The 72089-nt window shown below is 42.8% G+C and overlaps 1 protein-coding gene across 1 annotated transcript; it reads left to right on the top strand.

Annotated features, from left to right (window-relative positions):
• The first annotated feature begins 16063 nt into the window (after positions 1–16063).
• On the top strand, positions 16064–67746 carry LOC148039273 (protein NRT1/ PTR FAMILY 8.3-like). The gene is made up of 5 exons (XM_087675160.1): positions 16064–16316; positions 16752–16884; positions 17002–17219; positions 17308–17864; positions 66534–67746. The coding sequence occupies exons 1-5, from the start codon at positions 16227–16229 to the stop codon at positions 67381–67383; spliced, it is 1848 nt and encodes a 615-aa protein (XP_087531286.1). The 5' UTR covers positions 16064–16226; the 3' UTR covers positions 67384–67746.
• Positions 67747–72089: the final 4343 nt, after the last annotated feature.

Genomic DNA, 72089 nt, shown 5'->3' with positions numbered 1-72089 from the left:
TACAAGGTTGCTTCCTCAAGTCAACTCTCATCCATAAGCACACATAAAGTAACCAAATGGTCTATGGTATTATGGCCAAGGCAAATACCTACTTGTCCATACGCTCGCTTGTTATTACTTTCTGCCCATTTACTCGATTCATTTTCAAGAAAGTGTTGACTAGCTTTGGTTACGCTGGCCATAATCATGCAATAGTTTGTGAGTAAATTACAATCTCCTCCCTTATATAATGGTTGTATCCAATTCTCCTGCCATTCTTGGGGAAAACCATATGCAAAAGCATGATGTATCATATGCAACATAAACAGTCTCATCTCCTTTGTTGTCCATTTCAGCATCTCCTCATTCAACTGCAAAGTATCACATGCTTTTCCATTAGCCATCTTGTTGAGGGTTGCCTCCAATGTTTCTAAAGTGAACAGAGCACTAAATGGCTATGTATGTACATCACATTTGATGGGTTGTACCCCTTTATGCATGTAAAGTTCTGTAACATACGATAGCATGTTAGCATCTATAAAATCCCCCATAACATTTGATCGTTTGGTTTGCAATTTTCTCCATGCTTGCCTTGGACATTTCTCAAACTCCCTAGCATCTTCACTTTCTTTGGCCACTACATATCATCGTCACTTTTTACACGTGAGAGCATTATATCATTTTTTCGCCTCACTTCATTCTTGTCCCTTAGGGAGGATTTTTAGTTTCTACGTGCAGCCTTACATTCATCATCAAACCATTTCTTGCATGGAAATCCTTTGACATTTTTTGTGACTACTCTTTGGTTTCCCAAAAACCTCCATAGTTGTATTTAACATTGCATCTCTCATATCAACCCATGTGCTCCTAGTAAGATTGCTCATAAGACTATCCAGGTGACTTTGGTTCTTGTCACTGTGTCCCCTGCATGTCCTACATGGTGCCAAATATTAAGTGTCAAGCCCAAAGCTATATGATCCAATTCTGGATGTTTTCCACCTAACCAAAACTCTTTGATCATGCATAAATCATTCATATGTACCATTGCATAGTCTACCGCACTTGAATCTCCAGTAGTAGCTGAGTAGCACGTGTATTCTTCAGTATTGGGGAAACAATTCATACCATTCAATATCAACATGTGCAAACCATTAACCATATCCATCAAAGCACGTCCATGAGCATTAATGTATGTATCATCAGACTATCTACACCAACGTGCATCTACATCCACAACCTCTTCCTTGTCTAGCTCGTCACGCGCTATGGGCTGAAATTGCATATTTCCAATACACGCATTTAAGTCACCTAAGACCATCACATGTACTTGTTGCATATATGTGCATGCATCCATACTCAAACCTTCAAAAGGTTATTGCAAATCCACTTCATGTCGTGCATAGAAGGGGGACTCCTTATGTGGAATGTAACATCCTGCAATGTACATCGGTGTAGTGTACTTGAGCATAATCCATATGTATTGCTTATGCCGAACAACTTTATATACATCAATCATTCCTTCTGAGTGGCATTTGTATATGCATGCAACTCCTCCTTGCCCTCTTTTTCCTACATGTGGCTAATATGTGCTATGAAATATGTACCTTGGGATATCTGGAATTCTGCATGTCTCCCGCTCCCATGTCTCGGCGAGGAACACAATGTCAGCATCATCAACCATAGCATTAATGCTTTCACCTTTATGCCATGGAAACCCTCTGCAATTCCAAAACAACACCTTTACAAGCACGCAGATCCCATGGGTCACACATCCCTATGCATCCTTTGAAGTATTATCACGAGATTTCTTTTGCTTATTGTATTGCTTTTGACATTCCTCTTGTTGCATGAGGGTGTGATCCTCATTTACATAAAAATCTATTCCCTTGAGGTATACTCGACTACTTACTAAAAGTATAGTTCTCTTATGTGCATCCAATAGAGTGCATACAATGGCTCTTGCCTTCCCATTGTCTTTCTTCTTGCCCATACATTGAGCACCAAAGACAAGTACATCTGCCATGGCAAAATGCTTACCAAAAAACTCTGTGACTTCTGTAGTAAGAGACAGTGCAGTCTCATCATCTGTTTCGGGCAATCCCCAAATAACCAAGTTTTGGGCCCACTTTTCTCTTTCTTTACATTCACATGCATCCACATCATCTACCACTACATCAGCACCCTCCGCATGAAGTACATGCATGTCTCCATTTGGGGGCTATGTGCTACTACTCTGGCCCATGTTTTTGGTGTTTCCATGCATGTGTGTGTCACCATACTCATTTCCAAGTCTATGATTCTCTTGGCCTGTTCCTCCACAGTTTGTTCCAACTGTGCATTCTTGCTTTCCAACGCTTGACACTGGAGAGCCAAGCGTGCGATTTCTTGATTCTATGCATCGATTGATGCTTGAAGTGTCACCAAAAAACTCCATATCCCATCCTGTGAGATTCCTCCAACACATGACTGCTTCAACATGCCAGTAGAGAAAGGTAAACCTGTGGTTGTCGAGTTGGCTTTGCTATGTGTGATAGATCATCCGCTCCGAGAAAGGTGCTCATTAGTATCTCCAATCGTAGTCATGTTTCCTGGCTCTCAGCTTCTAAGGTAATAAGCAGGGGAGGCGCTTGCTCCTTAGCAATTCATCCCTGCCAACGCTGCCACACAATCCAACTCTGCCCACAGCTAGGGCTTCAGCCACAATTGTAGATTTGCATATATGAATTGCAGAAGATAGGGCAGTGTGCTTTGAACTGCAATGGCTAGGTTTACGACTTTAAGCACTAGCGCAGTCTAGGGCACCCCTTTACTGCTTTCAAACAATGAGCCACTAAAATGGTGGCCGCACCCCGCACCTTTGTCTCTACTTTGATGATGAAGGACAATTGCAAGGATGGAAAAAATAGATAATTTGTATAGTTATGTCTCTGAAAGACACATACACACCTAGTGTCCCTCACAGCTTTGATAGAAGCTTCACGTAGACACACCTAGTGTGCCTATCTGATCTGATAAAATCTTCCATTAGCTCTGCAATCCTCTCCCACTTGAGGCAAGTTTATCAGACAAAGAATAGCAAATGAATCTGTAGAGATCTGCTCCTCGAACTATCTATTAGGAATGGTGTAGTCTGTGTACACAGAGAGCGAGTTGGGGGCTTGCAGTCCTATTCATCTCTTGTCCCCCTACACGCACTAGTTGCCCTATACACACTTGCTGCCCCTAGGTATTCCAACTCACCCGTGTGCCTCTTCTTAGATCAAAGCCATCCAACACGCCACCTGTCAGGTCTCATGCACCATTTGGAACAGAAATATCGTTATATGCTCCAGAGATGTCGTCTAACTAGAGCAATAGAGTGGAATCAAAGTCACCATTATATTCTCCTCCGGAGTCCAAGAGTAGTAGTGCCGAATCATCCCAACAAAGAGAGAGAGAGGGAGGGAGAGAGAGAGAGAGAGATTTAGTATGAGAGAGAGAGAGAACTATTTACAAGTAAAGAGCGAACTATTTGTTGTAATACATGTCACAATCCAATGTAAAATAAGTTATGTCAACCTAGAGTACTCACACAAATACTTTCGTATTGCAAATGAGAGAGAGAGAGAGAGAGAGAGAGAGAGAGAGAGAGAGAGAGAGAGAGAGAGAGAGAGAGAGAGAGAGAGAGAGAGAGAGAGAGAGAGAGAGAGAGAGAGAGAGAGAGAGAGAGCTATATATCAATAAAGAAAGAACTATTCGTTGCAACACATATCGCAATCCATTGTAATACAAGTTCTATCGATTTGGAGTGCTTGTACAAATATTTCCATATTGCAAATATGAGAGAGAGAGAGAGAGAGAGAGAGAGAGAGAGAGAGAGAGAGAGAGAGAGAGAGAGAGAGAGAGAGAGAGAGAGAGAGAGTGTGTGTGTGTGTGTGTGTGTGTGTGAACTATTTGTTGAAACACCTTTCATAATACAATATAATACAAATTCTATCAATCCAAAGTGTTAGCACAAATTATTTTTGGGTTGCAAGAGAGAGAGAGAGTGTGTGTAAGATTGTGTGTGGTGTGAGAGTAGCACTTTCGATAATAGCATCATAGATTACATAGCAGGCATCCAACTTTTTAAATTTTATGCCTTTTCAAAAGTCACAAGCTCATTCTCATCACACAAACTAGAAACAACCAATGTATAATAAGTTCACACATAAGAGGCACTATGAGAGCTAAACTGAATATGACTAACTAGTAATGCATCCAACTTATATTGATGCACTAGTACTAAAGCACAAGCCAAGCAACCAAAAACACACAAGTGAGCCATTGATGATGTTTTACCATGCTAAGCCACATGTAGAGTGATAGACTACAAAGCCATAGTGGGACACATGTTAAGTATATAGGCTGCACATAAAAAAGCTTCAAGCTAGAAACTATGTGGCAAAGCTTGACTCTTAATTATGTATCGCCATCTCCAGGAGTGATCTATTTCTCTTTGTCCTTAGCCCTTTCATAACCAATTTAGGATAGTCCTTTATGGCATGATATTTTACCTTACAATACCTACAAAACATTTGACTCTCTTTTTCCCCTGATTCTTATAATCCTTCTTTGTCTGAGGAACATTTGCATATTTTTGCTTTTACTAGTAGAAGAGAAAGCTTTACCTTTACATTTTTGACTAGTTACAAAAGTTTGGTTTTCAACACACACAACGGACCCATTTTGCCTATAATATTCTTCTTGCATCAAAACAAAAACTAACTCATCAAATGATAAAGCATTTCGATTGTCTTTCATCATCAAATGAAGCGTGGATGCAAAACTCTAATAACAATCAGGGAGACCATTGAGAACAATTTGTACAAAAAAGTATATTACAAAATCTCAAGAATCAAATCCTTCCTAAGATCTTTGATCTTTGTCAAAAAATTTCACATGGATTCACCTTCATCCACATATTCACTTTCTAACTATTTATGTAGGTAAGCAACACAAGCCTCATTAGATACAAACATACAAGAGTATCCCGAGCACCCTTAGCTATCTTCCATGATCAAATACGTGGGATCATTGTATGTTTAACATACAATGAAATCAAAGCATGAGCTTCTATATCTCTACCATTGCAAAAGAAATCTAGTTAGGAGTAAGTGGTGGTGGTCCTCTAGCATCAACCAGAGCAAAACTAAGACATGCAGCATCGTCCACGTCAGCTATTTCTATTGTTTTTATTGCGCTTGCAACATTTGAAACACCACTAGGATGTCTTTTAATTCCATGTACCATGTTACACAACCCCTTTACAACCTATACATGATGCTTCATATAATCCCACAATGTATAGTTGACTCCATCCAACTTGTCCTCAATAGCCATTCCGCATGAAATATATAATTGTGTCTAGCCATGGTCATTGACTAAAAAATGCACAAAACTAACATATGCTATGTGGCATAATATAAAGGAGATTGTAAGGCTCTTACCTACAAAAATGATGAGTGTCAAAATTATTGCACAAAAGGATGAAATAGCTTGACATGTAGTATTGGCAATAGTGCAAACAGGGGCCAAAATGGACCTTATTAAAAGATTTGACAATGCCAAGGTCTTATGGGCTCTCTAGCAATATTTCTTGACTTACATATGCTTACCAAATCTCATCCCAATTTGAGTAAATCAAGAAGAGGGTGTTGACAACTCTGCTTAAGAGGTCAAAGCCTATTGTAATACTAATTGTTGATTTAGGATTGAGGAATGCAAGTACATAGCTTGGAGAAGAAGAAGCTTGAGAGAGCACAGCTCAAGGTGTATTTAGAGGTGTCAATTAGAGAATATTGTAAGAGTAAATATGCCATAAAAGTGAATAGGCATATACACAAAGCCAGGGGGAAAAAAACCTCCTAAAGAGACAAAAAAGTGCTTCGACAATCCTAAGTCTGTAAACACACATCATTACCAAAATATAGTAACAATCAGATGCATCATTATGTGTCTTGGAGTGTCTAATCTCAAGGATGAACCTCCTTCACCAGTTAGCATAGAATTCCCTATACATGATGGAGGTAGTGGTGTATCGCGGATGAAGTCAAAGCTATGTTCCAACTATGAGAATAAAACAAACGTGGTATACAAAAAGAGTGAGTATTCAGAGTATAAATTGCTACTTTTTTATTTAAATTTTTTTACATAATTGATTAAAATAAAAATAAATAGAAAATATAAAATATTACCAAAAAACAAGAGATCAATTGCCTTCGATGAGAGGAGTCCTAGACTCACTTCTAATAAAAATGCATCTATGGACAACATTTCTATGATAAAAGGTTTGTTTTTTTTATGTGAAATTTGTTAGAAAAGTTTTTTCTTTTTCTCAAGCATTCTCTTTACCACATTTGTGTTTATTCATTTTTGTAAAATGTGACAAAAGGTAGCATGAGCACAAATATACTCTAATCACATGTCACATTTAGGATGGGTGGTTAGGTAGGGATTGCCATCACTACGAGTATAATACTTGAATGATATCAATATATTGTCATACTATTATGTGTGATTATTGATTACTCATTAGTTTGTTTCTCAATACAACAAAATTATGGTTGTCCATCAAGTCTAGCTAAGATCAATATTGCTATGTGCTAGGGTTATCGAGCTCTTCAAGTGATGCTTCATTTAGTACTGCAATTTGTAAGTGCCTTGTCTTATTATCCTTGGATACTAAGTTCATTAATTGATTTGTGAATATGAAGTTTTTCTCATTCCAATGTTTCATTTTATTATATATAGGAGGATCATGGCACATAAGCTACGATGGTAGTGGCTTGAAAGTAGGTTGAATGTTATATATTGTCTGCACTTCCTGACTCACTTATGTTGGATGTCTTTCATCTGGAAATCTCTCATGCTGTTTGGGAGTATCTTATCTCAACATTTGAGAAGAAATCGGTCACTGAAATTTTATATCTCCAAACTCATTTGAAGAATCTTCAATATAAGGTTGATACTTCTATGCACTCTCATATCGAGGCTTTTAAAGACATTATCAATCAGCTTGTTGCTGCCGGTGCTCCTATTGCTAAAAATCAGATTGTAACTCAACTTCTTCATACAATCAAAGATCCTTTATATGACAATATCATCACTATTTTGTCTAACAAGGATGATATCCACTTTGACAAAGCATGTATATCTCTTATTGAATATTCTCAACGTCATGAGCATCATTTGGAAAAATCTGATGTTATTTTGGTCACTCACGAACAAAGGGATTTTGATGCTGCTTTTGTTGCTCACAAGCGTCCCACTTCACATTTTCAGCAGGGTGGACGCCCTAATCAAGGTGGTAAATCTTCTCGTCTTTCTTATCCTAACAAACATTGTTCTTATTGTGATAAGAAAGACCATGTGGCTTCTGATTTGCTGGGCATGTCAATATGATGAGGAGCATGCACTTACTACAAAGCAACCTCGCTTGTCCAAAAGTTCCTCCTTGTGATTATTGTGCACATACAGATCATCCATCTTATCGTTGTTATAAACGCAGATATGATGAAGAACGTTCTTGAGCTTATATTGTTCAACAAGCTACAATTGATGATGATCATACTCATTAGGAGCTCAATTTCGTCTATCATGATATCTCTCTAGAAAATGTACTTCATGTTCATGATGGTTCTCTATTCATCGTTGATTTAGGTGCAACTGGAAACATGACATACCAATCACAGTGGCTTCACAATTATCATTCTCTTCCTGTGAAGAAGCTTGTTTACCTTGTGGATAATACGACTTGTCAAGTCAAAGGAGTGGGTGATTTATATATGGGCATTGTTTCATCCACTAGAATATTAAGAGGAGTTCTTCATGTTCCAGATTTGCAAAGAAATCTTCTTTCTGTTGCTCATCTAGTTGATCTTGGTTTGTTTGTTGGCTTTGATCATAATCAATGTCGTATAGAGAAAGACGAACATACTATAGCAGTGGCTCCTCGACATGGTAATCTATTTGAGCTATCACTGAACTATACGGTTGTAAATGTTGTTACTGCCCCTGGAGATGCAGATTGCAAATTATGGCATCAACGATTTGCACACTCCGATTTTGCAAAAATTCTTGATCTTCATCGTCATGGTCTTGTGCAAGGTATGGATCTTAAATCTCATCCACATATGGGAATATGTGAGTACTGTGCACTTGGAAAACACCATCGTTCGCCTTTCCACACTTCTACTTCATCACATTCCTGTGCTCTCTTGGATTTGGTTCATACCAATATTTGCAGTCCTTTTCCTGTCTCAAAGTCTCAATATCAATATTTTATAACTTTCATTGATGTTTTCTCACAGTACACACATGTCTATCTTCTTCGACATAAGTCTGAGGCTTTATCTATATTTAAACAATACAAGATAAGTGTGGAGCTTCAAACTAGATTCTCTATAAAGACTCTTCGTAGTGATAATGGCGGTAAATATGTATCCAATCTATTTGATGACTTCTGTAAGGATCAAGGTATTCATCATGAGTTTACAATTCCTTATTCTCCTCAGCAAAATGGTGTTGCTGAGCGCAAAAATCGCACTATTCTTAATGCTATATGTTGCATGCTTATACACTTTGGTTTGTCTCGAAAGTTTTGGACTGAAGCTCTTCTAACATTCGTTTTTATTCAAAATCATCTTCCAACAACTGCACCTACTGGTAAAATTCCTATAACAATCTGGACAGGGAAGACACCTTCAGTCTCTCACTTTTGCAAATTTTACTGCATTGCTTATATTCATGTGCCCAAGGACACTCGACGTAAGTTGGATCCTCCAGGTTTGAAGGTTATTTTTCTTGGTTATTCAGATCATTCCAAATGTTATAAATTTTATGATCCTTCTACTCAAAAGGTTATCATTAGTCGTGATGCTATATTTGATAAGAAGACTATGGGTGGCACATGGTTGTCAGATGTTCCAGATGATACACAGTCTTTGCTTAGTGCATTTCCTTACTTACTTTGTGAGTCTACTAATTCTGATGATCATAAACCTCCTTCACCTCCAAAGAAGATTGATGAAAATCTGGAGATATATGTCGATCTTCCTATTGAGATAGAGCATGGATTCTATTCTATTGAATATGATGTCTTTGATGATGCTATGTCTGTCCAAGAGGATCTTCCTATTGAGATAGAGCATGGATTCTATTCTATTGAATATGATGTCTTTGATGATGCTATGTCTATCCAAGAGGATCCAATATCGTATATGGAAGCTATCAATTCATCTCAAGGGATCAATGGCAAGAAGCTATGCAAGCTGAGTACGATTCTTTAATCTCCAAAGGTACATGGATTCTTACTGAACTCCCCCCAAATCATGTTCCTATAAAATGTAAATGGGTTTATAAAACCAAGACCAAAGCTGATGGCTCGTTTGATAAGTTCAAAGCACGACTTGTTGCAAAAGGTTACTCGCAAATTGTAGGAGTAGATTATCAAGAAACATTTTCTCCCATCATGCTATGCCGTTACAAATTTACTTTTTTAAATGTTGGCTCAGAATCGGCGTGGACTTGAACATCCCTCGTGGGAGTTAGGGTTGCGAGCAGTCGGATTGGACAGAAGAAATCTATATGGAGCAACCTGAAGGTTTTATGATTGTAGGAAAGGAGCATCTTGTATGCCAACTTCATCGTGCATTATATGGATTGAAGCAAGCCTCTCGTGGTTGGTATATTAAGATTGATTAGTTCCTCATATCTAAAGGTTTTGTTGCATGTTTTGCTGACCCAAATCTTTACATCAAAAGGGAGGACAAATGTTTTATTATTCTTGCTCTATATGTTGATGATACTATTCTTGTGTCAAATAGTATTGCTTTCTTGGATGCTATGAAGAAGCTTTTATCGACTGCATTTGAAATGGTGGATCTTGGTGAGATACATTCTTGTTTGGGTATTCAAGTTCAACGACACCGACAACAAGGCATTCTTCTTCTTCGCCAGACAAAGTTTATTAATGATATTGTTAAGAAGTTTGGGTTGACAAATGCGCACTCTGCCAACACTCCCATTCTTTCTAGCTCTACCAAGGGTACATCTACAACACGCAATGAAGAATCAGCCATTCATCAACCTTTTGCTAATCTTGTTGGTTGTCTTCAATTTATTGGTTTAAACACAAGACCAGCTATTTTATTTGCAGGTAACTTTTTGGGACATCCTTCATCATCTAGAACACCTCTTCGATGCGACAACCAAAGTGCTATTAGTCTTACCAAAGACTATATACAACATAGTAAATCAAAGCATATTGCTATTCATTATCATTATGTTCGACATGAAGTCAAGAAAGGTTCCATTATGGTGGAGCATCGTCCCAGTAATCAAATGGTTGCAGACATATTCATAAAAGCTCTTAGTGAAGCTCGCTTTAGTTCATTAAGATATGCACTTGGTATTGTTCCAAGTTCTTGTCTCACTGATTGAGGCATGTATCATTGTATTCAATAAAACTTTATAGTAAATCATTTTTGTATCGTAGGTATGTGTAGGGGCTCAGGTTTTTCCCTTGTTCTCCCCAAGGGTTTTTTCACTCGCAGCCAGAGACCTTTGTTTGAGTGGGGATGTTACAACTATATATATCATCTCTCACTTGACTTGGGTCTCACCTATATATACTAACTCTACATCAATATGAATCATTCTTTGGGAGCATGTCTTGTGTATCTCTCTCTCTCTCTCTCTCTCTCTCTCTCTCTCTCTCTCAGCACCAACAACTAACCAACCTACTTACCAAACCAATGATAATGACAAATAAACCAACAAATATATCAAAACAAAATTATAACCCAGAAAAGAGAGAGAGAGAGAGAGAGAGAGAGAGAGAGAGATCACCAACCTGAACAATAGTCGTAAAAAACTAGCCAAACGACCAATCCTTGCAAACAAAACTCCATCAAGCAAACCAAAACACAAATAAATTAAACCGTACCAAGCAAATCAACCTACCATCTCACACACACACATACACACACAACCAACCCATAACTAGCCTACCTAACCACTAACTAACTAAGCTATAACAACCAACCTACTTACAACTAACTCACAATAACCTACCAACTAACTAACTTACAATTATTATTATTCTCTTACTACCCCCTCTCTCTTTCTCTCTCTCTAACTAACCTACCTAATCACTAACTAACCAAGCCACCATCTCACAATGAGCTCACAATAATGTACTCTAACCCACCCAACCACAAACTAACCAAGCTACCATATCTCTCTCAGTCTCTCAGTCTCTCTCTCTCTCTCTCTCTCTCTCTCTCTCTCTCTCTCTCTCTAAGGCAATCTAATCAATCAATAAACTAAAATAAATAAACTATCAAATAGATAATAAACTAATCTAATATAATCTATCAATCAATTAACTATCTAAGGTAAGTAACCAATCTAATCTAATCAATCAATAAACCAAAACAAAAATTAAACTAACCTAAACTATATCTATAAATAAAAAATTAAAATAACACATATAATCTAAAGCAACTAAGTAACTAACTGACCATTCCTGATAACATAGACAAACTAAATTATCTAAAGGGAGAGAGAGAGAGAGAGAGAGAGAGAGAGAGAGAGAGAGAGAGAGAGAGAGAGAGAGAGAGAATCATCACCATCATCATCATCACCACTACCACCACCTCCTTTAGCACTAGCGTGCACTCTCACACACACACACACCCCCCTTTAGCACTAGCACACACACACACACACACACACACTCTCTCTCTCTCTCTCTCTCTCTCTCTCTCTCTCTCTCTCTCTCTCTCTCTCTCTCTCTCTAGTAATCTAATAAATAAACTATCTAATTAAAATAAAAAATTAAACTAACCCTAAACTATATCTTACTAACTAATAACATAAGAAACTTACTAATTGTAGAAATTAAAGTAAGAAACTTACTTACAGACCTACTAACTTACTAATCAATCATCAATCATCAATCAATAATTTAAATAGTTTAAAGTAAACTATCTAACTACAACAAAAAATTAAACTAACCCTAAACTATATCTATAAATCTATAAATAAAAAATTAAAGTAACTAATAACATAATAAACTTACTAACCATAAACAATTAAAGTAAAAAAATAATTTAAATAATACAAACCCACTAACTATCCAACTAAACTAACTAATAGATAAATAAACTATCTCACTAAACTATCTAATAGACAATCTATAAATCTATAAATAAAAGATTAAAATATATATATCCCTAAACTATATATATGATCTATAAATAAAGTATTAAAATAACTAATAACATAAGAAACTTACTAATTGTAAACAAACCTACCAACTTATTAAACAATAATTTAAATAATACAAATCTCTCTCTCTCTCTCTCTCTCTCTCTCTCTCTCTCTCTCTCTCTCTCTCTCTCTCTCTCTCTCCCCTTGGAGCGCTTGCATTGGGACCTAAGAGGGAGCTAGCCTAATCCTGAACTAACCCTAAACTAATAACATATGAAACTTGCTAACTGTAAATAAACCTACTAACTTACTAATCAATGCTTTAAATAGATAATAATTTAAATAATACAAACCTCTCTCTCTCTCTCTCTCTCTCTCTCTCTCCCCCCCCTTGGATCACTTGCATTGGGACCTAAGAGGGATCTAATCTACCTTTCATGATAGGCCGAACGTGCCTGCGAACTCCAAACCTCCCTCTCTGCCTATGTGCCTTGCCGTGGTTGAGATTAATATATATATATCCCTAACTAATAGATAAATCTATATAAACTATGTGAAGAGGATGGATGAGATGTGCCCCACAACTGTAACATTTGTATGAATGAATGTGCTTGTTGTTGTGTTTCCCTTTCAAGAAAGATTATGGGCCTCTGATCATGATCTACACCCAGCTAGTTAGTGAAAGAAAACACCCTCACATTTGAACTCTGCTCTACAAATAAGAAGAGGAAAAGAGAGTAGAAAGGAAAGAAGCAAATCAATAACTAATTTAACAGTACAAATTGCTACAAGAAGATGGGAAAAGAAAAGACTGTAACTTGTAGAAGCCAAGAACGAAGCAGGATTAAACTAAGAATGACTCTCAAGGATTTTGTTGTAGATGCCATTTGATTTGATGAGTGAGCATCATTCTGTTTCTCTGGATGATAAAATTCCCAAATGTCTTGATGGATTGTGATACACAAGCAAACGATGATGTCAAAGACCATGCAGGTAGATGATGTAGGCAAACGACCACGCATGCTAATGATGATGATGTTAGACGACGATGGCATCACATGGACATCAGAGAGAGGACGATGTGAGAGAAAGAGTGGACTCTTTTTCTACTTGTGTGAGAGAGAGAACAATGACCCCCCTGCGAATTGCAACCCCTGCGTGCGAGAGATAGAGAGACACGATACACACAGAGAGAGAGAGAGAGAGAGAGAGAGAGAGAGAGAGAGAGAGAGAGAGAGAGAGAGAGAGAGAGAGAGAGAGAGAGAGAGAGAGAGAGAGAGAGAGAGAGAGAGAGAGAGAGAGAGAGAGAGAGAGAGAGAGAGAGAGAGAGAGAGAGAGAGAGAAGTTGTTGCTGCCTGGAGTGGAGCTGCCTCTGAGTGAGAGCGGTGAAGAAATTGCTGCATGTAATTGCCCTCATGATGTTTTCAGTAGAGATATGAGGTTCTGTGATGTTCTATTCTGTTCTGTTTGATGTCTTGATAGCTACCTTCTTGCGGGAGCAGGAGCAGTGGAGAGAGAGAGGGAGAGAGAGGGAGAGAGAGGGAGAGAGAGAGAGAGAGAGAGAGAGAGAGAGAGAGAGAGAGAGAGAGAGAGAGAGTTGTTGCTGCCTGGAGTGGAGCTGCCTCTGAGTGAGAGCGGTGAAGAAATTGCTGCATGTAATTGCCCTCATGATGTTTTCAGTAGAGATATGAGGTTCTGTGATGTTCTATTCTGTTCTGTTTGATGTCTTGATAGCTACCTTCTTGCGGGAGCAGGAGCAGTGGAGAGAGAGAGAGAGAGAGAGAGAGAGAGAGAGAGAGAGAGAGAGAGAGAGAGAGAGAGGAGGAGGAGGAGGAGGAGACTATGCACACAACCACAACTTTCCAATCATGAGCAATCAAAGCGAAAGAAAGAAAAGAAAGAAAGTTATATTAACGTCTACAAAAGGCCAAGTTGGTCTATGAGACCAAAAGGTTACATATAAAATGTCTGGGAAGTTTTCCAAGTCCCAGTAAAGCTACTATCTGGTGTTATGGTGAACTAGGTGAGTAGGTACAAAATGGTATATAGACTCGATACAATCTAGATACACTTCAAGTGTAGTGTGGAAGTCATTTTAAGATGTCCCACATGGGCCTGTCTAGCATGGAGAGGCTGAAGCGGCAGGGTACGGTTCCTCGGTGAGGCTGTAGTATCTATTGTATCTGTAGGTGGTGTCTTCTGTGGGGGCATGGGCTTGTTGGGTGTGGGCGGTGAGCTCTGCCTCTCTTTGTAGCTCTATCCAAGGTGACTCCTTGGGGTGGGGCCACTGGTCGGTTGGCTGCAGTCCTCATTGTAGAGGGGGTGGCTAAGGGTTTGTACAACTCTTGGAGGGTGCGTTACTGCGTGTTCCCGACTATTTGGTCCCCGACCCATAGAAGGTGGTCCCTATGTTGGCGTAGCTCCAGGAGGAAGAGCCCGAGGCATTTTTGGTCAAGGAAGTCTAGTATTTGGGAGAGTGGTCCGAATCCCTCCTTGAAGAGAGAGTGGAAGCGGCCTTTGATCTTGTAGTACATCAGGCATCTACATATGTAATGTTTTTTTGTCTCTGGCTCTAGCTGGCAGAGTTGGCAGATCTTGTTCTTTGGTGGGAGAGAGTTCACTCCGTATTTGCCTGTCTCGATTCGTAGCTGGTGTGATGACATATGGAGTTGCCTAATGGCACTTCGGACCCCTTGGGACATGTGTACATCCATGTATCTCGGGCGTATGATGCCATCAAGTGTGAAGTGTAGGAGGTGCTCTCGGTAGAAGGCCATCTTCTTCCCCAGATCCTTGGACCATAACACCCATGTCCTGGCTATGTGTAGTTGAATAATATCTGCCCTGATAACGTGGTTTAGCTCTTCCCAATTAATCTTTAGGTGTGGGCATTCTAGACTATATTGTAGGGGCAAGAGTTGGTCCATGTGTAGCCCATGCAGCTGCAGCTAGCATGCCTGAGTATGGGCGTACCAACATTCAATGTCCCCTTGCAATGCGAGTTGTTTGGATGATTCTAGTGTGAGGTGGGAGTATTTGTGTCACAGTAGGCTCCAAAGCTTGTGTAGGAAGGTCACTGTATGGGATAGGGCCTTTGCCACTATAGGTGGTGCTCCCAATTCGGCCCTCACAATCTCGTGTGGTATTGATGGTTTACTCCTGATCAGTCGGGAGATCATCATCACCAGGGGGCGTTCCATCTACTCCCATCCTTCATATCTCTCCTCCCCTTTGAGCAATGGCTGATCTTGTGTGGTTTGTCGTGTATGTGGTAGAGGCTAGACCCCCATATCGGAACCCCATACAGAAGTGTTGGTATGACCAAGATATCAAAGAGCCATAGCTTCGTCCGAGGTTCCGAAAATTGAGAGAGAGAGAGAGAAGAAGAAGAAGAAGAAGAAGAAGAAGAAGAAGAAGAAGAAGAAAGAGACCACATACACAACCACAACTTCCCAATCATAGGCAATCAATGAGCTCCTTGCTTTGGTTTGGGAGGTAAGTTTGGGAGCTCCTTGGTGCTTCGACACCTCCCAAACTTGTAGCTCAAATAATAAAGTAGTATAGATAGTTGCACATGGATCCGAGAGAGAGGAAATTGAAAAAAAAAACACTATGAAACACTTTCGACCCATTGCCATGTAGGTTCGGCCTTGCAATCTTAGGTGTGGGAGTTGGCTTACTTAGATTATACAGCAAGAGATATTAGTAAGTAGCATGGATTGTACGGTAAGAGATAATAATAAGTAGCATGTATAGGCTTATATGGAAATAATTACATAATACAAATAAAGTAAAATAGAATTCCAAGTGGAAAGGTCTCAAGATTCTCGTAATTCCCGGAAGTTCGGAACGCCAGAAAGAATCAGGATCGTTCTTTTTTCAAAGTTCAATCTACTTCGCAGAATAATGATCGTATCCATTATTATTATGACAGCAGCCATGCCATCCTCGTGTTTAACCTTGCTTCTGTTTTCCTAGACTCTGTGAGCGGGCAGGGAGGGGGAGACGGAGCCATGAACGACCATGATGATTCTTCCGATCCCCTTCTATCCTTCACAAAACCTGATCCTCATCAACAAGACCATCATCGCCTCCAAATCGCTGTGAGTAAATTTGTAATAATGGGACATCTACAGTTCTCTGTGTTTGGTTCTATTTTCTGGTTGGTTGGTTGCTTGTTTCGCGTAAGATCAGCTTCTTTGCTAAAGCAAGGGTCAAAAATATCAAGGGCCAAAAAAAGTTGTAAACTATATTCCTTGACACAGATGCAAGTGAATGGTAAATGCCGATTGCAAGTGAATGTCAAAGCCATGCGTGTTGAGTGCTCATGTGATTTGAGAATTCATGGTTGCTTCACATAAGTTGAATTTTAAAAAAAATCAAGCCTTTAGCGAGGTTGACGGAAAGGAGGAAGTTCCAGATGCAGATGCATGCTGTGCATTTTACTAGTTGCCGCTCCCTTGATGCGCATAATGGTACTAGAGACAGCTAACCTTCAAGCAACAAGACCTTTAGATTGAAATAACGACATATTGCAGGATGGAATGGAAGAACTGTTAGCAGATGCATCTCCAACAGCGGTTTATACTGAGGACGGTTCTACTGATATCTACGGGAGGCCTTCAGTAAAGGCCGAGACTGGTGGATGGAAGGCATGCCGTTTTATCTTAGGTGCTTCTGATTTCCCTGATATTGTATGGAAGCTTATGGTACTTTGGGTCCCTTTTTTCCTTTCAATAAAAACATAATGTATGCTCTGACTAATTTTCATTTCACGCATTTCAACAGCTAATGAAGGATGCGAAAGGTTAGCTTACTATGGGATAGCTACAAATCTGGTAACGTATTTAACCTCAGATTTACATCAGGGAAATGCAGCAGCTGCAAAAAATGTCAATAATTGGACCGGCACTTGCTATATCACTCCCTTTATTGGGGCCTTCATGGCTGATGCTTACTGGGGCCGTTATTGGACAATTGCAGTTTTCTCACTGGTGTATTTTGTGGTAAGCAAGTGTAGTGTTTGAAGCTTTAGAAGAAGTTTTGGGAACACTCCTGATCACTCACAGACATAATGTTCATACTGTTTTGCAGGGAATGAGTCTTCTGACTCTATCAGCAGCTGTTCCTGGGTTGAAGCCAACTACTTGTTCAGGCACAGTAACAGTTGACTGTACAGCTACAGCAGGTCAGCTAGCTGTGCTTTATACAGCACTTTATCTCATCGCTCTAGGTACAGGAGGGATAAAGCCATGTGTCTCATCATTTGGAGCCGATCAATTTGATGACAATGATGCAGATGAAAGAAAGAAGAAAAGCTCTTTTTTCAACTGGTTTTATTTTTCTATTAATGTCGGTGCACTGATTTCTAGCAGTGTACTTGTTTATATACAAGACAATTATAGTTGGGCATGGGGCTTTGGAATTCCGGCAGCAGCTATGGGTGTGGCTGTCTGTAGCTTTGTGTTTGGGTCACCGCGATACAGGCATCAAAAACCAGGTGGCAGTCCATTGACACGGATTTTGCAAGTTTGTGTGGCAACTTTTCGAAAACGCAATGTGCCAATCCCAAAAGATCCAAGTGAACTATATGAGACAAAAGAATCTTCTATTCCTGGAAGTCGTAAACTTGAACACAGCGATGAGCTATTGTAAGTATTGACTTTTCTCGTATGTGTTTGTCAAACCTTACTAGCAAAATAATATTTTAGGACACAAATCACTTTTTTCAAATGTACCTGATACTAATTCTATCTATATGGCATCATGAGATTAAGGATTTCAAAGTGATGATACTTGTTGAATAAGGTGTTAGGATCGATATATCTTTCCATAGTTGTCCTGATTGTAAGACAATATTTTTAACTTCAAGAAGTGTTTCAACTTTCTCTAGTTTGAAGTAATCCATTGTTTCACTAGCGATGCTAAGTATATGTATTGGGATTTCTTTGGAGATTATCCTCTTTTATTGCAAACATACAAAGAAGGTTGTTAGTCATTATATGTGAAGGTTGAGGACAATGATAGTTCAAGTGGAAGGGAATGTCAGCACCCTTGTACTGAATATTGTGATATTGTTTATAATAAAATACATTTTTTGATCTTGGATTATGAGGATTGGACAAGTAATATTGTAATGAAGGGCCTTCCTTTTGAGTAATGGAATGTGAGGAGACCATATTGGTGATTGGGTTTGCATTAGAAATGTTAGTGATTGGTTTGAAATGAGAAAAGCATATTAATCTATGGACTGCTACAAGAAATATTAATGATCGGACTTGGCATGAGAATATGGGAGAGCCGGTAATTCAACCTAACATAAAAAGATCATACTAGGTCCTTGGACATCTAGTAGGGTGCTGGACCCTGGTAGCATTGGCCACTAACCATGTTTGACAGATAGGGCACACATGATGCTAGGCTCTATCTGCCAGCTCATACATGATAGGCGGAGTAATGTAGATGGTGAATAAGTGGGACACGTAACACTATACTACCTTGCGCCACCTATTGTGGTGTGTGAGCAGTGCCAGTATAGAAGGCACAGTTATTTCAATATGTAGCACACTGCAGCTAAAGAAGAGAGCATAGCCCAAGAAGCTCCCTTCCACCATATCTTGTCTTCTGAGTGTACATACATGATGCTTGTTATATTCTTGACATTGTATTGGAGCCCATTAGGGGGCTGAGTGGATGTGTGAGTTTCTCACTTGCAGAAAATCCTAATGCTCAGAGAGAGTGAGCAGCCTTGAAGCTTTGTACGAGAAGAGGAATCGACATTTTCTTCTACTTTCCCCAACAAGGATCACATATGCAACAGTGGAGAAAGTGAGAATACTTCAAGCATTCATTTTGGGAGCCACTCTATTCATTTTGAATGAACTCCGATAATCTTGGAATAGTCATGCCCATCTATGGCAGTTTGACAACTCGTTGTTATTTTGGTCATAACATTCACATCCAATGTCAGATTGAGGAGCTTTATAGCTTGAGACAAAGAGCAAGATGAGGACTACACATTCATGTAAACAGAGATCTCATTTTGTATAGTTTCTATGTCGTTTTCCACAGAACATAACTGTTCTGGTTTGGACAGTAGCTACAGATGAATTACCTATTCATTTGAGGTGTTTAAGGTCTTATTTTGAAGCCTATTAGGCAGGGAATAAGCTGGGGATGCTGACCTATTCTTCATATCAGATCGGGGTTGGAGACTTGCAAATGCATAAACAAACATCATCGTATGTAGGAGATGCTGAGAGAAAAACAAGCAATATTCAGGTTTGTGTTGAAGATTTGTAGCTTTACAGACCAACTTGGTAGAATTGAAATTAGAGAGTTAGAGGGTGATGATTTGGTTGCAATATGCTTACATGGCTTAGCCAAGGAGTATCAATCATTCATTAACCACCATCTTAGTGAGAGAGAATATCCCAACCTTCAATGATCTCATTCCTCTATTGATTAGAGGGAAACGAGATTCACAAAGGAAGGTGTAATTGCGGGCACAAGTGGTGCCTGTAGTAGCAAGTGGGAAGAGCATGCATTGGTTGTGGGTGGCCATGGTGGTACTGCAAGAGGTTGATGTTGAGGCCAAGGCTAGAGAGGCTACCTTGGACAATAAATTCAGCCACAAAATTAGTCCCAAAATGATCAAAGTAGAGATGGATTTCAAGAGGTGGGGGGACAACAAAGGCCATGGTAAAGGAACCTAGGTCTTGTGACTATTGCAGTATTGCATGGTATCATGCTTAGAGTGTAGAAAGAAGTAGGTAGATATACACTCGGGGAAAATTACCGAGAGTAGCTATGCTTTGGAAGATTAGTCACGTGATGGTGATTTACTAGCAATGCAACATGTCCTTGGTGCTATGCACAAGGCAGATGAGGAGTGGTATGTGGACTCTAGCGCATCCAACCACGACTTCTCATGTTGAGTTGTTTGATACTATGAAGCCAGTGGCACATGTGTGTTATGTCTACATAGGGGATGGCACAAAGTATGAGATTACACATATTGAGAATGTGCTTATTCAAAATGATAGGGATGCTACGCAAACTCTTGGAGAGGTCATGTATGTATCTAACATTACTAAGCATCTCGTGTTAGTTGGTTAGATAATAGAGAGGGATCTTGAAGTGTGCTACAACAAGCATGGTTGTATGGTCTTGGATATGACTAACAATATACATGTGGTTGCCTATAAAAAGGAGGTTGGATGTTCAAATTGAGTGTGAGTATACCTAAAGAGAAGAGGTATAAATTACCTATGCTTACTGCTGAAATTTTGAACATTGAGATGTGGGATAATTGGATAGGCCACATGAATTTTCAGTGAATTGGTTGGTCTTTTGAAGTTAGGAGTTGTTACAGGTGTGTAATCGTTCAAGCCTATAGCCCTGTCATGCAATATTATGTCTCCTTTGTGGATGACTTTTCTAGGAACACCTTGCAGGGAAAGTTTGAAGTTTTTGAGAAGTTCAAGCTCTTTCACAACATGGTTGAGCAGGAGATTGGATAGTGCGTTATTGCTATCCGTTCGGATGGAAGGGGAGAATACATGTCCACAACATTTGGATTCTCATGACATAGAACGATAGGTTTCACGCGCCTATACACTGTAGTAGGATGGTGTGGTAGAACCTAAGATTAGGAGAATTTCTACCAAGCTAGATGTGTCTCTTTTTAAAGTTTTTAGATGCATGAGCTATCCTTACATTCTTGATGAGAAGAGGAAGAAGCTAGATCTCAAGGTAGAGATGATTTTTTGTTGGATATGTATTAGAAGCACTAGACAATAGATATAGTACAATTCAATCACTCATGAGCTTCGCATTAGTTGTGATGTAGTGTTTGATGATTTGAGCAGTTGGTGCACTCTAGTTATAACTAATGATATGTTCAGTGATATGTATGGCAACCAAGTGCAAGGACATGCACAATCAAGGGTTACAAGTACTTCATGTAGGAGCAATAGATAGTCCATGGTCAAGGTGACTAATAACACATGTAAATGGCTCTAGAATGGTGAGAAATGCACAGAGTGCTGTTGATATTAGAACAATAAATTGGCCCTAGTCTTATGAGCTTAGAAGCTCTAGATCAATGCAAAATAGGCCAAAATTCCATGCTCAAGAGAGCACTAATAGTTAGGCATATGTTGATGATGTGAATGCTCAACGAGTGACATTTGGGACAATAGATTTTGAACAACAAATATGTTGATATTAGAACAGTAAATTGGCCTAGTCTTATGAGCTTAGAAGCTCTAGATCAATGCAAAATAACCTGAAATTCCATGCTCAAGAGAGAGCACTAATAGTCAAGCATATGTTGATGATGTGAATGCTCAATGAGTGACACTTGGGACAGTAGATTTTGAACAAAAAATAGGTTTACATATAGGTGGGATAGAACTCAACTCACTTATGGGCTGAAACAAGTGCCAAGAGCATGGCATGGTTGCATTACAGGCTATTTACAGTAGTTGGGATTTCATGCAGGTCTAGGTGACGTACTAAGTCTTGATCATTTTTATGTCGACGACCTCATTCTTACAAACAACAATGAGCAACTTATTGCTTAGGTCAAGGGGTCAATTGCAACAAGAATTTGAGATGAAGGATCTTGGAGTGCTTAGATATTTTATTGGTATTGAGGTGTTGAAAGAAGGAGATGATACATGGGAGAATCACAAACATGGAGAGAAAGAGAGAGAGATTGCAAGAGATAAAGGAAAGAAATCTGCACTGACTGAAGAAGAATGTTGAATGCAAAGGAGTGGACTGGTTAGTCTCTGCATGCAGCGCCAGGTGTTAGTGAGGGCACTGGATCAGGCTGAAATGATGATAGCAACATTGATGGTGATGGAGATCGTGACAGAGGTCATGATGAAGAGTATGCGGCATGTTGTCTACGTTGGAGACAGAGAAGACTGCAGCCACAAAATGGAGCACCTGTGTGTTAGAAAGTGAATCAATGACCAACTAGATGGGTATGGCTATAAATAGCCTAATATGCTAGAAGCTGACCGACCAGCAATAAATAAGGCCATAAATGTTGTTTGATTTGCATAAAATGATAATGTCCATACCACATTCGAAATGTAGTTGTTGGGATACCCTCAGAAGCTATTCGTATCTGATGGTATTTTGGTGAAATATTGCACACCACAAAGCTGGTTGATTTTTAAGGTCATCCATCCTAGGTAATAGATACTTATTTTTTATTGTTATCTTATTGAGACCTTTATAATTGACACAGAAGCACATCATGCCATCCTTATTTTTAGTGAGAAGGACAAATACGCTCCATGGAGACTTACTTGGCTATATAAAACCCTTAGCTAGTCAGTTTTGAAGTTGCCTAGCTATCTTGTCTTTCTCTTTTAGGCTAAACCTATAACATTGTCGAGAGACCAGATAGCTATCGAGCGACATCTTGATCCTATGGTCTAAGGTTTCGTGAGATGGTGGAAGTCGGTCAAGTAGTTCAGATAGAAAGACACCACCATGCTCATGCAATATTAGATTCAAATACTTACTTATATTTGAATTTATATAAAGATAGTTATTAGGAGAAATTGAATTACATTGCTAATGAGATGATTGAATTTTTTCAACTCAACAAATACAAGCAGTGATGCTTGGATAAGAAAAAAATTAATTGAATTTCAATACCAAAATCATATGTACATTGTTTTTTGTGATCATGGAGAGTGAACAACCCTCGATCGCATGGAAATGACCATTAAGCTCAAAAGAAAATACATGAATTTTATAGTCAATATACAAAGAGGAATATTTATCGAAGAACCATGGCATGCCAAGAATAACATCGGCGTGGTTAAGACTCATAAGTCAAAAGTCTATAAGCTAATGGTATTGTTGGATCAAAAGATCTAAATCCAATACAATCTAATCCCAATGATTCACAATAGGTTCCTTCGTATATTGGACACGATAAATTCAACTAGTGGGTATTGTATGGAGTCGTAGTTTTTGCACCAATAAAAAAAATAAAATCATGAGTAGAGCCATTATTGAACAAAATTGTAACTTCTTGGCTATTTATATGTCCAATGACCTTTAAAAGTTGTGTGAACAAAATATAGTTTTATTAAAGGAGCTACTATTGCAAGTACTAGCATCAATAAAACAATGTTCTAATAAAACTTCAAAAGATATACCTGGAGCTTCAAGAGTATTTATTGAAGTCTTAGAAGTAAATTTCGCCCTCTTATTTTGGGAATACTCTCGATTGCCATGAAAATGATCCGTTTAATGGCAAGTGAAGCAATGGCTCTTTGAAAAATCTTCACTATGAGTGACCTTGTGCTTACCATTTAAAAAAAAAAAATGCAACTCTAAAGTTGGTTGATGAGTTGTTGCTAGGATAGACGACTTCTTTCACTCAAAGATAGAAGCAGCTTAATAGGAACCCCTCGTTGATTGGTTGCCCTTGCTTGCAACCAAAATATTATTAAAATTCTTTGCACACTTGTAGAGATCCTCAAGCGAGTGAAGTAGATTGCGGAGCATCTTGTTTTGGTGGTCCAGTGGCCCTTTGAAAGGGTATCATATAGAGAGTAGTATTTGAATATCGTGCAAGGCCTTTGTTTTGTGTAATAGATCTTTAAATTGTTATGGATATGGATCCAACCCCTTCTTTCCCATTTCTAGCTCAAATAATTTTTGAAAATTTCTATCTGATCATCGATCATGGAACATTTCTGAAAAATTGATTGAAAATCAACCCATGTCACCAGCTTGGGGCGTAGCCTTGCCCACTCAGCATATGCCTTTCCTTGTAACATGATTTGTATTCGCTTGGTACGATGATTGGCATTGAATTGATATAAATCAAAATATGCTGTCCATGTGGCTAGCCATGAATCAATGTTTGTCTCATCACTCTCCCCTTTAAAGGGATTAGGTTGGAAGTAAAGAGACAACACCCTCATGGCTGTGGGCACAAATGAAAAATGGAGAGTGTATAGCTTGGCCAATTGCCATTGCACATCCTTGACTTGAGCTTGGAGAATTACCACAAGTGATGAATTTCCATTGTATTTGAAGGAAAAAGATGCTTAGGGATGCTGCTGGTCTGTGTGTTCAGATTCAGGAGAAGTTGGGGATGACATTCTCCAGGTGCTGAGGTTGAATAGGGACGTGTGTATCAAAAAGGGATATCCCATGAGAAGACTGTGAGAGTGCGCAACAGAAGAGGAAATACGAACACGGAGGGAGAGAGAGAGAGAAAGCAGAAAATAAGGAAGAGAAATCTGCATTGACTGAAATGAATGCTGAATACACTGAAATGGACTGATCAGTCCCTGCACGCAGCCCACAGCGTCAGTGAGGGCACCAGATCAGGCTGATGACGATGGCAGCACCACCACGGGGGAGAAGGAGTGTCGGAATCTGCAAGAAGACAACTGACCAAGTGGGGAGGGGGGCTGCCAATATATAGGCAACGGACAAACCCTAACCCTAACCCTAAAATGGGCGCAAACCCTAAAATGGGCGCAAACCCTAAAAGTGCCCTAAAATGGGCGCCCCACAACAGTCACCAAAAAGGTGGCCGGGCAGCCAGTGGCTGCCCACTAAAAGAGGCCAAAAAGAAATACACAACCTAAGACAGCTAGTCAAGAGTGACTAGCCTCCCCCATCATAACACATGACAGACATGTCAGAGCTCCTAATGTCCTCGTCTGACTCAGACTGAGGCTCACAGGCAGGAGATGACAAGGCATGACAAACATGACTGCTAACACCCCCTCTCAGATCCTGGATGTGGCTGAAGGCCAAGGGAGAAACGGATCCTGGGGTGGCAAGAGGAATGCCAAGGTCGATGAAGTCCGTCGATGTAGACTGCCGCTGAAGGAGCTCCTCATGATCCTGGGAAGCCCCCTCTAAAACACTAGGGGCCAGGGAATCCACAGCCACATCACCGAGATCGTCCCCCTCTGAAAGGGATGGGGGGTACGAGGGAACCACCGGAGGAGAAGGTGGGGGATGGGAAGGAACCTGTGGAATAGAAGGTGCACAAGCGGGAACGGGTGTAGCAATAGACTGCCGTGGAGGACCCTGCATCAAAGAAGGGGAATGGAGCCTATAAAGCCCGCTCTCCTGCCAACCTGTAGATAAGACAGCTCCTGTAGAAGAATCCTCAATAACAACGGCATGCTCGGTGAAGATCACTCGTGTGCCAAGCCTCGTAAGGCCATAAACTGAGAGGAGGGGAAGGCCCAAGTCCGGAACATGTAGGGCCTGTGAAAGGAAGCTCGTAGGTCGGTCTGTAAACAAAGGCAATGTGCCAACACCACTAATAGGCACCGATAAAATGTCACCAACAGTGACTGAACCCTCTGATGGACGGAGATCCTGTAACAAATCACCTCGGGGAGTCATATGACTCGAAGCACCACTATCCACTAACCAAGGCTGCGCAGAAGACACTACAGCCACAAAAGAAGGATCCTCCTCCAAAGCATGGATATGAAGGAACACTGACTCATGGGTAACAGCTGGTGTAGAGGTAGAAGAAGGCTCCGATATAGATCCATCCTTCGCTCCCGGACGAAGGTGAGGGTACTTCTTCCAGCATTTCTCCTCGGGATGTGTCCCTTTCCCACAGTGTGGGCACTTCGGTCTCTCTGAATTTGAGTCAGAGCCTGAAGAACTGTCCTTCTTCTTAGCCTTTGACTTCTTCTTCTTCTTCTGTCCTCCCGAACCTGCAACAAAGGCTCTAGTGGAGTCGGATCCACTAGCACTGACCTCTTTGAGTCGCTCGTCATGCTCCAAGACAAGCGGGGATAACTCCTCCCATAGAAGCTTCTCACGGGTCCTCGATGTAAGTAGGCTGATGTAGAAGACATCAAACCGAGGCGATGGCAGCTGAGTCAAAAGAATCATAGCCATGTCTTCAGAAGATATCGTCCGACCGAGGGATGCAAGCTCATCCCTCATATCCTGTAATTTGTTGATGTGGTCCTTCATGGAAGGACTATCATCAATAGCGAGCATCCGCAACTTCTTTTCAAGAGATATCCGGTGGGCAAACGTCTTCTGTTGATAGAGAGACGCGAGCTTTCTCCACACATCTGCTGCAGTCTTCAACCTGTGAACATGAACAACGACAGAATCCTGCAAACTCAAAAAGAGGAAAGATCGGGCTCTAGAATTGAGCCGATCCCATAAGGCTGCACGATCCATAGATGTCCCATCTGAGGGATCCACCATAGGCCGGGGAATAGGAACAGAAACAAGCTCCCAAAGATCGAAGGAGTCCAAGATACACTCCACCTTGCAGGACCATAGAGAAAAGTTGGAGCCATCCAACCGGTCCTCTTTGGGCAGCTGAGGAAATACGGGTACCTGTACAGGGGGTACCAAAGGCTGCATCTTCGGCCCACTGGAAGGGGATCGCCGAGATACATGAATAGAAGGGGGACGGGAACGAGGTAGAGACTCCATATGACGATCCTCGCGATAGAAATCACGCCTCCGTTCAGATGAATGTCGAGACAAAAGCTCATCATCTGAGTCATCAAAACTTGTAAACTGATGAGAAGACATCTTCCAATCTGCAAACACCAAAACACAACAAGGGAAGGTTGCCGGTGCCGAAACACAAACACCAGAAGCTCCTGAGCTGGCCGCCTTGCACAGAACGCAAGGATGATGTCAAACGCAAATGCTGATGATGCAATCACCACAGAAAAACAGCCGCCTGCCTGAAAACGCAGCCTGGGAAGAAGTCGCCAGCAGGAAAAGAGCCGCTGGACGATGGAACAACAGCCAGAACAGCAAGGCGCAGGCTGGAAAGGTGTTGCCCAGCTGGAGGAGGGCCGCCCAGGCTGAAAACGCAGGCAGGAAGAGGGTGGTGATGACGTGGCAGCCACTGGAGAAGGCGCCAGCAGCAAACACAAATTTGTTGACACCAAAACAGGCCGCCCTGATCAAGGAGATGATGCAGAGGATGACGCCTCAGCTGTTGGAGACGTCTTGACCAGCAAACGCAGAGTTGTGGGTGTTCTCCCGCGTAAAACTCAGCTCCGTGGACTCTCAGTTTGGCGATGATACCATGTGAGAGTGCGCAACGGAAGAGGAAATACGAACACGGAGGGAGAGAGAGAGAGAAAGCAGAAAATAAGGAAGAGAAATCTGCACTGACTGAAATGAATGCTGAATACACTGAAATGGACTGATCAGTCCCTGCACGCAGCCCACAGCGTCAGTGAGGGCACCAGATCAGGTTGATGACGATGGCAGCACCACCACGGGGGAGAAGGAGTGTCGGAATCTGCAAGAAGACAACTGACCAAGTGGGGAGGGGGGCTGCCAATATATAGGCAACGGACAAACCCTAACCCTAACCCTAAAATGGGCGCAAACCCTAAAATGGGCGCAAACCCTAAAAGTACCCTAAAATGGGCGCCCCACAACAGTGACCAAAAAGGTGGCCGGGCAGCCAGTGGCTGCCCACTAAAAGAGGCCAAAAAGAAATACACAACCTAAGACAGCTAGTCAAGAGTGACTAGCCTCCCCCATCATAACACATGACAGACATGTTAGAGCTCCTAATGTCCTCGTCTGACTCAGACTGAGGCTCACAGGCAGGAGATGACAAGGCATGACAAACATGACTGCTAACAAAGACATAGTATCAATAAGAGAAAGGAGTGCAGAGAAGGACGTTAGTTTGAGAGAGAGAGAGAGAGAGAGAGAGAGAGAGAGAGAGAGAGAGAGATGAGAATTCAGAGATCAAGGAGTGTGAGAGAGGGGAGTAGAATAAAACAGAGGCAGTCTCTGCATTTAATTCAGATTTGAGGATTTTTTTTTGTGGCAAGCAGGGGGGCACTTAAGGGGCTTGCTTCAAGCTTAACAAAGGCACCTTAGATCAAATAAGTCTAAAACTTTGGTGCACAAGTAATAAAAAAAGATTGGAGAGAAAACGGAAAGGATGAGCACATGCCATCCTAGGCAAAGAAGGACATGATATCTTATCACAAAGGATCGACCAGCCCTTGGAGTGCCACGCAATCCATGAAGTGCCACATCAACTTGCCCAAAAGGCGTCGGCAGGCCAGTTCCTGATGGATAGTCCATCAAATCTTCACGGATAGTTTGTTTGTCCATTTGCTTCTCACTCTTTCTCCACATCAACCCCCCCGCATCGTCTTAATTGTCTACCTCTCTCTCTCAACTTCACTCCACAACTGTTTTACATAGTCACTCTCTCCATAAGTGCAAACTATTTTACAGTGTTTCTCTCTCGACGATGCTCCCAAGTCTTTCTCTCTTCATGACTGCTAAATTTAATGTCAACAATAATGTTTATCTTAACATTAAATAGAATGTTAACATTAAAATCATTAGTGACATTAACACATAAATATTAAACGTTATGTTCATAGTAACATTTGATGTCACATTAACATTAAAGTAATGTATAATTAACATTGAATATTAAATTACCAAGAATTACTGTCAATGAAAATTTAGATGCTTATTCGGGCCATAAGGTTTTAGCTTCTGATGATGATCTACCATAGTCCATGGAGTGGCAACTCCTTGGAATCCAATCATCAGGACCATTGAAAATGCTTGTGCACAAGCATCGTCCCAACACAAAACCCAAGCACCAGTACTGGACAAGAAATATACCTTGCCATCGTACCCACCACGTGCGACACATGTCCCCTGTGTGCGCCCTCTTGCTAGCAATGTCCCATACTATCCTTAATGAGATAAAAGTATACTTGCCAGGCATGAACCATCATGATTCCGTGAGCAAAAGTGGTTTTGTGCATGTCATTGGATGTACCCAATTGTAGGTTGACACTCTGATACCAATGATACATCCCCTTAGAATCCAACCTACACAGGAGACATGGCACAAGCCATATCCACAATGAAAGGGATTGGACATTAGATTCTCCTCTGAGCCATAGAGCCAAACGAGCTCACCCCTGAGCCTGGGAGCTAGCAAATACTAGGTCACGACCACATCCCAAGGGTTGGCGTCCCACACCACTAGTGCACACCACCCCAATGTATGGATACGTCGGCCAACGGGCCAAGAGTTCAAGAGTGGTGATCATACAATGTATATGCACAATAGGGCCTTGAGTCTTATAAGTAGGACTCAGTTGCCCTAACCTCAAAGTTTCCTCAGTGCATTCGCACTAAGCCACTTCATGACCATTGTGAAGAATGTTACTAGTGCCCATCCAGATGTCCAAGAACGCAACACTTGGGCTTGTGATATGTTGTTGGGTCCCAAAGGTCATGGTGGGTGAGCCCATACCGGCTGTACAGCTGGGAGGTGAGCTTAATCTCCATTCTTTTATATTTATTTTTGTGCTCTATGCCATATTATGTCTGCAAGTTGGATCTATATTGGTGTTCCCTTAGTATTAAAGTAGCAACCTATTGTCTACCATGTGCTGGGAGACATGCACCAAACTTTGGGAGCTCATGGGGGCTTATGATGGTTCAAGCATGATGGGTTTACTTTACCCCAAATAGGGTGATAGGGATGGTACTAGAAGAAGTAGACACAAGACTGCCATGTAAGTAGGATGGTGACTATGGGTGAGTTTTTTATTCTTGCCCAATACTTATCTATAGAGGTTAATGCTGTTGAGAAACCACTTCTTTAGTTTACACACTTCATTTAGGGTTCGCACTAATAGTCCCAAAAAGGGTTGATATCCACATTTTGGTCACTTTTTCAGTGGGCACCTACACAGTGTTGCGCCACCCTAGACAGGTTATGTCTATAAATAGTTGTCACTTCATTCATTCCATACACCTCTTCAGTCATTCTTCACCCCTCTTTCTTCCTTACTACAACACTTTTCCCTCTCCACTCCAATGTTGCCCATATCTCTATTGGAGGACATTGTAGTTCGTGGTTACCCTTCCTCTTCTCGTTCAGGTGTCATGTTCCCTTATCATTAGGTCTGTGTTTGGAGGTCTTTTGCAGTTGGTGACCTCCTTTCCTTGTTGATGACATCTCCTCCACCCATTAGGCACAATCAGAATGATTGTGTTTGTTGCATCTAGAGGCTCTTCACCAGTTGTTGGTGTTAGCTCCCATAAGCTTGGTGACTTGCTGTGACCTGCATTTTGCATTTGGAGGCCTTCCCTCTACCAGGCATTAGCTTCCAATACCTGGCGATAGCATTCTACATCTGGCAACTGCCTCCTTGCCCCTAGCTTCAGTCCAATACACACTAGGTATTTGTGTTTTGCAGCATTGGGACTTCCTCTATATTTGGCGTCATCATTCTTCACCTGGCGTCAATATGTGGGCTGCGTTCCTTGCATTTGACAGCTTCCACATACTCTAGGATTTGTGTTTTGCAACCAAGCCATCTTCTCGACATTTGAGCATTGTAGTTTGGTCCCTCAATAGCTAGTGATCATCTTCCTCATCTTTGACAGTATTAGAGTACTGCGGTTTGCTCCCTCAACAACTGTCCATCTTCTAGTGATTACTTCGATAGCCCACGCTGCCCGTAGAATTGCCTTTCGCTCCCTTCACAGTGTAGATTCCCCACAGGTACTACCACTTGAATCAGATAAGACAATGCAGTCATCTTCTAAGCTTCGGCTTCACTATATCAACTTTTCTTCCCATAGTATGATTCAATGCATCATCTGTTATCAGGACGTAATTTTGAAACCTTACTTAACATGTGGATTAATTTTTAATCATGGTTAAGTAAACGTTGCACATGTGGGGTGTAACTGGGGTAGAGTAAATTTATGAGTGCGGGACCCGAGAAAATCACAAGATGTCAAAGGTAAAAGTTGCTATAAGTTATGTTGCACAAGTGCTTGGTGGTATTTGGTGCCAGTTATTGGTCTAGGTCATTTATTTGGCCATAAGTGTCAGTTGGTGACACTAGAGAAGCGACATTTATTGGTACTGAACACCAATCTGATGGTCAAAGATGGTATAGAGATACTTGGGAATGCAAGTTGCCTAGTCAATATAATTATTGGCTAGTTAGATTTTTTTTTGGGCACCAAAATAATTATTAGATTAATTTTTAATATTTAAAGACTGAATATTAATATTTAATTATGGATAATGTTAGAAAAACTATTTGGGAAGGTTGCCATTTCTCAAACTTGCCCATGAAGGCTGGTGGGAGGTTGCAGAAGAGGAAAAACGTGACCATTTTACTGTTGTGAATCATGGGGAGCTGTTGGAGCTGACAGGGATTGCTTTTCCTCCATTTTCCAGTAGGAAAGAGCAGGTTGGCTACAAGCAACAGCTCTTGGGGATCCCAAATTGCAAGCGGCAACATTTGATTGTTGATGGCAATATTTATTGCATGTGACAGTAGAGAGAGGGTTTCCAATAGCAGGCGACAACATATATAGGCTGTTGAGACAGGGCAGCAGTAGTAAAATATTGATTTCCTTCAGTTCTTTGCAAAGAAAGTCTGAATTTTCTCTCTCCTCAGCATTCTTTCTCATCTCCCAGCCTTTTTACAGCCTTGGTCCAAAGATTGCAGCATTGACTAGAGTCTGAAAATTTTCAGATTTCTCTACTGTAAACCATAATCTGCAACAGAAATTAGGATTTAGCAATAGCCTTGGAAAGTGTGCCGAAAATTGGAGGCTCCAAGACTTGGATTCAAAAGGGCTGAAGTTGTTTTTAGTCAAATTCAAGTGGAGGGACTAGCAAAGCAATGAATTTGGGCATTTTCGATCTCCATCATGTTAGCAGAGTATTTGTCAGCTCATGTGTGAGTCTGAGCTTGATCTGGGCTGGGCATTTTTATTAGGTATTTTAGGTATTTTCTGGTGTGGCATTTTATGCCAGTGGAGCATTTTTATGTACCAGTCGGCCAGCATTAATGCTGTTCGACCAGCATTATTGCTCCCCACTTTTTCAGCCTATTTATACTCAGTGGCTCCTCCTCAATAAGTCACTTCACTTCACCATCTGCAGACTCTGTGGAGAGAGGAGCCACAGCCAGTGCCAGTGCTAGTGCCCATGCAGCCAGTGACTCACTGTTGTATGCGACTGTCTCGTGTTCAGATATATGGATTCCATTTCCGGTGCATACATCTGAGTTCTCATCTGTATCGTGTTCTTTTCTTTTCTCTTTTTGTCTTATGTTTCAGCAGTTTATTTCGGCACATGTTTATGCTTCCACCGCTGCTCCACTTCTGACATGGTATCAGTTTTCAGGATGTGTGTTTCTGCTGTGTTTTATTGCTGATTTCAGGACTGTTTTGTACCCCTGCTGATAAGGCGACTGCTGTAGTAGCTGGGCGACCTATTTTGGGGCTGTTTTCAGCCTGCGTTTTTTGCAGTTTTGCCATCGCCTGCTGCCTACGCACCCTCTGCTGCCTACGCACCCTCTGCTGCCTGCGTTTTTCATCTGCAGCTGCTGGCGACAGTTTTCTACCTGTTTTTCTCCAGTTTACAGCCTGCGTTTTGCTGATTCAGCATCTCTCGTGGCTGGGTGACTATTAATTCAGGCCGTTTTTGCTGTTTTTGGCAGTTTTTGATTGATTTTTTGACTTTTTGCAGCAGATTTTGTCTTCTATTGATCAGATTTTGGGTTCTATTGCATGTGAACTCTCATTTTCTGTAGTCTGTGCTTGTGTTTTGGCTGTGTTTCCTCTCTAAATTCCATCTCTTCTCTACTTCTCTTCTTATCCTCTCCATATGGCTCCTCCGTGCACTTCCACTGATGATAAGTTACATGGACCTGATTATCTCACATGGAGTGCTGTCATGAAAGCTTGGTTTGTGCAGAAGCGGCTATGGTACATCGTCTGTGGCGCTATTGCTCGACCTCTCCATCCTTTTCCTCTTTCTGAAGACTTTGATGAGGACAACCATGAGGAAGCGGTGCTCACATGGGACTCGGACGATGCCCGTGCTTACTCGGCGTTGCTTTGGTCTATTTCTAAAGCGGTCTTACCGGCGGTTACCTCCTGTAGGACATCTCCTAAAGTATGGCAGAAGTTGCAGCAGATGTACGAGGCACCTTCCACCATGCGGGCCGTCACACTTTATGGCCAGCTCCAGCAGATGAAGTTTGAGCCGAAAGATACTATTCAGTCTTTTCTTCTTCGTGTTACGCAGGTACAGGACCAGCTTTGGCACATACAATCTGCTCTTCCCGAGGTGCATCTTGTCGGGACGGTCCTCTACAAGCTCCCCCCGGAGTTTGATGGAGTGGCCAATGCTTTGCAGGGACAGACATCATCGACTCCTGTTAGTTTTACACATATGACCTCGATGCTTCTTGAGCATGAGACATCCTTGAGATTACAGGGGCGGCTTCCGGCACATTATGGAGGTGAGGCTTATGTAGCTTCAGAGAGGGGTAACGGGAAGAAGAAGTCGAAGGCTCAGTGTTACCACCACTGTGGCAAGAAGGGACATTTGCGGAAGGACTGTAAGAAGTTAGCGGCTTCCAGGAAGAAGGAGCAGAAGACGAAGCGGGATGCTGACTCTACCGATGAGTCCTCTCCTTCATCAGACTCCGACTCTGATCCTCCGACCAAGGTGAAGTCCAAGGCACGGAAGGGATCCTCTTCTTTGGATCGCGGGAAGGGCTTGGTGGCCCCTTCCTCGGCTGCTTTCTAGTGGTGGTGATGAGGGTATCCCTCGCGACTCTCGTGCCAGAGAGAGAGTGTGAGCGGGTGTTTAGATGAGGCAGCCGCGCCTCATCTATACTTTTATACAGGTGCACAGGTTCCAAAGAGGGACGTCCTTGACACATCGACTTCAGTCTGGCGGAATCAAATCCTGGAGTTGGGATTGATATCCAGGTTTATGATGAGTTGGTTATTTGACAGAGAGCGGGAGGCTTTCGTCTGGAGCTCACATGAGGGGACACTTTGGCGGTCTGGCCAAAGGCGGGGACTCCATGGTCACCTATGTTCAGAGGCATTTTTGATAGGATGGTCTTGTATGCTATTGCGAGACATTGGTGATGGACACAGAGACATGCTATGAACTTCTCTATTTTCAGGTGTTTGGTACGATCGACATCAGGTTCTCTCCGAGGCACCTTGGTGGTGGCTTGATCACCCACTGCTTGGGTATCCATGGTTCTACTTGGTGGTTCTATGTTGTATAGTTTCTGATCCCTTTTCATTGTACTATTGTATTGTATCAGATCATTCATGATCTGAGAGAGGGTGTTAGCAGAGTATTTGTCAGCTCATGTGTGAGTCTGAGCTTGATCTGGGCTGGGCATTTTTATTAGGTATTTTAGGTATTTTCTGGTGTGGCATTTTATGCCAGTGGAGCATTTTTATGTACCAGTCGGCCAGCATTAATGCTGTCCGACCAGCATTATTGCTCCCCACTTTTTCAGCCTATTTATACTCAGTGGCTCCTCCTCAGTCAGTCACTTCACTTCACCATTTGCAGACTCTGTGGAGAGAGGAGCCAGAGCCAGTGCCAGTGCTAGTGCCCACGCAGCCAGTGACTCACTGTTGTATGCGACTGTCTCGTGTTCAGATATATGGATTCCATTTCCCGTGCATACATCTGAGTTCTCATCTGTATCGTGTTCTTTTCTTTTATCTTTTTGTCTTGTGTTTCAGCAGTTTATTTCAGCACATGTTTATGCTTCCACCGCTGCTCCACTTCTGACACATCAAAGCGGGTGAAGGCCAATTGACTATTGGAATCAAGGAGCAAATTAGATTGAAGACTTGCTGGTCATTTTGGACATGAAGGGGAGTTGGAATACTGAAAGGGATTGGGAAAATCCCCTAGTACATCAACTTCTTCTTCAATCAAGTTAAAGAAATACCAAAAGGGGCTCCAGTTTTGGGGCCAATAGGGTGTCCATTGTCCAAGATTGTGATTTAATTTGCATTTCTCAGTTTTGTAATAAATGTTGCCACTGTAACTAAGTTATAATCAAGAAATTACCACCCATCCACGGAAAGAAGACTGGTTTCATGGTTCCATTGCCAGGATACCATCAAATCCTTTGAATTGGTGGGCCTGTGGCACTTGATTGCAGCTTGGGACTATTGCAATAGTGCTGAAATTGCTCTCAGCAGTGAACTACAGCAAGCATGTCTTCACATGGTGATATGGGATTAAGTGGAGAGGATGCATCACTCCTTGGTCAATCATGTGGTGAAGGGGCAAATGCAATGACCGATGTTGGACATGGTTCTTAGCATGGACAACAAGCTGAAAATGTGGGAAATGACCCAAATGTTGGCACTTCAATGCATAAAGAGGTTGATGACTAGTAATGGGTTGAAGAATTCAATGATAGCTTCAAGGATCGAATGCATATAGCAATAAATCTTTTTGCTGAATTGGCAAAGGATTTCTAGTTTTCTCAATTCGTGAAAGCCTTAAGGAAGGATAGCAAAGGCAAAGAGAAGAAGACACCTTCTACAGCTTTGGTACAACCACAAGAACCGAAGGAAATGCCTAACCCTTCTTTGGAAGAGTCTAAAATGCTTGATGAGCACAAACAATTGGTACCCATGGGGCAACAAGTGCAAATGTATGGCCAACTTGGTAGTGCCAATCCATGGGAACATGGACAGCAAGGTAATTATGCACATGCAAGCACAGGACATCAAGGATACTTTGGTGGTGATACCATTTTTCATGTTATGGTTGGATAGGCACCACATATGGGAATGTATGGCTTAAATCCCTATGGTATGCAGCAGCCAATGCATGACTCACAACACACCGATGTATCTGGGTAATGCAAGTGGAATGCCTAATCCCATGTATGGCAGCATAGGCATGATACCTGGGGCATAAAGCGGGCCATATGGATATGTATTTGCATCCCCAGGGATTGTTGGAGCACAAGGATTTGGTATTGGTCATGTAGGAGCATTTGATAGTGTTGGTTATCATGTAAATACAGCAAAATGCACCCTTTTTGTAGCAGCCTATTTTTGATAACTTGAGTCCCATAGGTCCACCAAAGGACTATGATGAAGGTGGCAAACGTGTGAAGTTTGAGCCTTTCAATGGTGCACAAGATAGGCTGAAAGCACTTGTTTTTATTCAGCAGTTTGATGCAGCCTATTTTGGAGGCAACTTCATAGAGGTATCTAAGATACAAAAGGCAACCACATTTCTGAAGGGAAATGCATCGCAGTGGTGGTCTACGCTTCTTATTCAAGGGAAATCACACCACTTAGGTCCAGTTTAAGAAATGCTTGCTTCAAATTGGTTGACAAGTACCTTTGAAGTAGATTTTATGACAATATGGAATTAGTCGAATTCCAAATTTTGCAAGAATTGGGATCAATATAATAAGACGTTTTGGGATTTATTTGTCATGAGGACATGTATTTTTGAAATCCCACTTAACATGTGGATTAATTGTTAATCACATGATTAAGTAAATTTTGCATATATGAGGTGCAACTGGGATTGGAGTAAATTTACGAGCAGAGGATTCGAGAAAATCATGGGATGTTATAGGCAAAAGTTGCTATAAGTTATGTTGCACATGTACTTTTGGTGGTATTTGGTATCAATTGTTGGCCTAGGTCATTCATTTGGCCATAAGTATCAATTGGTGACACTAGAGATGTGGTGTTTAATGGTACCTAACACCGATAAAATAGTCAAAGATGGCATTGAGAGACTCGAGAGTGATAGATGCCTAGCCAATTTAATTATTGGCCAGTCAGATTATTTTTCTGGGCATCGAAATAATTATTAGATTAATTTTCAGTAATTAAAGGCTGCAAATTAATATTTAATGATGCATAATGTTGGAAAAACCATTTAGGAAGGCTGCCACTTGGCAAACTTGTCCATACAGGCTGGTAAAAGGCTGAAGAAGAGGAAAAACGAGATCATTATTGCTGTAGCAAGTATGGGAGAGCTGTAAATAGCCATGGCTAGCCTACTTTCAGTCATTGCAGCCAGCCACGAGTGAGTTTCGAGGGGGCAATTGCAGATTCGGACCCTCCACAGTAGCTGGGCGATTGCATCTAGGTACAGGGCGACGGCTGATTTGGATGTCTTAGGTGTAGGTGATAGCATTTACTGCTATTGTGGCAGGGCAACAGTTGCATTTGACTGATTTTCAGTCATTCTTTGCGACAAAAATTTAAATTTTCTCTCTCTATAGCTCTCTCTCTCTCTCTCATATTCGAGCCATTTCACAACCTTGCTTCGAAGATCTTAGCATTTGGACCCTTGGAGGTTGAGAAATTGCAAATTTCTCTGTTGCAAATCCTAATTTACAGTAGAAATTAGGGTTTAGCAGCAGCCTCGGGAAGTGTGCCAGAAATTGGGAGCTCCAAGACTTGGATTTTTTCAAGGCTGAAGGTGAATTTCGGCTAAATTTAGGTGGAGGACTAGCCAGCCATTGAATTTGGGGCATTTCGATTGTCTATGAAGTGGGTGAAGGCCAATTATGTGCCCGAATCAAGGGGCAAATCAGATTGAAGACTTGCTGGTCACTTTGGACAGCAAGGGGAGTTTGGATTGCGAAGGGGATTGGGAGAATCCCATTGTAAATCTTCTTCTTCTTCAATGAAGCTAAAGAAATACTGAAAGGGGCACCAAAATTGGGGCCCTATCGGGTGTGCATTGTCTACGATCTGTAGGTAAATTTGTATTTTCAGATTTGCCATCCATCCACGGAAGGAAGGCTGGTTTCATGGTTCCATTGCCGGGATACCATCAAATCCTTTGAATTGGTAGGCTCGTGGTACTTGATTGCAACTTGGGACTATTGCATTATTGCTGAAATTGTTCTCAGCAGTGAATTATAGCAAGTATGTCTTCACACGGTGATACGGAATCATGTGGAGAGGATGCATCACTCCTTGGTCAATCATGTGGTGAAGGGGGAAATGCAATGATTGATGTTGGGCATGGTTCTTAGCATGAACAACATGCTGAAAATGTGGGAAATGATCCAAATGTTGGCACATCAATGCATAAAGAGGTTGATGACCAGCAAGGGGCTAAAGAATTTGATGATAGCTTCAAGGATCGAATGCGTACAATAGCAATTCCTTTTTCTGAATTGGAAAAGGATTCCCACTTTACTCGATTCTTGAATGCCTCAAAGAAGGACAACAAAGGCAAAGAGAAATGCTTGATGAGCACAAACAATTGGTATCCGTGGGACAGCAATTGCGAATACATGGCCAACTTGGTAGTGCCAATCCATAGGAACATGAGCAGCAAGGCAATTATGCACATGCAAGCATGGGACAGAAAGGATGCTTTGGTGGTGGTACCATTTTTCATGCTATGGTTGGACAGGCACCGCATACAGGAATGTATGGCACAAATCCCTATGGTATGCTGCAGCCAATGCATGGCTCACAACACCCAATGTATCCGGGTAATGCAAGTGCAATGCCTAATCCCATGTATGGCAGCATAGGCATGATGCTTGGGGAACAAAGCGGGCCATATGGATATGTATCGGTACCCCGAAGGGACAGTTGGAGCACAAGGATTTGGTGCTGGTCATGTAGGTGCTTGAGATAGTATTGGTTTTTATGTAAATACAGCCAATGCACCCTTTTTGCAGCAGCCCATTTATAATAACTTGATTCCCATAGGTCTGCCAAAGGACTATGATGAAGGTGGCAAAAGTGTGAAGCTTGAGCCTTTCAATGGTGCACAAGATAGGTTGAAAGGACTTGTTTTTATTGAGTAGTTTGATGCAACCTATTCTGGAGGCAACTTCACAAAGGCATCTAAGATATGCAAGGCAGCCACATTTTTGAAGGGAAATGCATTGCAATGCGGTCTATACTTCTTATTCAAGGGAAGTCACCTACCACTCGGATCCAGTTCAAGCAAATATTTGCTTCAAATTGGTTGACAAGTACCTTTGAAGTAGACATTATGACAACTTGGAATTAGCTAAATTATAAAGACGGCAAGAGCTTGAATCAGTATAATAAGAAGTTTTGGGATGTATTGTTGCCAGCTACTCTTATCGCATAGTACCCCTCCATGAGCAGGTGGAGAAGTATATTTGTGGTTTGCCAAAGGGTGTTTGGGAGTTTTGCATTAAGTCCACTATTTCCAGCATGTCTTAGCTTATAGAAACTCCTACTACAGCCGACACATTGCTGCGTGGAAAGGATATAGGATTTCACGATGATGATACCGAGTTGCATGTCAAAGAGGCAAAGGCTGAGAAAAAGGGTAAATCTGAAAATAAAACTGAAAATCAGGGCAGATCTGAAAATAGGGCTGGAAAGAGAAACCGATTGCAGAGAAGGAGTGGGAAAAGTGATGCACAATGTAAGGAGCTGATGGCTGCAAATAAATGCTATATTTGTGAATAGGGTGATCATATGGAATGGCTTTTATGTAGCATGTGTTTAAGTATCATGGTATGCCAAAGTCAATCATTAGTGATTGTGACCCACGGATGACAAGTTTTTTTTGGAAAGGATTGTTTGAGAACATGGGCACAATGCTGAAATTGTCTTCATCCTTCCATTCACAAACTGATGATCAGTCTGAGGAGGCAAATTCCACAATGTTAGATCTTTAGAAGTGCTATGTATCAGACCACAAAGCACAATGGGAATAGTATTTGCCGTTGGTTGAGTTTGCATACAACAACATAGTGCATAGTTCCATTGGTAAGGCTCCTTTTGAGGTGGTAGAGGGTGGTAAGAAAGTGTCAGAGTGCAGCGGTGCGGAAGCGTAGGACTGAGAGAGAGAGAACGCAGAGAGAGAAGAGAGAGAAAGAGAGTGGAAGATGAAGATCTGCTGTATAAAGTGTGCTGTATACAAAGATATGCAGATATGTACACGGGCGCAGTGCACTGGACTGCGTGTCTCCACCTCGACGATGCAACTTGCTGTTCACCTCGAAGTCCGCTGGAGTCTGCACTGTCTCTTGTCAGAAATCTGTGAACAGAGACGGAATCTGCACGTGCCACTAGTCTGTAATCTGCGAGCAGAAAAGTGCGGGAGACTGCTGAAAACCTCGGCTATAAATAGGTAGGAAACAGGGCGCCAGAAAAGACCTGTCAGCTGCATTAAATGCAGTCGACTGACAGGACAGGTCGGACTGCCACGTGGCAGTCCGACTGTGCAGTCCGACTACACCTGGACAAAAACTGTCCGATTGCACCTGGACAGGGTCTCTGACTGCTAACACCCCCTCTCAAAGCCTGGGCGGGGCAGAAGCCTGAGGGATCTGGAATGTCTCCGAAGTAGAGCCTGGGGAAGTGCCTTCGTAAACAAATCTGCAAGATTGTCCTCCATCTTGTAGTACTTCACAGTGATGGTCTCATCCAAAAGCTTCTCGCGGATGAAGTGGTACTGGATCTCTATGTGCTTCGTTTGGGCATGAAAAACAGGATTCCGTGCCAAGGCAATGCAACTCTCATTGTCACATTGTAGCAAAGTAGGATGAGTCTGGGGGCAGCCAAGCTCCTCCAATAATCTCCGAAGCCACACAGCCTCACATGTGGTGGAAGACGCGGTCCGATACTCTGCCTTAGTAGACGAAAGGGCTACCGTGGGCTGCTTCTTGCTACTCCATGAGATAACACCTGCATCCAAGGTAAAACAGTAACCTGTAGTAGACCGCCTGTGGTCCACATCACCGGCCCAATCTGAGTCGCTCCAACCTGCAAGTACAAGATCTATACCATCTATCCCTGCGGGATAATGAATCCCTAAATCAGACGTCCCCCTCAAATACTGAAGTATCCTTTGAGCAGCCTGCCAATGCACCGTCTGAGGTTCACTCATGAACCCTGCCAAGAGCCCAACAGCAAAACAAAGATCAACACGAGTGTTGAGAAGCCAAATCAAGGATCCAATCAACTGACGATAGCGGGAAGCATCCGCCATGGGAGAAGCTGAATGGGAAGTGGCCTTCTAGTTCGGATCCATAGGAGTAGAAAGGATCCGACAATCCTCCATCGCAAAAGAAACCAAGAGCTCCTGTACATATCTCTGCTGAGAGATGAAGATCCCCCTCTGAGACTGATAAATCTCATGGCCCAAAAAGAAATGGAGTAGACCCAAGTCTATCATCTCGAACGTCCGATGTAAAGCTACCTTCGTCTCTTGGACCGTCTGTGCATGATCACCTGTGACAATCAAATCATCAATATATAACATAAAAAGCACACAACCATCCTCGGAAGTGTGAACATAAAGCTGCGGATCGGTCTTAGAATACCGATATCCCAACTGTGACTGAAGGAACGAATCAATCTTCTCGTTCCATGCACGCGGAGCCTGCTTGAGGCTATACAAGGCCTTCTTCAACCTGTAGACTTTCCCATCTGAAGATCCAAAGCCAGGAGGCTGCTCTAACATAGATCTCCTCCTTCAAATCACCATTGGGGAAGGCCGACTTCACATCCAACTGGTAAACAGGCCATCTCCTATGGCCAGCCAAGGTAACAACAGCTCTAATGGTCGCCATACGAGCAGTGGGGGCAAAAGTATCATGACAATCAATCCCTGGGCGCTGTGCAAAACCTTTAGCAACAAGGCGAGCCTTGTGCTTATCCAAAGAACCATCGCTAAGGTATTTGGTCTTGAAGATCCATTTGATGCCAATCACCTTCTTATGCGGGGGGGCGTGGCACGAGTGACCAAGTGCCATTCCTCTCAATAGCCTCCAACTCGGCTTCCATAGCTTTCTTCCATGGTGTGGACTGTAAAGCCTCCTTCATGGAGGTGGGCTCTTGATCTTGCATAACACGGGTCATCAAACAATAGTTAGAGCAAACAAGCTCCGTAGTATATGCCCTGTGTCTCCGTGACCGCCGCGGACCATCCTGCGGTCCCCACTCCTCAGGGACCCCCTCGATCCCTGAATCACGGAGTGTGTCATGGGCCCAACGAGGAGGAGGCCGGACCTCCCCTTGTCGCTCTCCATCAACTGAAGACTCTGGGATATCCACCAGTGGTAACTCCTCGGGGGTGACCGGTGGAACAGTAGACTCTGTGTCAGAAACAGAATCAGAATCAAAAGGTACAGGCTCCAAAGGAACTGTAGCGGGAGCCCAACTCTCCCCTGGATCTCCAAGAACGGGATGCTCCTCACCCATGGATATGGCTGGAACCTCCACAAACCGCACATCTTGACTAGTGTACACATCCCGCTTGACGAGATCATACAATCGATAGCCTTGGGACTGGGAGCTGTAGCCAACAAATACCTGTCTTCGGGAAGCTGCTTCAAATTTATCACGGTGAGCCTTGGGAATGTGAACATAGGCATCACATCCAAAGACCCCAAAGTAAGAAACATCGGGCTTAGTCCCAAAGTAAGCCTCAAAAGGTGTCATCCCATCAACGGCCGAAGTGGGGGATCGATTAAGGATGTGGACTGCAGTAGCCACAGCCTCGGCCCACAGAACCTGAGGGATCTGTCGGTGCTTCATCATGGTGCGCGCCATCTCGATCACATTGCGGTTTTTCCGTTCAAGAATGCCATTTTCTTGAGGAGTGTTGGTATTAGCAAACTCCTGGTGAATACCTTTATCTGCACAAAAACGAGCAAACTCATTAGAAACAAATTCACCACCCTTGTCGGATCGCAAGGTCTTCAATCTCCGGCCGGATCGGTTCTCCTCAAAGAGAAGCCAATCCTTAAAGTGGGAGAAAGCTTCTGACTTCAATGCCAAGAAATAGGCCCATGTCATCCTGCTGTAGTCATCTACGATCATCATGAAGTAGAGCTCCCACGCAAGGACTCGTTCCTCATAGGGCCACATAGATCCGTAGATACAAGCTCCATTGGTGAAGTAGACTGCCGCGAAGCTGTGTGGGGAATGGCATTCCTATGCTGCTTCCCATGAATGCAGGAGACACATGGCTGTTGGCTCACCACTATATCCGGCAACCCTCGAACAAGCTGTCCACGTGACGCCCTCCGAAGATAATCATAGTTGAGGTGACCAAACTGAGCATGCCATAACTCTGACTGTGTCTGAGAGGTAAGAAGAAGAGTAGAGAGGGCGGTGGAAGACTTTAATTTATAGATGCCGTTCTCCTCATATTCGGATGATAGAACCTTCCTTGACCCATGATCAAGGACTCGCATCGAATCACTGTCAAACTCCACCAAAAGTCCAAGGGAGCAAATCTTATGAACTGACAGAAGATGATACCCTAAACCTGGTACATGCAAGACCTCGGAGGTATGGGTACCACCACGTCCATCTGGAATAAGCTGCATCTTACCCCGTCCTGCAATAGACACTGAAGAGCTATCGCCAATGAGAACTTGCCCCCTCGAAGGTCGCAACTGGACAACACCATCTGATGAAGGAGTCATGTGCCGGGAGGCACCACTGTCAACGATCCACTCTCGAGCCTGGGGAGCCGTCATCGCAACATCAGAAGCATTCGATGAAGAGTCCTCAATGATAGCTAGATGAAGAAATGCAGCTGATGAGGGTGCAGCCACCGCTCCAGAATCCTTCGTGTCCTTCTTGTTGGTGTCCTTCTTGTCTTTGTCAGGGCAATCCTTCTTCCAATGGCCAGGCTTTCCACAAATATGGCATGTGGATTCTTTGTCCTTGTCCTTGTCCTTCTTTGACTTGTTATCCCCCTTCTTCTTCTTGTGGTCCTTCCCCTTCTTCTGAGAGGCTTGACCTGTCAGTGCCTTCGACTTGGAAGCAGTCTGTCCCTTTAGTTGTTCCTCTTGGTCCAAGACCATAGGAACCAACTCTTCCCAACGAAGAGTAGACTCTCGCCCCGAAGCAATAAGGGCGGAGTAGAAAGTACCGAATCGTGGCGGCAACTGGGACAATAGTGTGATCGCCATGTCTTCGGAGGGAATCGGCTTCCCCGCATTCTGAACCTGCATTTGAAGCTGTCTAAGCTTGTTGATATGCTCTCGCAACGAAGAAGACTTGTTTACAGACAAGGTCCGCATCTGAACCTCCAAAGAAACCTGCTTCATAGGGGTCATCCGGTTGTATATCTGATCAAGCTCCAGCCATATCTCTCGAGCCACCGTCAAGTGCTCGATGTGAGCTATCATGGCTGTAGTACAAGACAAAAAAAGAAAGGAACGAATCCTGGCATTCAGTTTGTCCCAGTGAGATTGAGCCTTGGCCAACTCCGCACGAGCATCGGAAGAGAGTTTGGACTCAGCTCTTACCAAGGGCCGGTCGATCTCCTCCTGTACAAGCTCCGCCAAATCATAGGACTCAAGGATGGCCAACATCATGACGCGCCAGATGTGGTAGTTGTCGCCATCGAGCTTCTGATCTACGGGAAGAGCCGGTAAGACAGGCACCTTCCGGTCCATAATCGTCTGGAACTCCAAGTCAATCTCTGTAGACATCTTCACCTGTAATGCCTTCACAAACGCAAAAGCAGCCCCCTCTGACTGTGAAAACTCAGCCTGCTAGGGCTCTTCCGCATCCTGAAACTTCTTCACCCACCGGAGGCGATGAAAAAGCAAAACCTGGACTTGAAAGCTGAAAACTCAAACTTCCTCCTCGTCAACCAATAGAAAACAGCAGCAAATCCACCACCTGGACTCCTTTCCTGTGCGCCCACGCTCGCTTCAGCCTTGTTCCGAGGCGCAGCCCTCCTGCCTGCCCTCAAATGCTGAAAACGCAACCTTGTGTCGCGATAGAAACTCTTCTTCAGGTTGGTTCTGCGCTCAGTCAGCCCTTCAACACTGCTCTGATACCATGTCAGAGTGCAGCGGTGCGGAAGCGTAGGACTGAGAGAGAGAGAACGCAGAGAGAGAAGAGAGAGAAAGAGACAGTGGAAGATGAAGATTTGTTGTATACAAAGATATGCAGATATGTACACGGGCGCAGTGCGCTGGACTGCGTGTCTCCACCTCGACGATGCAACCTGCTGTTCATCTCGAAGTCCGCTGCAGTCTGCACTGTCTCCTGTCAGAAATCTGCGAACAGAGACGGAATCTGCGCGTGCCACCAGTTTGTAATTTGCGAGCAGAAAAGTGCGGGAGACTGCTGAAAACCTCGGCTATAAATAGGTAGGAAACAGGGTGCCAGAAAAGACCTGTCGGCGGCTGCATTAAATGCAGCTGACTGACAGGACAGACCGGACTGCCACGTGGCACTCCGACTGTGCAGTTCGACTGCACCTGGACAGAAACTGTCCGACTGCACCTGGACAGGGTCTCTGACTGCTAACAGAAAGTACCCCCTATTTTGCACACAAAAGATAAGATCTTTGAGGTTGATCGCTATGTGGAAAGCATGGATGTAGCTTTGTACTTTGCAGAGGGCGATTATCTATTGCTGCGATTTGAAAAGGCATGGCTGAAAAAGATAAAGGGCAAAGAGCGATTGTATCCAAAGTTGTCTATGAGATACTATGGGCCATTCCAAGTGTTGGAGAGGATCGTTGATGCATGCTATAGGCTGAAATTACCTCCACGTTGGTGGATACACAATGCCTTTCGTGTGAGCTTACTTAGACCTTTTCATGGAGATATGCCAGAGAATGTATCTGCTGAAATTCAGCCGGAGGTAAAAGAGCTCGATGAAATATTGGTACCAGAGTAGATTTTGGCACACAAAGAGAGAAGATCAGGGGTAAGGGTTCCAGAAGGTACTTGGTGAAGTTTCAAAATTATTCACTAATGGATGGAGGAGGATGAGTTGGCAGACCATCCTCAGTTGTTGCAGCTTTACCTTGATGCTTTCCAGTTAGAGCCGACTATTGTTCCGGGCTCAATTAGGTTCAGCAGAGCAGAGTTCCAAAGTATTACCTGATGCTTGTGAGGGAGTTAGCACCTCCGCTCCTCAGTAATGGACAGCTCTAGAAGTAGTGGATCTCGAATGTATTCAGCATACTTTCAAGGTACTGTATCTGAACAATATGTTTGCCAGGAGATCACTATTTAGTGTACTAGTCACTATGTTTGATATGCAGATCGGTATGGTTTTCACTGCAACTCTGAAACTGTACATTTGCATCTGTTATGCTTGGTGTGTAATCGGTTATGCTTGGTATGGCATTGGTTATGCTTGGTGTGGCATCAGTTAATGATTATCAGGGGCTGATTATCGAATACTAGTTTTCAGCGTATGATCATTAATATTCAGTGGTATTCAGCTGGTTTTGTGGACATCAACATGTCTTATGATGCCATTGATGTTTTAGCCATGGTTTATGCTTGGTTTTCGCTATACTATGGTTTGGTTTTGCCAGATGGGTCGAGCTCATGAGAAATAGACATGTCACATGTTAATCCGGCAATGTTTTTGAGATTCTTTGCGAGTCTTATGTTATGTTATGTTGGCTGGTAATTCTCAGCATATGTTGGGCATATGGAATGGTTGAACAACAGTGTGCAATGTTGTGTTGACTATGATGCCCTATGGAAATTCCAGTGTAATACCTTGCTTTTGATGCATTTGGTAGTGTAATCAAGACGATTGCAAGGATTTCAAGGGAAAGGGCTATCATGAGGACATGTATTTTTGAAACCTCACTTAACATGTGGATTAATTTTTAATCACATGATTAAGTAAATGTTTCACATGTGAGGTGCAATTTGGGTTAAAGTAAATTTACGAGCCCGAGACACGAGAAAATCACGGAATATCAAAGGCAAAAGTTGCTATAAGTTATGTTGCACATGTAACTGGTGGTATTTGGTGTTAATTGTTGGCCTAGGTCTTTTGCATTAAGTTCACCATTTCTAGCATGTCTCAACTTATAGAAATTGCTACTACAGCCCATACATTGTCGCGTGGAAAGGATGTAAGATTTCAAGATAGTGATGCCAATTCACATGTCATTGAAGCCAAGGCTGAAAAAAAGGGTAAATCTAAAAATAAAGTTGAAAATGAGGGCAGATTTGAAAATAGGGCTAGAAAGAGGAACAGATCGCAGAGAAAGAGTGGGAAAAATGATGCATGACTTAAGGAGCTGATGGCTTCAAATAAATGTTTTATTTGTGAACATGAAGGGCACATGGTATACAACTGTCCTAATAAACAGCAAGCTGAAAAGGATGATAGTAAGGGAAAGAAAGGAAAAACCATTGCTGGTTTAGTGTTTGATGTAGTGGTAGATCAACCCAATGATGATAGCATTGAACTTTGTAGGACATGGGGAAAAATCAGAGATCAACATGCATTGATTTTTCTTGATCTAGGGGCACGATCAAATTTCATCTCTCTTGATATGGCATCTTGTTTAGGTATCAGAGAGGATGAGATGGGGCCCATGGGTGACATTGGTATGGCATGCAAGGGATACGTAGAACATAGAGCCAGTGACTCCTATTGTTAGAAAGCTTCGGTTGCACATTTAGAGTTACGTGGACAATGAAGAGTTATTTATTGCTCCATTGGAAGGATGTGATGTTTTGCTTGCTATGCCTTGATTGTTGGAAAATGGCAACTAGCTATGGAGAGAGAGGAGAGAGAATGACATCAAGAGAGTGAGTTGAAGTAAAAAGAGAAGTGTGTACTTGCTAGAATGAAAGATAGAGTGAAAGTACAACTTATGTTTAGGTCAAGGGTTGACGTAACCAACCTTCCACCAACTAACTAGAGTTAGGTTTATTTTACTCTAGAGCCTAGTGTCACTACTTTAAGTTTCTAAGACACTAGGTGTACACACCTTACATTGGCACTTTAATAAGTGTCCACACCCACAAATTACATTGGGCGCTGCCCATAGAATTGGCAAATTCTAACACCCCCCCTATAGTGCCGATGTGATGAAGTGCAAGGATGATCAATCACCAAAGGGTAACAAGTTTAAGTACATTCGAAAAGCATCAAACTTCTCGTGTGGTAGTGCCTTGGTGAAAATGCCTGCAACATTTCTTTGTGTGGGTACATACATCAAGCTGATCTCTCCTGCATAGCATCTCTCTTTGACATAATGGTAATGCATCTCTATGTGTTTCGTGCGAGTATGAAACACAGGATTTCGTGCTATCGTAATAGCACTCTGACTATCAGAAAGAATGGGTGTAGGACCCTCCAATGGTAAATGTGGATCCGCCAACAATCCGTGCAACCATACATATTCCACTGTTGCCGTGAAGGTTGCTATGTACTTAGCCTCACAAGACGAGGTAGCCACTGTAGGCTGTTTCTTACTTAGCCATGAAATGCATGAACGGCCTAGAAAGAAACAATGTCCACTAGTAGACTGCCTAGTGTCTTCATCACCAGCCCAATTTGAATCATTGTAAGCCTGTAAGTGCAAGTCTCCCCCCTAGGAAATAATAATGTATGTGACTGAGTACCTTGCAAATATCTGAAGATCCGCTTAACAGCTTGTCAATGTATGGTCCGTGGGTTGTGCATATACCTGCTCACCTAAGATACTACATACTGAATGTTAGGACGTGTATTGCAAAGATAAATAAGACAGCCAACAGCTTGGCTGTAAATCGCAACAACAGACATCTCTTCATCATCATGCATATACAGCTTTAAGCCTGGCTCCATAGGAGTGCACATACGTTTGCAATCTTGCATACTAAACCTATGTAACTGCTTATCCACATATTGTGACTGTGACATGATGATACCATGCTGATTTTGGGTAAATTGAATCCCCAAATAATAGTGTAGGCAGCCCATATCTGAAATAGCAAATGCACGTTTTAATTCAACCTTAAAATCTGCAATTTTTTGTTCTGTAGGTCCAGTGAGCAGCATGTCATCTACATAAAGAATGATAATCAGCAAGTGCCTCCCCACCCCCCCCCCCTCCCCTCTCATTCTTAGTGTATAGAGTGGGAGCAGTTGGAATATTTTTGAACCCTTTGCTAGCCAAATAAGCATCAATTTTGGAGTACCATGCATGAGGAGCCTGTTTGAGACCATAAAGAGATTTATGCAGCTTGCATACCATGTGCTCATTCCCTTTAACCACAAACCTTGGAGGTTGTGACACATAAACATCCTCATGCAAATCCCCATTCAAGAATGTTGTCTTAATGTCCAACTGATATACTTTCTAGCCATAATTTGTAGCCATAGCAATCACACATCTCACCATACTCATACGGGATGTAGGAGCAAAAGTTTCTTCATAATCTATGCCCTTCTTCTGTGTATAGCCTTTTGCTACTAATCGTGCTTTGTACCTGCCAATTGTACCATCACCTTACGTTTGAGTTTAAAAACCCATTTTGTGCCAATGGCCTTCTTGCCAGGTGGTAAATCCACAAGATCCCATGTAGAGTCAGTGGCAATAGAGCCTAACTCATCCTGCATGGCCTGCATGCAATGTACATCTTGTTGAGCTTCGTCCAAGGAAGTAGGCCCATCATCATCATCCAATAGTGAGCTCATAAACACATGCTCATCACAATAATCTGCTTCTGTAAAATCAATCAAGTGTGCCCCCCTTGCATCATTTGCTGCATTTCTGGCAGCCTTTCTAGTGCATTGAGGACCGAGGTATAGGAGCATCCATTTTACTCTCTTGGTGAGTCTATAACAGCCATCTTGGGACTGTTTTGGTTGCATTTACAGCAGCCCTTTCATGCTGTACTGCTTCTTCCACTTCATGTGGCAAACCATCATCAATACCCTACTGTTTGGGAGCATGTGGTGCAGCAACAGCTTGCTGCATTAAGTCTGTCCTGCCATTTACAGCAGGCACAGACTCCAAAGTAAGTGGCAAAAGACCCTCATAGACATCACCAATGTCCTAGATGGCTGGCATTTGAAATTGATCATGTGAAAATGCAGCATTTTCAGCAAATAGGACATCCCTATTGACAAAGACTTTCTTTGTGCATGGGTCATACAAGCGATAGCCCTTGCTCTCCGAACTGTAGCCAATAAATATACATTTTACAGCCTTGTCATCAAGCTTCCCACGAAGCTCTTTCGAAACATGTGTATAGGCTATGCAATCAAACACTCGAAAGTAGTCTACTTTGGGTTTCTTACCATGCCAAGCTTCGAATGGTGTGATAATCTTCAGTGCCATAGTGGGTGCACGATTCAACACATGATTTACACATTGAAGGCCTTCTAGCCAAAATTTTTGAGGTAGCCCCTTGCTTTTTAGCATACAATGAGTCATCTCCATAAGAGTCCAATTCTTCCTTTCAGCAACACCATTTTGTTGAGGAGTTATTCTAACAGTGGCTTGATGCGTAATGCCATGATCAAGCAAATATGTCTCAAAAGCACAAGACATGTACTCCCCCCTCTATTTGTGCGAAGTATCTGCACTTTTAAGTCAGTTTCAGCTTCAAGCTTTGCAGCAAGATGTTTAAAATGCATGAACACATCAGATTTTTCCTTCAGCCCATACACCCATGTATACCGAGAGTAGTTATCAATAAATGTAACAAAGTACTAATGACCTCGAAGTGCACGTGTCCTCATGGGACCACAAACATCAGAGTGAATAAGCTGCATTTTTCGGACAACATGCAATGCACCATTCTTTTTTGAATAACCTATGCATCTTGCCCAAAATACATCCCTCACATGTATGAGGAGATGGAGTCTCCACTGGAGGCAATGCATTTACCATATGACACCTCTGAAGGGTCATCAAACTCCCAAAGCTCATGTGTCCACAACGGGCATGCCAAAGCTCCGCATTTTGCATAGCAGGCGAAAGAGTAGTGACTGCTAAAGCATCATGAGATTGTCTGCATATGTATCCAACAAAAATAGACCCTTATGAAGGGTGCCGGACAGTCTAAGTGCATAATCCATATCTCTGTCTTTAACAATGCATTTGTCATCCTCAAAGATGACCTAAAAGCCATACTTATTAAAAGCAGAGATAGACAATAAGTTCTTCGTAATGCTAGGTGCAAACAAGACATCTAGAAGCATGAAATCACAACCATATGCAGGAGTAATAGTGATTGTCCCAATGCCACATACATCATAATTGTTGCTATTCGCACATGTAACACGCTTCCCAGCACGGGCTGAATGCAAAGAGGTAAACAAGCACTTCTTGGAAGTGATGTGCTTTTATGCCCCACTGTCAAAATACCATGTTTGCTGCATTTCAGCAGCATTAAATGCTGAATCAGCCATTGAAGAATCATAGCTGCATATGAGAAATGCATAGTCCTCCTTTACAAAGTTGGTTGAAGTATCATCATCAATAGATTTGCTGGCTGATGTTTCTTGGACAGCCAAACCGGAGTTCTTTTTTTTCTCTTTGGCCAATCTCTTTCTGCATACATCGATACAGTGATCGGGCTTCTTGCAATAATGGCATTTTTCTTTCTTTTTAGTCTTTTCTGTGTCTTGGACAACCTTATTTGATGGCTGTCCAGCATCACCCTTTTGCTGATTTTTTACATTTTGCTTGACTTTTCCTTTGCCTTTGAACTTGGAAAGCATAGCCACATCACTTGAACACAATGCCACATTCTTTCAAGTCTGTTCCTCTTGCAGCAAGAGGCCTTCCAACTCCACAAATGTAAGGGGCTGTTGCCCCCTTCTCAAAGACAACATTAAAGAGGTGTGGAAACCAAAATATGACTCTAGAAGAGAGTTCAGTGTGATGTTTACCAATTCAGCATCTTGAATGACCTCTTCAACATTGAGTAGCTGCTCACGCAAATCTTGTATGTGAGTAAGGTGCTTTGTCATGCTATCACCTTCATTCATGATCACATTGGCCAACTCTCTGTGGAGATAGTATATCCTGGCCTCATTGTGTGCTGCAAACATACGCTCAAGTACATCCCATGCTGATTTTGAGGTCTTACAAGACTGAATGTGTGGAATAATTGCCCCTTTTCACTGACAAGGCAATCAAAGAAAGTGCCTGTGCATCTTTTGAGTCCCATTTCCTTTGATCCTTGGTAGGAGGGAGAGGAGGGGTAGCAACAGTAGCAGCACCAATACTACCAGCAGCAGCACTAGCAACAAATCCTCGAGCGTTACGCTGAGGTGTCTGAGGTGCAAGACCTCCTGGTTGCTGCAAATCACCTGTAACATAGTCCCACAAGTCCTTCGCGACACACAAGAAGGTTACGAACCATAAAACTCCACAGTGGGTAGTTTGAGCCATCAAGTTTGTCCTCTTGAGTGAGGACACCAAGGATGTTGCTTTGATCATTATTCCCCTGACGTGCCATACTGTCAATTATTGACAAAAATTTGCAGCCAAATACTTCAATGCTGAAGTATAGAGTATACTCCTCAGAGTACCAAAATCTCCCACAGGATTAAGAAACAAGTATCAGAATGTCACTCAAATGCCAAAGTGTGCACAATGCCACCCAAATCAACACTCAGTCAGTAAATTACAGCACTATAAGCTCCTGACTGACGCGTTGTGTCTTCGCCATTCTGCCATCACGCTCGATATCGCGTCTCCTTGGCCGCCATTGCGCCTCCCTCCCACTGCCTAGTCACCTCACGCTTATCCCCTCCCGGTAGCCACCGCACCCCCCTCCTTCTCTGGCCGCCACTACGCCTCCCCCCCTTCCGCTGTCTACTAATTGGGCCCACTGCACCTGCGTCCCGCTTCCCTCCATCTACCTGTCTTTGCTTCTCTCTCTCTCCACTCCTGTCCGCCTAGGCCTCCCCCTGCAGTGCGTGCCCCATCATCGTGACAGGCTGCCCCCTCCCCCCCCAACAAAAAAAAAAACCTACTGACTGACAAATCCCCTTGCGGCTACCCGCAGGACCAAGACACCAATGAGACCAACACCTTAATCACTGCTGAAGGAGAACCCCCCCGCCCCTCCCCCTCCCTCTCCTTGTTGCTCCCTCCTTTGCAGCGACACCTCCTTCCCACCGGCCACACTGCAGCGTGTTTGGTAGGTTCTCAATAGGGACGTGCAATGGAAATCCCTGGTCAGACGCCAGTGCATTCTGTGAGTGCCCCCAGTCAAACACCTTGTGCATCGGCCTCTCTGAGGAACAACTCTTAGTTGTCCGTGCCACAGAGCTGGAGCTAAAGGAAATAATGATATTTGGTTAGGTGGTAGGACACTCCCCATCGAGGGCCTTCGGGACTAGCTTCACTCCATGTTGCACATCGGCATAGTGCAGATCGTGGAGGCGGTTCTAATGGGCCAAGGGATCTCCATGGTACAGCTCCCCTCGGCACACGCGGCCAGTCCACCCTATGCATCCACAAAGGGGTTTATCTACGTGGTCCCCTGGTAGAGTGGCTTCACAGTGGAGGCATTCGTGCTCCACAATAGGTTTCTTCGGCACCCAGTCACCCTTCTCTTTCTTGGACTGGCGATAGAGTATCGGCAATTGGTGGAAGACTTTGGGCGGCTCTTCGGCATTGTCCTTCCCGCCTCTTTCACGGGCGTAGTGATGGCCACAGGAGTCTCAAAGGTACGGGTGGCAGTGAAAGAGGCCAAGAATATTCCATAGTTCCTAGAGATTGAGGCAAACAGACACTCCTTCAGGTAGCATGTCATTGTGACTGGGCAGCCAGGGCAGTGCCTATGCTGCCATGACTTTGAGCACCAAGCAGCAGAGTGCACGCGCTTTGGAGCTAGGGCGGCCTCGTTGATAGGCCCATAGGTGGATGCAGACGGTTTCACACGAGTACAAAGACGATAGAGAGGGAGACGACAGGGGGGGCAGTAGCAACTCCTTAGACATAGCCACAACAGGGAGTTGGAGGGCGAGCGTCGCCTCCCCGGCAGTGCACCACACGGCCCCCCCCCCCCTCGCCCTACCCGATAGGTCCACAGGTCTACACATCCACCCCCCACAGATGCGTCACAGGCCGCCTCACCCGAGGGTCCACAACCCCCACCTCTTCTCCCTCTCTTCCCACGGCTCTCCCCTGACCCTAGTCCACACCTCCCTCCTCCCAGAGCTACCGGCCCCCCCCACACCCGCCAGGTAGCTCTGACCACTCTTCTAATGCTCGATCCCTCCCCTTCCCCTCCGATCCCCACCCAATATAGGTGACTCCTCCCCCATCCATCCCCCACTCCCATAGGAGATGAGGAGTCCTAGACGCCGATATTCTCCACCCACCCCGGTAGTCTAGTCCCCCCTTTCCCCCCCTCACAAAGCCACTAGTTCATCCGTCCATGCCGCCTGCCACACTTTCCCGAGACAGGCGCTGCTGCTACCACAGCAGTTTTTTTGCAGCGGGCCGTGGTCCTACTTGAGAGTTGCAGAGTGCTGAGTGTTCCCACTACCTCTGGAGGTGGGAATCTTTGTGGTATGCAAGTCTAGGAGCGGCAAGGTCCATCTACTAGCACCACCGGATGGACCAAAATATGTCTTCTTCCTTGAAAACCTCTCACACAGGAGATTGAATGACGATTCAGATAGAGGAGGTGAAGAGCCAAGTGGATGACCACATCTCCTAGTGGATGGGAGAAGGTGGATTGGCACCTTTCTCCGAGCAGTGGCCAGGTTGCATGATGGACATCAACTGCTAGGCTGGGGCCGAGGTTTCCCATCTAAGCATTATCTTTCGAGCCCCTCCGCAGTGGAGAGCACCGATGGATATGATCGAGTGGCCCCTGTCACACAGGCGGCCCGTTTCTACCAGTGTACGGAGTCTCGCCTCTCAGCTTGGTTGATAGATGCCCTGGTGGTACCATCAGACACATCCATCACCCCCATGGTCCTGAGGGCTACCATGGGGGAATGGAGTTCACTATCCAGGCCAGTAGTGAAGTGTATCCGCATGCCTCATAATTCCTCTTCTTTGTCAGCAGCTTCCACACCGAATAGATGCTTGTTCGGTCAATCATAGGTCTCTCTATGAGTTTACACCTTGTATCTTGGAATGTGAACAGTCTCCACTATAGTGGGGCATGTGGTTCCAGGAAGTTGATTGTTCGGCAGGAGCTGTAGCCTGCCCTTGCCGGACGGATCGACATTTTACTTCTACAAGAGCACAAGCTTACTCCCACCCAGGCCCAGTGGGTAGGGAAGGTACTCCCAGGCAGTTCGCATACTTACTAGGAGCACGCCATCGGTGCCCACGGTAGGAGTGGAGGCATATGCACCTCTATTGGTCCAAGTCTCACCGCTTGTGTACGAGACCATGGGACGATAATGGCAGGGAGGGTTCTATGGATCAAATTGGCTATTGGGGACTCCTACCTTGGAGTCCTCAAAATCTATGCCCCTATTGAGGTTAGGGCACGCAACAGGTTTTGGGTGGAGATCGTGGATGGACTCCCAAAGATGGACTCTTGGATTGTTGGAGGAGACTTCAACAACTTGGAGGCTTGCAGAGGCAGAAAGTACTAGGGCATGGCTAGGGAGGAGCAAGAGGCATGGGAGGTTTTCCTACTGGTAGTAAAAGCACGCGATGCGTGGAAAGACCTTGCCTTACATAGGAGGGAGAGGTCGCTGGACTTTTCTTGGGAGATATAGGCGGCTAGGTGGAGTCCTACTGGAATGGTTGGACAGGTTCTATATGGGAGAGTGGGGATGCTCTCGTGGAGGCCAGATTGGGCAGCTGTTGGGCACCACGTCCGACCATTGTCCGGTTTTCCTGTCACTTGATCCCCTAGCATCTGCCCTAGACGCACGATCCTATCGGATCCCTGACTTGATCTATAGGAGAGAGGAGGTGATGAGACAGATTGAGCAAATTTGGACCAGGGAGTGGTGCAGGAGGGACCGGATTGCAAAGGTCCTAGCCGAGTTGAGTAGGATCTACCAAGAGGCAGCTATACAAGCCAGGTAAGAGAGTTGGGAGGAGGAAAGAGCACTCTGGCAGGACCTTGCAGCCACGCTGAGATTATTATGGAGGCACTAGGGGATCCCACCCTCCACGCACAATAGGTGCGCGCACGAATAACCATCGCTAGCCTAGAGGACAGGCGCTCGGAGTTCTCTTTTCACACCTCAAGAGCCTTATGGGCACGGAAGGGGGACACGATGTGCAGGGAGTTTTTTTAGGTGCACCAGCCTCACACCTTAGGAGAGCAGATACGCAACCTTCGGGATCAGTATGGGAGGACTCTTTCTAGCCCCGAGACGAGGTGATGGAGATTTCCACCGACTACTGCAGACGCCTTTTCCAACAGGAGACAGCCTCAGCTAGAGGACAGTGATATAGGCAACAGGTCTGGAATTACATCCCGTCTCTTGTCACTAAGGAGATGGGATGCTCCCTCCTAGCCCCCTTCACAGAGAAGGAACTAGAGGAGGCTTTCCATACACAAGATGGGCAGAAATGCCCGGGAGAGGATGGCCTCTCTAAGGCTTTCTTCACTACCTATTGGGAGGTGGTGAAGGATCCCCTATAGATGGCCTTCCAGGAGATTTTCACTTCAGGACAGATGGTAGGGAGCCTTTCAACAGGCCTCATCAGTCTTCTCCCTAAAGGGGGAGACCGGTTGGAGCTTTCCCAATGGAGACCGATCACCTTATTGTCAGTGGCCTATAAGGCACTGGCGAAGAAGATTGGTAGGTGATTACGCCTTGTGCTTCGAGACATCATTCATGACACATAGACAAGCTTTGTCCAGGATAGGAGCATCCTAGATAATGTATTCACCTTCTTTGAGGCAACAGAGTGGGCTCAACACAGTGGGTAGGGACTGGCCGTACTGCTCTTGGATTTCGAGAAAGCTTATTGCAGGGTGGACTGGGATTTCCTAGAGGGCACCATGGTAAGGTTGAGCTTCCCCCAGGCTTGGATCTGCCGGGTTGCCGCACTTGCAGATCAGCTACTAGCAGATTTGTCATATAGGTGATAGGCGAGGGGAGGAGTTTCGGTTGGAGAGATCGGTTTGGCACACTTGCCCCTTGGCCCCATACCTGTTCCTACTCTTTGCAGAGGCAATCTCTCATTTCCTCAAGTCACATGTGAGCGGGCTACATGGCCTCCGAATTCTAGTGAGAGAGGAGACTAAGTTGTTAGACTTAAAGTATGCAGATGATACATCACTCTACATAGAGGACGATGAGTTGATGTTGGAGAGAGTGAGGTTGGCTCTTGAGGTGTTCTGTTCTGCAGCGGAAGCGAAAATCAATTGGCGAAAGTCAGTTGGTTTCCTCAGAGACCTGGACTCTAGTACGGAGTGGGGCGTCCACCTGGGATTTAGATGGGTGAGCAGAGGGCAGATCGACCGTTACCCAGGGTTCTAGGTGGGACTTGACATCGTTCCCACCCAACAGTTTCTTTTAGTCCTCGACTCTATTTGGAGGAAGTTGACCTACTGGAGCATTGCTCGCCTCTCACTAGCAGGCAGAGAGCCCTGGTGGTTAACCAGAGTCTTCTAGTGACAGCATGGTACATTGCCTCGTGTTGGTGCTTCTCCTCATCCTGTGTAGTGCAGCTTCGCTCCCTAGTGCGAAACTTCCTTTGATCCGAGTCAGATGGCTCTAGGGATTCCAGGGCCAAGGTGGCGTGGGCGACCATCATACGATTTGGTTAGAGGGAGGGGTTGGGATCATAGACCCAAAGTATCAGAGTATGGCCCTCTTGGGCAAAGCTAGTAGTCCATGGCCTCACACCAGGAGGGCAGACCTGGAAGGTCCTATTGTAGGAGGGTCTTTAGGATTGTAGATTGAGGCTTGGCGGTGAGTGGAGGCCGTCCCTGAGATGGATCCTCACGACAGCCGAGATCACCCCCAGATCACCTTCCCTGCGCAGCTTGCTCCGCGTGTGGCAAGGCCTCTGTAAGGCCCTAATCCAGAGCCCCCCAGGCTGCCAAGAGGAGATAGACCGTTAGCCAGTGATCTGGAACCCCCAAGTCAAAGATCGGGAAGGGGCACAGATTGGCGAGCGGCCCCACATCAAGTGGGCTGGTTGGGAGGCTTGCCCAGCTTATATCATGAGGATATGGCGGGAGGTGTACAGGATGGTGGATGAGGAGGTGTTGCAGTGAGTATCAGGTTGCCAAAGAGGAGTGGAGTCAAGGAGAAGGGAGATAGACGCAGAAATACCTTAGGAGTGGCCGCTCCCCCGATACAAGAGCCGATAGAGCCCAAGGAGGTATGGGCCGCTAGGTTTTCACTAGCAGGCATTCCCCTATAGGTGGTAGGTAAAGTGGGCGGTGCTCCACTTGGGGCCTTCTTCACCGTGCAGGAGGGGGGGAGTCTGGCTCTTGACAGAGAGCAGCAGGATGAGGGGATAGTTGTTCTTTCATGGAGGAGGATCTAGGTGATTGGCCTTCAGGGGAGGAAGACATGGCGGTTGGACCCTTTTGTCTTCTGGGAGGAGCTCAAGAAGTAGCACCTCTGGATCTGGGAGGGTAGGCCACTTGATGAGTTGGAGGGGGATCCGAGAGAGTGGCTATGGCCGGCCGCTGCGATCGCCAAGAAGCCACCGAGATTCCTGGAGTACACTGTCAAGATTGGCAAACACGTATTGATGTAGGAGGATATGGATTGGGCACCATCATGTAGCAGGCACTGGGCGGAGCATAGCATCACGGAGTTTTTCCCACGGATCTTCTGGCGCCACCTATGGGATAGCTGGAGACTGAGGAGGGTATCGTATTTCTTATGGGTGGTGGCACATGGAGGCTTGGCGGTGGGAAGTTGGCTTGCCCAGGTGCAGGAGAGAGGTTGTAAGCATTGCACATAGTAGTCTCTGGAAACCCCAAAGCACTTTCTTTGGTCGTGTGAGGCTTTTGGCTTTTCAATACAGGCGACCTTAGTAGAGCTTTAGACCTCCATCATCCACTCCCTCCGTAGCCGATGGGATAAGGTGCAAGAAGCCCAGGGCTCGTCAGGAGCTTCATTGTCATTTCAAGTACACTCGGGGTGGCCAGGATTTGTTTTTCGTGATACAGCTAGGAGCCCCAGATGGCGATACACCCCCCCCTCCATGGCTTCTTTCCTCCATCCCCCCTAGACCGCCCTGAGAGGCTTGTATATATCTGTGACTCTGCATCAACTCTAGCTTAGTCTGTTGAGCACGAGCACTTCCTTGTATTCAGGGTTTATTCTGAAGTAATATAATCAGCCACATTTTATTTGCAATTTCTTTTTTTTACAGCACTATACTGTTGTACCATACATGCCTCGAAATGTGTGCCCACACAAAAGTACAAAATACAGCAACTTAATGCTGATTCTTACCAAAATTTATTGAATTTTCAAAGAAATTGAAGAATTTGTACCTTATAGTTGGAATTTCTGCAGAAATGTCACCTCGGGATGTGTGTCAAGAGTGAACAGTAGTTGAAATCTGCCTTATGATGCATGCCGGATCCAAAAAACTGAAAAGCCCCAAATTTTCTCGAGCCAATGTGGAAGAAATTGCACAATCTCTATGAGTTTGGTAATAGTTTGCACAAAGGGCCTCCAATCGAGCAAAAGCCCCAAATTTTTGGTGGGAATGTCCAAGAAATTGAGAAATTTTTTCAAATTGGTTGTCAATTTGAATTCCAAGAGTAAAATTTAGCAAAAGCCCAAATTTTTGGGCAGCACGAGCTGAGATTCGAGAAGAGATGGCTGAAATAGACTGGAAATTCCAGAAATTTCAAGAAAACCCCAAATCTGAAATTCAGGGTTTCTGCACTTTTAGGGTTTGCAGAAATTGGTGGGCAAGGTTGAGAAAATGGCGGGCAGAGCTGAAAACAGCAGCAGCTCTTGGGGCTGCGCGCAGGCTGAAAACAGCAGATCTGGAGCAGATGACTGAGCTGGACAGATCTAGAGCAAATGGACAAATTTGGAGCTGATGGCTGAACTGGACAGATCTGGAGCAGATGGACAGATCTGGAGTAGACAAGAGACGGCTCAGCTACAGCTGCTCCTCCAGTTCAGCAGCACCTCACAACAGCTGAAAACTCTTCCTTGAGCTGAGAACCAAGCTGGCAGCAGTAGGACCTTGGATAGGATGGCATTGGCTGACGGTGGCTGAACGGAATCTACGTGTACGAGCTGCTTTGATACCAAATGTTGGAAAATGGCAGCCAGCTATGGGGAGAGAGAGGAGAGACAATGATAGCAAGAGAGTGAGCTGAAGCTAAAAGAGAAGAATGTACTTGCTAGAATGAAAGATAGAGTGAAAGTATAACTTATGTTTAGGTCAAGGGTTGACCTAACTAGCCTTCCACCAGCTAACTAGAGTTAGGTTTATTTTACTCTAGAGCCTAGTGTCACTACTTTAAGTTTCTAAGACACTAGGTGTACACACCTTACATTGACACTTTAATAAGTGTCCACACCACACAAATTACATTGGGCGTTGCCCATAGAATCGGCAAATTCTAACATTGATGCCATCATGTGCATGCAGTGATTGATGCTCTTGATAAGATTGTGACCCTCTTCCATAGAGGCAAAGTTCATACTTTGGATGTAAAATTGAAAGAGGAATCTGTCCTTGTTATATCTGCTTCTACTATTTCCAAAGTAATGAAAAATCATCTTTCAACTGGCTTAGTTTTCACTAAGGATAAGAGTGATATGGAAATGTTGGAAATGTGACTAGTTTCGATAAAGATCGATCATCACATGTTATTTTTGCAAATCTATGTTGATTGCCTTTCTTAGTCAGTCCTAGGAGACTTGCCACCTGAAAGACGTGAGGATCATGGCATAGATTTAATCCTCGGCAGTAGCCCACCTAATAAGCCACCTTATAGGGTTAGTACAGCCCAACAAGAGATTATATGAGTAAGGTCAGTGAGCTATTAGAGAAAGGGCTGATTTAGCCTAGTTCATCTCCGTTTTATTCTCCAATGCCTTTAGTGTAGAAGAAGGATGGGTCATGGCGTATGTGCATTGACTATCGTGCTTTGAATAAAGTCACGATAAAGAATAGATTTTTGATTCCTAGGATTGATGATATCTTGGATAGATTGCAAGGGGTAGTCATCTTCAGCTGTATAGATTTGAAAAGTGGTTACCAACATATTTAAATTAGGCTTGAGGATGTACCCAAGATAGCCTTCCGAACATCTTTTGGTTTATACGAGTTTCTTGTCATGCCATTTGGGCTTACAAATGCTCCTGCCACATCCAATAGAATGATGAATTGCATCTTTCGGCAGCATAAGGATTCTTTGATGACATGATTGTCTTTTCGAAGAATGAGACCGAGCATCGCAAGCATTTGGCAATAGTATTCAATGAGATGCGCAAGCATCAATTATTGATTAATGACAAGAAAAGTAAATTCTTTTTGCATGAGATTCACTTTTTGGGCCACATTGTATCGGCTAATGGCATTCGTATGGATCTTGCTAAGGTTGAGGCAATTTGTTCATGGCCACATCTTCAAAACATTCGTGAGATTTGCAGCTTTATGGGTCTATATTCCTACTATAGGAAGTATATATGGAACTTTGCTGAAATTGCTTCTCCATTGCACGCTTTGTTGAAGAAGAATATGCCATTTAGATGGACAACAATGAAAATTTCAGCATTTGACGTATTAAAAGAAAAGATGACTTTGGATCCTGTGCTTGTGTTGCATGATCTCATGAAGTCATTTGTTGAGCAATGTGATACATGTGGAAACAATATTAGGCTTGTTTTAATGCAAGACGGCCATGTGGTTGCTTTTGAGAGTCATGTTCTCCATGGTGTAGAGAGGGATTTGTAGCCTGTAGGTCTTAAGAAAAAGAACTCTTGGCTGTAATTCATGCACTTTCTACATGGAAACATCATCATTTAGGAGTTGATTTCACATTGTAGGTAAACCACCAGACTTTGTTCTACTTTTTGACTTAGATGAAGTTATCTGAGAAGCATATGCGGTGGGCAAACTTTTTGTCTATGTATCACTTTCAAATCGTGCACATAGATGGCAAAAAGGATGTAGTGGCTAATGCATTGTTACACAAGCCTCAGTTATCGGCTATCAGTACGGTAAATCATACTAAGTTGGGATTCCATGAACGATTAGTACTCTGTTGATACTGACTTTGGAAATATCTTCGATCAGCTTTGCAATGGCCAAAGGCACGATCATTTCGTACTCCAAGAGAGCTTGTTGATGATGCATGGACGACTATGTGTTGCAAAGCAGTTGAGGCCCAAAGGTAATGACTAAGAGTCATGCTTCTCCTTATGCGGGCCATAGAGGTATTGATGCCACAATTAAGGTAGTTGGACACTTCTTTTATTGGCCAGCTTTGAGACATGATGTTGAGTAGTTTGTCAAGACATGCATAGTGTGCCAGAAAGTTAAGCATGATAGGCAAAAGATGCCAGGTTTATTACGGCCCTTGCCTATTTCTGATAGGCCTTGGCAAAGCATTGCTATGGTTTTTATCTTTGAGCTTCCAGGCATACCTACAAAGAATGATGAGATACGGACTATCATATGCGGGCTCAGTAAGCAAGCCCTCTTCATCCCCGTGAGGAAAAAGATCAAGGCTGATCATATGGCACGTCTTTTTATTCTGTATGTGTTGAAGTGTCATGGTATGTTAGAGTTGATCATTAGTGATCATGACCCACGGATGACAAGTTTGTTTTGGAAAGGATTATTTGAGAATATGGGCACAATGCTGAAATTCTCTTCATCCTTCCATCCATAAATTGACGGTTAGTTTGAGGAGGCTAATTCCACAATGTTAGATCTTTTGAAGTGCTATGTATTAGACCACAAAGCGCAGTGGGAACAGTATTTGCCACTGGTTGGGTTTGTATATAACAATACGGTGTATAGTTCCACTGCTAAGGCCCCTTTTGAAGTGGTAGAGGAGGGTAGTAAGAAAGTACCCTCTATTTTGCACACAAAAGATAATATCTTTGAGGCTGATCGCTATGTGGAAAGCATGGATACAGTTTATCAAAAGGTTAAGTATGCGGTTCAAAGATCTCAGGATAAGCAAAAGAGGGCAGTTGATTGTCACAGACATGCTTTGCACTTTGCAGAGGGTGATTATGTATTGCTGTGCTTTGAAAAGGCATGGCCGAAAAAGATGAAGGGCAAAGAGCGATTGTATCCAAAACTGTCTTCAAGTGTTGGACAAGATCACTGATGTATGCTATAAGCTGAAATTGCCTCTACACTAGCAAATACACAATGTCTTTTGTGTGAGCTTACTTAGGAGTTTTCAAGGTGATGTGCTAGAGGATGTATTTGCTGAAATTCAGCCTAAGGTTGAAGAGCTTGATGAAATACTAGTACTAGAGCAGATTTTGACACACAAAGAATGGAAGATTAGGGGTAAGGTTTCTAGAAGGTACTTGGCGAAGTTCCACAATTGTTCACCAATGGATGGCAAATGGATGGAGAAGGATGACTTAGCAAACCATCCTCAGTTGTTGTAGCTTTATCTTGATGCTTTCCAGTTAGAGCCAACTTTAGTTCAGGCTCAATCAGGTTCAGAAGAGCAAAGGTCTAGAGTATTATTTGATGCTCGTGAGAGAGCTAGCATCTCCACTCCTCAGTGATGGACAACTCTAGATGTAGTGGATCTTGGATGTATTTAGATACATTTAGGGTACTGTAGCTGGCAATATGTTTACTAGGAGATCATTATTCAGTATACTAGTCACTATGTTTGGTATGCAGATGGCTATAGTTTTCACTGCAGCTCCAAAATTATACTTTTGCATTGATTAATGATCATTGGGGATTGATTAACGAATGTTGGTTTTCAGTGTATTAATCATTAATATTCAGTGGTATTCAATTGGTTTTGTGGACAATAGCATATTTATGATGCTATTGATGTTTTAGCTATGATTTATGCTATGCTATGGTTTGATTTTGCCAAATGAGTTGAGCTCATGAGAAATAGACATGCCACATGATAATTTGTCAATGTTTTTTGAGATTCTTTGTGAGTCTTATGTTATGTTATCATGACTGGTAATTTTCAGAGTGTTAGGAATATGGAATGGTTGAGCAATAGTGCTCAATGTTGTGTTAACTATGATGCCTTGTGGAAATATTAGTCCACTATTTTGCTTTTGATGCATTTGATAGTGCAATCTAGGATGATTGCAGGGATTTTAAGAGGGAGGGCCATCATAAGTGTATTTTTGAAACCTCACTTAACATGTGGATTAATTTTTAATCACATAGTTAAGTAAATGTTGCACATGTAAGGTGTAACTGGGGTTAGAGTAAATTTACGAGCCCGAGACCCGAGGAAATCACGAGATGTCAAAGGCAAAGTTTGCTACAAGTTATGAGCCAGATGCTACAGAATATGTGAATCCCCTTGTTCAACAACATTTTAGAATTGAAGCTGAGAAGACATGGATAGAATTAGTGGGCAAGAAGTGCCCCCCTCAAATGTTAAGGAGGTGGGGTCCAATCCCAATTCGTGCAAGTAGTTGATTAAGACTGCTCCCAGGTAAAGCATTGCTGAAGACATCAACCACATTGTCTTGGGTAGATAAATAATTGAAAGAAATCACATGTTACTCAATCTCCTCACAGACCAAATGAAAATGACTCCCTATGTTCTTAATCCTGTCTGTGCCAATGCCATGGCAATTTGACCGTCAGTGTGTAGGATATAAGATGAGTACTTGAGGGTAACATGCCAAAACCTAATGCTGCGTGCGCAACATGCGCTACTGCTACCTACAACTTATAACTACATAGATGGGAGTGGATACATCATACATCCATGATCATAAAAATAAGAGAAGTGTGGGCTTGAGAGAGAGAAGGTTGAGAGAAATTGTTTGAATCTCAAATAACCTAATCTCATGGGAGAATCATATTAATATAAGGAGCATTTAGCTAGTCCCAAAGTGCAGTTCGAATGGGAAAGATGTATCCATTAAGTTGGTACCTTATGGTACTAATACATAAGGTACGGTACCTAAAGTGTGGTATGATTGCACTAGTGTCTCTGCAGTAACTAGTAGTATCTCAGCTTATAGCCTACTATACATCTCCAAATATTTGATAAATCATCCAAGAGTGATAACATACTCATCTCGACATCATTTACTGCTTGCGTAGCCCTAATGCAGACAAGCGTTCCAACAATAGACAAATAGGTAGTCTATGAGATAATAGCAGTTAATTCTCTATCACAATTGAAGCATTCTCAGCTCAAAAACAACTCAAGGACATATTAATCAAGTGCCATAACCAGAGTTGATACATGGACATATGAGTATCAATGCTTGTACGTTCTTCAAGTATCAGTAAGAAAAAGGCTTCAAATAGGCTGTAATAACCAGCCACCAGTAACCTGTTAAACCAGTTGTAGATCAATCCAAACAGGAGCAATCAATGCTTAAAACATCCCAAAACACACCTCAATACTTTTGCTAGACATCCTCCAACCATCCATCCAAGTACCAAATGGTGTCAACACAAGCCTATGCAAGCTCTGAGTGTTGACACAAAAATCTTTCTTAGACCTGTAAACATCAATCTACTGTGAATGAACAAGAAGTAAACAACTAGAATCTTTCGTATGTGATACTAGTTCAACTATGGTTGAGAGAGAGAGAGAGAGAGAGAGAGGCTTTGGGGAGAGAAATAAGAAAGAAAGAAGAAAAAAAAAAGAGAAAGGAGAAAGAAAAAAAGAAAGTTGTAAGCTTGAAGGAGAGTGGCCAAAAAGAGCTTATTTTTTCATACTAAATCGTACGGATACGTACCGTACCGTACCGTACGGATCAGTCCGTATTACGTATGGAGACAACCCTGTCCTTGAAGCACTGCTCATGAATCCCCAATTGGTAGGTATCCAAAGATATTGTAGTACTGTCATGCTTGCCTGCTACTGAGTATGGTGATTTGACAAAGAGAACTGATTAACCACACTCAGTGCATAATACACACAATCATGCGCACTCATCACACATACACACCAGGCAAGGATGGTCGAAAGAGGTATAGATGAAGAAATGGTGCTGTAATGGTGGGGCACATGCATGTAGACATGCCTTGTTTCTTTGACTAGCATTGTGACACATTATACTTGGTTAATACTATGCTTGAATTTAATGTTATTTGGCACTAATCTTCACGATGGTGCAGTTGGCCCTCCCATCTGTAGGAAATGATAGAAACTTAGCTCAGTTAGCATTGGGAAATTGGTGACTCCTAACTCCTTTTGGGTGGACTCGCATCAGGATTAGAACTTTATGTATTACTCTCACTGTGATTACTCTAATCTTGACTGTCACATAGTTCTATGCTATTAATTTTCATTGCAGGGTTAACACACCCACCAACCCCTTCTTTCCAACACACACACACACACAGACACAGAGGCTGAGCTAGACTGGGTGTTATGCTTGAGTATTGCTCACACACACACAGACACAGAGGCTGAGCTAGACTGGGTGTTATGCTTGACTATTGGAGCTTGAAATATCTAATGTACGAGTCTCACCCCCTTGTTTCTGTAAAACTACTGCCTTATAACTTGATCCTTCAGAAAGAAGAACTTCTGTTGTTAGAGGTTGTCTTGTAGTTTACATTTTGAAATATAAAGTCTGTGCCATATCTATGATGCATTTAGGGCTATAACCATCTTCGGTATCTCAACATTCAGGTGCCTTGATAAGGCGGCAATGATAACAGAAATTGAGGCTCCTGGTGACAGCAGCAGATGGCAACTGTGCACAGTAACACAAGTAGAAGAGCTCAAAATGATTGTCCGCATGCTTCCATTCTTTGCTACAACTATCGTCTTTCAAGCAGTGTATTCTCAGATGTCAACGCTCTTTGTAGAACAAGGGAGCACTATGGACACTTCTATGGGTCCTAGTTTTGATATTCCACCAGCATCTCTATCTATATTTGATACATTGAGTGTCATTCTATGGGTTCCAATATATGATATCATGATTATACCTTTGGCTCGCAGATTCACAGGACATCCTCAAGGCTTTACTTCCATCCAAAGAATGGGTATAGGTCTGATCATTTCGATGTTGTCCATGGTTGCAGCTGCAATTGTTGAGATGAATCGTTTGCGAATAGCAAGGGAAAATGATCTTCTAGACGACACACTTACGCCAGTCCCCATGAGCATTTTTTGGCAGATTCCCCAGTATTTCTTGGTTGGGGCTTCAGAGGTATTTACTAATGTTGGGCAGCTTGAGTTCTTCTATGACCAGTCACCAGATGCAACACGGAGTTTGTGTAGTGCGCTTTCTCTTGCTACCGTTGCACTTGGCAGTTATCTTAGTTCGTTGATTCTCACCATTGTGACAAGCATAACAACAAGGGGGGGAAATCTAGGGTGGATTCCAGACAATCTAAATGTTGGTCATATTGACTATTTCTTCTGGCTTTTGGCTGGTCTAAGCCTATTGAACAGTGTCATTTACTTGTTTTGTGCACGTCGCTACAAGTTCAAAAAGCCTTATGGAAGCGTGGAGTCAGGAAAACAACCTTGAAAATTTGTGAACCTCTATGATGTTTTTCCTCCCATTCGACAGTGTTTTACTGAACGTACATCTCCAGGGCAATTTGTGAGCTATGTATTTATTAAACACTCCCATTTTGACATCGGGCGACCCCATCTACGATCGTCAGGGAGTCACCTGCTACTCACATAGCCCTCTTCTGCTTTAGGCCCGGCTTATCATGGCCCTCACGTCTTGTTAGGCCTGCAAATGTACAGTTAGGCAGATTTAAAACCCTGGTGGCCAGCTCAAACCACAAGGTTGGGAGCTTTGTACAGTAATTATGCTGTTTTATGCTTTTTTGAAAAAATAACAGTTTCTACTTGTTGGAGAATTCTGGTGAGTTCTCTATTATATTTTGAAGCATAGTTCTCGTTACAATGAGAGGCTCCCACGAATCACTGTTCATTTACAATCAAGTCAGGTTCTGTGCAGTGAAGTGAAAACTTAAGATAATCACGACTTCAGGTAATCAGGTTTGACTTAAGACACTATGCATAAAATGTCTTGTTATGCTCTTGCCCTTATATTGATTGGCACATGAACATGCTAACATTGAAGCAGCTATATTTGTCTTGTTGTGATTGACACATGAACATGCAGTGAAGTAGTCCCCCCACCCACAAAAAAGAAAAAAAGAGGCACAAAATGGTTTGAAGCCTTTCATGATTATAAAAAGTTAAATGATTTAGATATTTGATGAAGTTGAGGCGCGTAAGCCATCACACCACCTTTACTATGATCTGGTTTTGGGTAGCCCTTGGTCCTTTCTATCATTGCAAGGAGCAATTACTAGTTGCCTTCTATTGTGCTTCATGTGGCTCGAATAGCTCAATGCATTTGCAAAGCATAGCCTCATGCAATTAGAACCACAGTGTAGTGTTTGTCATTTTTACAAGAGAATAAGAGTAAGATAACAAGTGTTGCAAATTTGGATGCAAAATAGATAACGAGTGTAGCAAAGTTGAATATGGTTAAAGACACTAGCTCATGGAACTTTTATGACTACTGTAAGCAACCTTGACCTTGAAGAGAACTTTGCTTTGCCAAGTTCCTCGTCTTTAACACACTTTATACCCCCTAGAGTTTATGCCTCAATGAGGCTTGGGATCATGACTTGTTAAGCACAAAGTCATAGGACAATCTAAAGGAATAAAGTCCCATCATTCCTCCATTAAAATGCTCATTGCATTAGTTTGAGGAATACTTAATCATTAATAACTTAAATCATGAGGAAGACACTTACGAAAGGGGAATGGTGCAAGAGAGTGATCGATATGATCTCACATTGCGTGAGCACTGCAGTAGAAGCATTTCAAGTATCAAGGATGCTAATAAAGCTTGGCATGAGCTTGGGGAGGCACTTTGGCTCCCAAGCAAGTCACTTTGAGTGAACCTCTACAAGTTGGATCTATAAAGAGATAATGAGACTCAAATGTGCCACTTGCACATGTTGGTATAAGAGTTGTATTGCTTGATATTGTGTTACAAGAAGAAATAGGCCATGAGTAAGACTCCAATTGAAGACTCAATGTGATTCCACTAGCTTTCTCGCCTTATCAAATATCATACCAATGCATGTTTAGGTTTTGAGCTTGAAAGAAAAAACATCGATATTTACTGTCATTCTATCTTTAAAAAAATGTTGGGACTATGCAAATCTCTTCTAGAGTCCTTTGTGTAGCTAGAAATTGCTAATAAAGACCAAGGGGAAGTTTTGGAAACTACAAGACAATACCTATACTACTATCACAAAGAGTTCCCAAAGTACTACCCACTCCTTACCAAGGTGTTTGACAAACTCTCTAGTTGTTCGAGGTTGGTTAGTATAAAGTAAGGCATAGCACTACTACGTTTTTAGTAATGATGTAGGTAAAGGTATCTTAATCTTGCCTTTTCTTATTGTTTTCTCTCTCTTGCTAATCACACAAACTTTGTAGTTTGCAATGTAGTTTATATCCTCACACACACACAAACACACACACACACACAATGATCTCCCTTTTGAACCTAAAAGATTAATTCATAGAGGTTGCAATAGACTCTCAAACTAGGCAAATCAAATCATTCTTTCACAAATCCATTCGTGTTTATACACTACTAGCTCAATATGTAAAGTTGCATCTTCAATTAGGATGATAATGAAGCGCTTCTGGGATAACAACTTTGAAAAGGCTAAAACACAGAGATCGGTGATGCCCTACTTAAAGAAGGGCTTCGTAGGAATTACATTTGACATTTTCGATTTGAGGACTCTCCTCCAAGGTGCACATAGGGGGAACCTTGCTAGTGGGTAGGTCCCTCTATGTGGCACCTACCCACTCCTAGGCTTCCTTGGTTTGTGGGATAGGGTGGGTATTTTCATGCTTGTGTCTTACTCTCTCCTTTTTAATTTATAGATTGATTATATGCAAATAATCTAAGGAAAAAGAGAGAATCTCCCACTGTAAAAATACAACTCCATTTCTCAAAAAATCTTTTTAACATTCATTCGTAGCTTATTTAGTTAAAATATGATATTTCTTAAATCACACAAAAAACACCTAATGCCCATACTCCCATAGACTTTTATATAGGGTAGGGATGGGGCCTCGGTGAGGTCTGTCATAAATATATATATTGTCACGTGGGTTCAATATAAGGGATTTTTAAAATACATTTTTTACAAATAGAAGGGTCCCATATAAAGGTATTACTTACAAATTGAATAGAAAAGGGTTAATTTTTATTAAGAAAAAATTCACGTATAAGGATATTTATAAATAGGCCTTGAATGTAGGTGATATAGAGGGTATAAATGTAGTGAATTACCTAGGGATGGGGCCCATTGTGTATATTATTGTAATAGGATGTTTCTAAATTTTGGGTAAGGTTTCCCTAATAAAAGCTCACATGTGCTAAAAACTCTAGAAGCATGTAATACACTTCATGGTTTTGTAAGAGGTTTTTAAAAAAATCCCACGTGCACACAATTTAACTAACTATTTTGTGCTAATACACATGACAATAACTATTCTATTCTAGTGCTAATACACAATTTAACTAACTGTTCTAGTGCTAATACACATGACAATAACTAAACTAGATATGACCCACGTGACTAAAGGATACATACATATGGTGTTGTGCCTAAAATGATCATATGGTGTGATACCTAAAATTATCATGTGAAAATGGATCACACTTGCTACATTTCTAAAGCCTCATCTTTATAAGGCCTAAACATTTGCTAATGATCATACGAGACTGTATACATATACACAATTAGTATAAACATAAACACATGAACCAATGTACTTAAAGTCCACTCCCAAAAAAGAACATAATGTCCATTTGGATATCACACTAATTAGGGGGTGTGCCATATGGTGTGGTGGTGCAAAATTGCAAGTGTAGCATGATGAGACATGAAAAAGGTGGTGTATCACTTGCATTCACACACAAATATATATACAAACACTCCAATTTGTTGCATATATGCCTTAAACTAAGTTATATATATCCTATCCTATATTGGAAGATATCCACTAACAAAGAATGCACATATAGACACTCAAACACCATTGTGCACATGGGATCATGCCTTAAAATAGATTTGACCAAATAATATAATTCTTAGTTATATTTTCCCTAGAAATTACTCTACCTTGACATGCATTTTTGAACCAAGTGATTCAATCACAATTGTCCATCTAAACTATCTAACTAACTATATATAAATACCTTTAACCATCTACACATAGAGAAAATCCCTTTAATGATATATATTTTTTGGTAAAGGCAATAATGTTTGTAATATTTAGTGTGCAAAAACTCATAGCATTAGTTAATTAGTTGTAAACATCTTTTATATGGAAAATGACTACACAAAGTTCGATAGGTCATCTATATGGCTCTTTGTAAGCTTACATGATATTTGCACATGTTACATCCACATAGCCATGCATTTGTCATTGCATCATACAACGAATAGCCAAGAAAGGATGGATGCAATCCCTTTATTTGAAGTTACTTTGTCTTCAAGTAAGGAGTGATAACTTTGTAGCCCCTTGAAGTGACACATGTTGGATCTTCTATTGCTCCAAACCTAAGATGCATATAGTCAAGGGGGTTTGCCCTTATACTCTATCCATTTTCCAAGGTTCTTATAGTCGTATATATCAATGAGTATGGTAGCTAGTTAGTTTGTTGTCAAGCAAAATAGCACAATGATTATTCATCGTCTAAGTATACATATGAGCAATTCAAACAACATTATCTATTGATGCATTTGTATTATAGAAAAGTCATATTAAAGAAGACCTTTTAATATGAGACTTTTGCACCATGGCTTCGACCCAATTCTAATACAAATCTAGCTGATACCTAAGGCAATTTTGATACAATTCAATTCGGCATCCCTAGTGTCACCTTATGCAATTGGCATACACATATTACTTTATGAATACTCTACATACTTCCACCACCCAATTAAGTTTTATATTTGGTATGCTTGAGCGAAACTTCAACCTACACTAATGATATCTATAATATGATGTAAGCATGCTCCCTCATAGTGCCATACTCTCCTCTTTTCTATCTTTGAGCTATTGCTTCTCCCTCCATTCCACCATAAGCTGTGACATCACCAACGGCACTTAGAGAAGGCCAAATTGCTCAAACCCACTTTTTAAGGTAATTGGCTTGGTAAGATGTCA

Source organism: Lygodium microphyllum, chromosome 3, assembly GCF_053477565.2.
Source record: "Lygodium microphyllum isolate KBCC chromosome 3, Lygodium_microphyllum_v1.1.10, whole genome shotgun sequence".
NCBI lineage: Eukaryota > Viridiplantae > Streptophyta > Polypodiopsida > Schizaeales > Lygodiaceae > Lygodium > Lygodium microphyllum.
Note: the sequence above shows the minus strand (reverse complement) of the source record. Positions and strands in the feature narration are given on the sequence as shown.

Coding starts and splice junctions, on each gene's coding strand:
- LOC148039273 (XM_087675160.1), top strand. CDS start 16,227: ATGAACGACCATGATGATTCTTCCGATCCCCTTCTATCCTTCACAAAA. Junction 16,885..17,001: donor GGCATGCCGTTTTATCTTAG/GTGCTTCTGATT, acceptor GCATTTCAACAG/CTAATGAAGGATGCGAAAGG. Junction 17,865..66,533: donor GAACACAGCGATGAGCTATT/GTAAGTATTGAC, acceptor CTCAACATTCAG/GTGCCTTGATAAGGCGGCAA.